This window comes from Delphinapterus leucas, chromosome 13 (assembly GCF_059928025.1).
Source record: "Delphinapterus leucas isolate spDelLeu-1000000601 "Yukka" chromosome 13, BTC_Dleu_Yukka2, whole genome shotgun sequence".
Classification (NCBI taxonomy): domain Eukaryota; kingdom Metazoa; phylum Chordata; class Mammalia; order Artiodactyla; family Monodontidae; genus Delphinapterus; species Delphinapterus leucas.
This window is the reverse complement of record NC_143141.1, coordinates 487,385-556,692: the sequence shown is the minus strand read 5'-3', so window position 1 is coordinate 556,692 and position 69,308 is coordinate 487,385.

The following is a 69,308-nucleotide window of genomic DNA, read 5'->3' as shown; positions in this document are numbered from 1 at the left end:
TAGGGTACAGGTAAGGGTACGAGAAAGGTTTCGGGTGAGCGTACGTGTTAGGGTACGGGTTCGGGTTAGCGTACGGTTTAGGATTAGGGGACGGGTGAGGATAAGGCTTCGGGTAAGGGTTAGGGTTAGGGTTAGGGTTAGGGTTAGGGGACGGGGACGGGGACGGTTTAGGGTACAGGTTAGGGTACGACAACGGTTTAGGGTGAGCGTACGTGTTAGGGTACGGGTTAGTGTTAGCGTACGGGTTAGGATTAGGGGACGGGTGAGGGTAAGGCTTCGGGTAAGGGTTAGGGTTAGGGTTAGGGTTAGGGGACGTGGACGGGGACGGGGACAGTTTAGGGTACAGGTTAGTGTACGACAATGGTTTAGGGTGAGCGTACGTGTTAGCGTATGGGTTAGTGTCAGCGTACGGGTTAGGATTAGGGGACGGGTGAGGGTAAGGCTTCGGGTAAGGGTTAGGGTTAGGGTTAGGGTTACGGTTAGGTTTAGGGGACGGGGAAGGTTTAGGGTATAGGTTAGGGTACGACAACTGTTTAGGTTGAGCGTACGTGTTATGGTACGGGTTAGTGTTAGCGTACGGGTTAGGATTAGGGGACGGGTGAGGGTAAGGCTTCGGGTAAGGGTTAGGGTTAGGGTTAGGGTTAGGGTTAGGGATGGGGACGGTTTAGGGTACAGTTTAGGGTACGACAACGGTTTAGTGTGAGCGTACGTTTTAGGGTACGGGTTAGTGTTAGCGTACGGGTTAGGATTAGGGGACGGGTGAGGGTAAGGCTTCGGGTAAGGGTTAGGGTTAAGGTTAGGGTTAGGGTTAGGGTTAGGGGACGGGGACGGTTTAGGGTACAGGTTAGGGTACGACAACGGTTTAGGGTTAGCGTACGTGTTAGGGTACGGGTTAGTGTTAGCGTACGGGTTAGGATTAGGGGACGGGTGAGGGTAAGGCTTCGGGTAAGGGTTACGGTTAGGGATAGGGTTAGGGTTAGGTTTAGGGGACGGGGACGGTTTAGGGTACCGGTTAGGGTACGACAACGGTTTAGGGTGAGCGTACGTGTTAGGGTACGGGTTAGTGTTAGCCTACGGTTAGGATTAGGGGACGGGTGAGGGTAAGGCTTCGGGTTAGGGTTAGGGTTAGGGTTAGGATTAGGGTTAGGGGACGGGGACGGGGACCGTTTAGGGTACAGGTTAGGGTACGACAACGGTTTAGGGTGAGCGTACGTGTTAGGGTACGGGTTAGTGTTAGCGTACGGGTTAGGTTTAGGGGACGGGTGAGTGTAAGGCTTCGGGTAAGGGTTAAGTTTAGGGTTAGGGTTAGGGGACGGGGACGGTTTAGTGTACAGGTTAGGGTACGACAACGGTTTAGGTTGAGTGTACGTGTTAGGGTACGGGTTAGTGTTAGCGTACGGGTTAGGATTAGGGGACGGGTGAGGGTAAGGCTTCGGGTAAGGGTTAGGGTTAGGGTTAGGGTTAGGGTTAGGGGACGGGGATGGTTTAGGGTACAGGTTAGGGTGCGAAAACGGTTTAGGGTGAGCGTACGTGTTAGGGTACAGGTTAGTGTTAGCGTACGGGTTATTATTAGGGGACGGGTGAGGGTAAGGTTTCGGGTAAGGGTTAGGTTTAGGGTTATGGTTAGGGTTAGGGTTAGGGGACGGGGACGGTTTAGGGTACAGGTTAGGGTACGACAACGGTTTAGGGTGAGCGTACGTGTTAGGGTACGGGTTAGTGTTAGCGTACGGGTTAGGAGTAGGGGACGGGAGAGGGTAAGGCTTCGGGTAAGGGTTAGGGTTAGGGTTAGGGTTAGGGTTAGGTTTAGGGGACGGGGACGGTTTAGGGTACAGGTTAGGGTACGACAACGCTTTAGGGTGAGCGTACGTGTTAGGGTACGGGTTAGTGTTAGCGTACGGGTTAGGATTAGGGGATGGGTGAGTGTAAGGCTTCGGGTAAGGGTTAGGGTTAGGATTAGGGTTAGGGTTAGGGGACGGGGACGGTTTAGGGTATAGGTTAGGGTACGACAACGGTTTAGGGTGAGCGTACGTGTTAGGGTACGGGTTAGTGTTAGCGTACGGTTTAGGATTAGGGGACGGGTGAGTGTAAGGCTTCGGGTACGGGTTAGGTTTAGGGTTAGGGTTAGGGTTAGGCTTAGGGGACGGGGACGGTTTAGGGTATAGGTTAGGGTACGACAACGGTTTAGGGTGAGCGTACGTGTTAGGGTACGGGTTAGTGTTAGCGTACGGGTTAGGATTAGGGGACGGGTGAGGGTAAGGCTTCGGGTACGGGTTAGGTTTAGGGTTAGGGTTAGGGTTAGGGTTAGGGGATGGGGACGGTTTAGGGTACAGGTTAGGGTACGACAACGGTTTAGTGTGAGCGTACGTGTTAGGGTACGGGTTAGTGTTAGCGTACGGTTTAGGATTAGGGGACGTGTGAGGGTAAGGCTTCGGGTAAGGGTTAGGGTTAGGGTTAGGGTTAGGGTTAGGGTTAGGGGACAGGGACGGTTTAGGGTACAGGTTGGTGTACGACAATGATTCAGGGTGAGCGTACGGGTTAGGGTACGGGTTAGTGTTAGCGTACGGTTTAGGATTAGGGGACGGGTGAGGGTAAGGTTTCGGGTAAGGGTTAGGTTTAGGGTTAGGGTTAGGGTTAGGGTTAGGGAACGGGGACGGTTTAGTGTACAGGTTAGTGTACGACAACGGTTTAGGGTGAGCGTACGTGTTAGGGTACGGGTTAGTGTTAGCGTACGGGGTAGGAGTAGGGGACGGGAGAGGGTAAGGCTTCGGGTCAGGGTTAGGGTTAGGGTTAGGGTTAGGGTTAGGTTTAGGGGAAGGGGACGATTTAGGGTAGAGGTTAGTGTACGACAACGGTTTAGGGTGAGCGTACGTGTTAGGGTACGGGTTAGTGTTAGCGTACGGGTTAGGATTAGGGGACGGGTGAGGGTAAGGCTTCGGGTAAGGGTTAGGGTTAGGGTTAGGGTTAGGGGACGGGGACGGTTTAGAGTACAGGTTAGGGTACGACAACTGTTTAGGGTGAGCGTACGTGTTAGGGTATGAGTTAGTGTCAGCGTACGGGTTAGGATTAGGGGACGGGTGAGGGTAAGGCTTCGGGTAAGTGTTAGGGTTAGGGTTAGGGTTAGGGTTAGGGTCAGGGGACGGGGAAGGTTTAGGGTACAGGTTAGGGTACGACAATGGATTAGGGTGAGCGTACGTGTTAGGGTATGGGTTAGTGTTAGCGTACGGGTTAGGATTAGGGGACGGGTGAGGGTAAGGCTTCGGGTAAGAGTTAGGGTTAAGGTTAGGGTTAGGGTTAGGGTTAGGGGACGGGGACGGTTTAGGGTACAGGTTAGGGTATGACAACGGTTTAGGGTGAGCGTACGTGTTAGGGTATGGGTTAGTGTTAGCGTACGGGTTAGGATTAGGGGACGTGTGAGGGTAAGGCTTCGGGTAAGGGTTAGGGTTAGGGTTACGGTTAGGGTTAGGGTTAGCGGACGGGGACGGTTTAGGGTACCGGTTATGGTACGACAACGGTTTAGGGTGAGTGTACGTGTTAGGGTACGGGTTAGTGTTAGCCTACGGTTTAGGATTAGGGGACGGGTGAGGGTAAGGCTTCGGGTAAGGGTTAGGGTTAGGGTTAGGTTAGGGTTAGGGTTAAGGGACGGGGACGGTTTAGGGTAAAGGTTAGGGTACGACAACGGTTTAGGGTGAGCGTACGTGTTAGGGTACAGGTTAGGGTTAGCGTACGGTTTAGGATTAGGGGACGGGTGAGGATAAGGCTTCGGGTAAGGGTTAGGGTTAGGGTTAGGGTTAGGGTTAGGGGACGGGTCGGGGACGGTTTAGGGTACAGGTTAGGGTACGACAACGGTTTAGGGTGAGCGTACGTGTTAGGGTACGGGTTAGTGTTAGCGTACGGGTTAGGATTAGGGGACGGGTGAGGGTAAGGCTTCGGGTAAGGGTTAGGTTTAGGGTTAGGGTTAGGGGACGGGGACGGTTTAGGGTACAGGTTAGGGTACGACAACAGTTTACGGTGAGCGTACGTGTTAGCGTACGGGTTAGTGTTAGCGTACGGGTTAGGATTAGGGGACGGGTTAGGGTAAGGCTTCGGGTAAGGGTTAGGGTTAGGGTTAGGGTTAGGGGACGGGGACGGGGACGGTTTAGGGTACAGGTTAGGGTACGACAACGGTTTAGGGTGAGCGTACGTGTTCGGGTACGGGTTAGTGTTAGCCTACGGGTTAGGATTAGGGGACGGGTGAGGGTAAGGCTTCGGGTAAGGTTTAGGGTTAGGGTTAGGGTTAGGGTTACGGGACGGGGACGGTTTAGGGTACAGGTTAGGGTACGACAACGGTTTAAGGTGAGCGTACGTGTTAGGGTACGGGTTAGTGTTAGCGTACGGGTTAGGATTAGGGGACGGGTGAGAGTAAGGCTTCGGGTAAGGGTTAGGGTTAGTGTTAGGGTTAGGGGACGGGTACGGATTAGGGTGCAGGTTAGGGTACGAGAACGGTTTAGGGTGAGCATACGTGTTAGGGTACAGGTTAGTTTTAGCATACGGGTTAGGATTAGGGGACGGGTGAGGGTAAGGCTTCGGGTAAGGGTTAGGGTTAGGGTTAGGGTTAGGGTTAGGGGACGGGGACGGGGACGGTTTAGGGTACAGGTTAGGGTACAACTATGGTTTAGGGTGAGCGTACTTGTTAGGGTACGGGTTATTGTTAGCGTACGGGTTAGGATTAGGGGACGGTTGAGGGTAAGGCTTCGGGTAAGGGTTAGGGTTAGGGTTAGGGTTAGGGTTAGGGAACGGGGACGGTTTAGTGTACAGGTTAGGGTACGACAACGGTTTAGGGTGAGCGTACGTGTTAGGGTACGGTTTAGTGTTAGCGTACGGGTTAGGATTAGGGGACGGGTGAGGGCAAGGCTTCGGGTAAGGGTTAGGGTTAGGGTTAGGGTTAGGGTTAGGGGACGGGGACGGTTTAGCGTACAGGTTAGGGTACGACTATGGTTTAGGTTGAGCGTACATGTTAGGGTACGGGTTATTGTTAGCGTACGGGTTAGGATTAGGGGACGGGTGAGGGTAAGGCTTCGGGTTAGGGTTAGGGTTAGGGTTAGGGTTAGGGTTAGGGTTAGGGAAGGGGGACGGTTTAGTGTACAGGTTAGGGTACGACAACGGTTTAGGGTGAGCGTACGTGTTAGGGTACGGGTTAGTGTTAGCGTACGGGTTAGGATTAGGGGACGGGTGAGGGTAAGGCTTCGGGTAAGGGTTAGGGTTAGGTTTAGGGTTAGGGTTAGGGTTAGGGTACGGGGACGGTTTAGGGTACAAGTTAGGGTTCAACAACGGATTAGGGTGAGCGTACGTGTTAGGGTACGGGTTAGTGTTAGCGTACGGGTTAGGATTAGGGGACGGGTGAGGGCAAGGCTTCGGGTAAGGGTTAGGGTTAGGGTTAGGGTTAGGGTTAGGGGACGGGGACGGTTTAGGGTACAGGTTAGGGTACGACTATGGTTTAGGTTGAGCGTACATGTTAGGGTACGGGTTATTGTTAGCGTACGGGTTAGGATTAGGGGACGGGTGAGGGTAAGGCTTCGGGTTAGGGTTAGGGTTAGGGTTAGGGTTAGGGTTAGGGTTAGGGAAGGGGGACGGTTTAGTGTACAGGTTAGGGTATGACAACGGTTTAGGGTTAGCGTACGTGTTAGGGTACGGGTTAGTGTTAGCATACGGGTTAGGATTAGGCTACGGGTGAGGGTAAAGCTTCGGGTAAGGGTTAGGGTTAGGGTTAGGGTTAGGGTTAGGGTTAGGGAACGGGGACGGTTTAGGGTGCAGGTTAAGGTACGAGAACGGTTTAGGGTGAGCGTACGTGTTAGGGTACAGGTTAGTGTTAGCGTACGGGTTAGGATTAGGGGACGGGTGAGGGTAAGGCTTCGGGTAAAGGTTAGGGTTAGGGTTAGGTTTAGGGTTAGGGTTAGGGGACGGGGACGGTTTAGGGTACAGGTTAGGGTACGACTATGGTTTATCGTGAGCGTACATGTTAGGTTATGGGTTATTGTTAGCGTACGGGTTAGGATTAGGGGACGGGTGAGTGTAAGGCTTCGGGTAAGGGTTAGGGTTAGGGTTAGGGTTAGGGTTAGGTTTAGGGAACGGGGACGGTTTAGTGTACAGGTTAGGGTAGGACAACGGTTTAGGGTGAGCGTACGTGTTAGGGTACGGTTTAGTGTTAGCGTACGGGTTAGGATTAGGGGACGGGTGAGGGTAAGGCTTCGGGTAAGGGTTAGGGTTAGGGTTAGGGTTAGGGTTAGGGTTAGGGAACCGGGACGGTTTAGTGTACAAGTTAGGGTACGACAACGGTTTAGGGTGAGCGTACGTGTTAGGGTACGGGTTAGTGTTAGCGTACGGGTTAGGAGTAGGGGACGGGAGAGGGTAAGGCTTCGGGTAAGGGTTAGGGTTAGGGTTAGGGTTAGGGTTATGTTTAGGGGACGGGGACGGTTTAGGGTACAGGTTAGGGTACGACAACGCTTTAGGGTGAGCGTACGTGTTAGGGTACGGGTTAGTGTTAGCGTACGGGTTAGGATTAGGGGATGGGTGAGTGTAAGGCTTCGGTTAAGGGTTAGGGTTAGGGTTAGGGTTAGGGTTAGGGGACGGGGACGGTTTAGGGTATAGGTTAGGGTACGACAACGGTTTAGGGTGAGCGTACGTGTTAGGGTACGGGTTAGTGTTAGCGTACGGGTTAGGATTAGGGGACGGGTGAGGGTAAGGCTTCGGGTACGGGTTAGGTTTAGGGTTAGGGTTAGGGTTAGGGTTAGGGGACGGGGACGGTTTAGGGTATAGGTTAGGGTACGCCAACGGTTTAGGGTGAGCGTACGTGTTAGGGTACGGGTTAGTGTTAGCGTACGGGTTAGGATTAGGGGACGGGTGAGGGTAAGGCTTCGGGTACGGGTTAGGTTTAGGGTTAGGGTTAGGGTTAGGGTTAGGGGATGGGGACGGTTTAGGGTACAGGTTAGGGTACGACAACGGTTTAGGGTGAGCGTACGTGTTAGGGTACGGGTTAGTGTTAGCGTACGGGTTAGGATTAGGGGACGTGTGAGGGTAAGGCTTCGGGTAAGGGTTAGGGTTAGGGTTAGGGTTAGGGTTAGGGTTAGGGGACAGGGACGGTTTAGGGTACAGGTTAGGGTACGACAATGATTTAGGGTGAGCGTACGGGTTAGGGTACGGGTTAGTGTTAGCGTACGGTTTAGGATTAGGGGACGGGTGAGGGTAAGGTTTCGGGTAAGGGTTAGGGTTAGGGTTAGGGTTAGGGTTAGGGTTAGGGAACGGGGACGGTTTAGTGTGCAGGTTAGGGTACGAAAACGGTTTAGGGTGAGCGTACGTGTTAGGGTACGGGTTAGTGTTAGCGTACGGGGTAGGAGTAGGGGACGGGAGAGGGTAAGGCTTCGGGTCAGGGTTAGGGTTAGGGTTAGGGTTAGGGTTAGGTTTAGGGGACAGGGACGATTTAGGGTAGAGGTTAGGGTACGACAACGGTTTAGTGTGAGCGTACGTGTTAGGGTACGGGTTAGTGTTAGCGTACGGGTTAGGATTAGGGGACGGGTGAGGGTAAGGCTTCGGGTAAGGGTTAGGGTTAGGGTTAGGGTTAGGGGACGGGGACGGTTTAGAGTACAGGTTAGGGTACGACAACGGTTTAGGGTGAGCGTACGTGTTAGGGTATGGGTTAGTGTCAGCGTACGGGTTAGGATTAGGGGACGGGTGAGGGTAAGGCTTCGGGTAAGGGTTAGGGTTAGGGTTAGGGTTAGGGTTAGGGTCAGGGGACGGGGAAAGTTTAGGGTACAGGTTAGGGTACGACAACGGATTAGGGTGAGCGTACGTGTTAGGGTATGGGTTAGTGTTAGTGTACGGGTTAGGATTAGGGGACGGGTGAGGGTAAGGCTTCGGGTAAGAGTTAGGGTTAAGGTTAGGGTTAGGGTTAGGGTTAGGGGACGGGGACGGTTTAGGGTACAGGTTAGGGTATGACAACGGTTTAGGGTGAGCGTACGTGTTAGGGTATGGGTTAGTGTTAGCGTACGGGTTAGGATTAGGGGACGGGTGAGGGTAAGGCTTCGGGTAAGGGTTAGGGTTAGGGTTAGGGTTAGGGTTAGGGTTAGCGGACGGGGACGGTTTAGGGTACCGGTTATGGTACGACAACGGTTTAGGGTGAGCGTACGTGTTAGGGTACGGGTTAGTGTTAGCCTACGGTTTAGGATTAGGGGACGGGTGAGGGTAAGGCTTCGGGTAAGGGTTAGGGTTAGGGTTAGGGTTAGGGTTAGGGTTAGGGGACAGGGACGGTTTAGGGTACAGGTTAAGGTACGACAACGGTTTAGGGTGAGCGTACGGGTTAGGGTACGGGTTAGTGTTAGCGTACGGGTTAGGATTAGGGGACGGGTGAGGGTAAGGCTTCGGGTAAGTGTTAGGGTTAGGGTTAGGGTTAGGGTTAGGGTTAGAGAACGGGGACGGTTTAGTGTACAGGTTAGGGTACGACAACGGTTTAGGGTGAGCGTACGTGTTAGGGTACGGGTTAGTGTTAGCGTACGGGGTAGGAGTAGGGGACGGGAGAGGGTAAGGCTTCGGGTCAGGGTTAGGGTTAGGTTTAGGGTTAGGGTTAGGTTTAGGGCACGGGGACGGTTTAGGGTAGAGGTTAGGGTACGACAACGGTTTAGGGTGAGCGTACGTGTTAGGGTACGGGTTAGTGTTAGCGTACGGGTTAGGATTAGGGGACAGGTGAGGGTAAGGCTTCGGGTAAGGGTTAGGGTTAGGATTAGGGTTAGGGTTAGGGTTAGGGGACGGGGAGGTTTTAGGGTATATGTTAGGGTACGACAACGGTTTAGGGTGAGCGTACGTGTTAGGGTATGGGTTAGTGTTAACGTACGGGTTAGGATTAGGGTACGGGTGAGGGTAAGGCTTCGGGTAAAGGTTAGGGTTAGGGTTAGGGTTAGGGGAAGGGGACGGGGACGGGGAAGGTTTAGGGTACAAGTTAGGGTACGACAACGGTTTAGGGTGAGCGTATGTTTTAGGGTACGGGTTAGTGTTAGCGTACGGGTTAGGATTAGGGGACGGGTGAGGGTAAGGCTTCGGTAAGGGTTAGGTTTAGGGTTAGGGTTAGGGTTAGGGGATGGGGACGGGGACGGTTTAGGGTACAGGTTAGGGTACGACAACGGTTTAGGGTGAGCGTACGTGTTAGGTTACGGGTTAGTGTTAGCGTACGGGTTAGGATTAGGTGACGGGTGAGGTTAAGGCTTCGGGTAAGGGTTACGGTTAGGGTTAGGGTTAGGGTTAGGGGACGGGGACGGTTTAGGGTACAGGTTAGGGTAAGGCAACGGTTTAGGGTGAGCGTACGTGTTAGGGTACGGGTTAGTGTTAGCGTACGGGTTAGGATTAGAGGACGGGTGAGGGTAAGGCTTCGGGTAAGGGTTAGGGTTAGGGTTAGGGTTAGGGGTCGGGGACGGTTTAGGGTACAGGTTAGGGTACGACAAGGGTTTAGGGTGAGCATACGTGTTAGGGTACGGGGTAGTGTTAGCGTACGGGTCAGGATTAGGGGACGGGTGAGTGTCAGGCTTCGGGTAAGGGTTAGGGTTAGGGTTAGGGTTAGGGGAAGGGGACGGTTTAGAGTACAGGTTAGGGTACGACAACGGTTTAGGGTGAGCGTACGTGTTAGGGTATGGGTTAGTGTCAGCGTACGGGTTAGGATTAGGGGACGGGTGAGTGTAAGGCTTCGGGTAAGGGTTAGGGTTAGGGTTAGGGTTAGGGTTAGGGTCAGGGGACGGGGAAGGTTTAGGGTACAGGTTAGGGTACGACAACGGATTAGGGTGAGCGTACGTGTTAGGGTATGGGTTAGTGTTAGCGTACGGGTTAGGATTAGGGGACGGGTGAGGGTAAGGCTTCGGGTAAGAGTTAGGGTTAAGGTTAGGGTTAGGGTTAGGGTTAGGGGACGGGGACGGTTTAGGGTACAGGTTAGGGTATGACAACGGTTTAGGGTGAGCGTACGTGTTAGGGTACAGGTTAGTGTTAGCGTACGGGTTAGGATTAGGGGACGGGTGAGGGTAAGGCTTCGGGTAAGGGTTAGGGTTAGGGTTAGGGTTAGGGTTAGGGTTAGCGGACGGGGACGGTTTAGGGTACCGGTTATGGTACGACAACGGTTTAGGGTGAGCGTACGTGTTAGGGTACGGGTTAGTGTTAGCCTACGGTTTAGGATTAGGGGACGGGTGAGGGTAAGGCTTCGGGTAAGGGTTAGGGTTAGGGTTAGGGTTAGGGTTAGGGTTAGGGGACGGGGACGGTTTAGGGTACAGGTTAGGGTACGACCACGGTTTAGGGGGAGCGTACGTGTTAGGGTACGGGTTAGTGTTAGCGTACAGGTTAGGATTAAGGGACGGGTACGGGTAAGGCTTCGGGTAAGGGTTAGGGTTAGGGTTAGGGTTAGGGTTAGGGTTAGGGGACGGGGACGGTTTAGGGTACAGGTTACGGTACGACAACGGTTTAGGGTGAGCGTACGTGTTAGGGTACGGGTTAGTGTTAGCGTACGGGTTAGGATTAGGGGACGTGTCAGGGTAAGGCTTCGGGTAAGGGTTAGGGTTAGGGTTACGGTTAGGAGACGGGGACGGGGACGGTTTAGGGTACAGGTTAGGGTACGACAACGGTTTTGGGTGAGCGCACGTGTTAGGGTACGGGTTAGTGTTAGCGTACGGGTTAGGATTAGTGGACGGGTGAGTGTAAGTTTTCGGGTAAGGGTTAGGGTTCGGATTAGGGTTAGGGGACGGGGACGGGGACGGTTTAGGGTACAGGTTAGGGTACGACAACGGTTTAGGGTGAGCGTACGTGTTAGGGTACAGGTTAGGGTTAGCGTACGGTTTAGGATTAGGGGACGGTGAGGATAAGGCTTCGGGTAAGGTTTAGGGTTAGGGTTAGGGTTAGGGTTAAGGGACGGGGCGGGGACGGTTTAGGGTACAGGTTAGGGTATGACAACGGTTTAGGGTGAGCGTACGTGTTATGGTACGGGTTAGTGTTAGCGTACGGGTTAGGATTAGGGGAAGGGTGAGGGTAAGGCTTCGGGTAAGGGTTAGGTTTAGGCTTAGGGTTAGGGTTAGGGGACGGGGACGGGGACGGTTTAGGGTACAGGTTAGTGTACGACAACGGTTTAGGGTGAGCGTACGTGTTAGGGTACGGGTTAGTATTAGCGTACGGGTTAGGATTAGGTGACGGGTGAGGGTAAGGCTACGGGTAAGGGTTACGGTTAGTGTTAGGGTTAGGGTTAGGGGACAGGGACGGTTTAGGGTACAGGTTAGGGTACGACAACGGTTTAGGGTGGGCGTACGTGTTAGGGTACGGTTTAGTGTTAGCGTACGGGTTAGGATTAGAGGACGGGTGAGTGTAAGGCTTCGGGTAAGGTTTAGGGATAGGGTTAGGGTTAGGGTTAGGGTTAGGGGACGGGGACGGTTTAGGGTACAGGTTAGGGTACGACAACGGTTTAGGGTGAGCGTACGTGTTAGGTTACGGGTTAGTGTCAGCGTACGGGTTAGGATTAGGGGACGGGTGAGGGTAAGGCTTCGGGTAAGGGTTAGGGATAGGGTTAGGGTTAGGGGACGGGGACGGTTTAGGGTACAGGTTAGGGTACGACAACGGTTTAGGGTGAGCGTACGTGTTAGGGTACGGTTTAGTGTTAGCGTATGGTTTAGGATTAGGGGACGGGTGAGGGTAAGGCTTCGGGTAAGGGTTAGGGTTAGGGTTAGGGTTAGGGTTAGATTTAGGGGACGGGGACGGTTTAGGGTACAGGTTAGGGTACGACAAAGATTTAGGGTGAGCGTACGTGTTAGGGTACGGGTTAGTGTTAGCGTACAGTTTACGATTAGGCGACGGGTGAGTGTAAGGCTTCGGGTAAGGGTTAGGATTAAGGTTAAGGTTAGGGGACGGGGACGGGGACTGTTTAGGGTACAGGTAAGGGTACGAGAAAGGTTTCGGGTGAGCGTACGTGTTAGGGTACGGGTTCGGGTTAGCGTACGGTTTAGGATTAGGGGACGGGTGAGGGTAAGGCTTCGGGTAAGGGTTAGGGTTAGGGTTAGGGTTAGGGTTAGGTTTAGGGGACGGGGAAGGTTTAGGGTATAGGTTAGGGTACGACAACTGTTTAGGTTGAGCGTACGTGTTAGGGTACGGGTTAGTGTTAGCGTACGGGTTAGGATTAGGGGACGGGTGAGGGTAAGGCTTCGGGTAAGGGTTAGGGTTAGGGTTAGGGTTAGGGTTAGGGATGGGGACGGTTTAGGGTACAGGTTAGGGTACGACAACGGTTTAGTGTGAGCGTACGTTTTAGGGTACGGGTTAGTGTTAGCGTACGGGTTAGGATTAGGGGACGGGTGAGGGTAAGGCTTCGGGTAAGGGTTAGGGTTAAGTTTAGGGTTAGGGTTAGGGTTAGGGGACGGGGACGGTTTAGGGTACAGGTTAGGGTACGACAACGGTTTAGGGTTAGCGTACGTTTTAGGGTACGGGTTAGTGTTAGCGTACGGGTTAGGATTAGGGGACGGGTGAGGGTAAGGCTTCGGGTAAGGGTTAGGGTTAGGGTTAGGGTTAGGGTTAGGTTTAGGGGATGGGGACGGTTTAGGGTACCGGTTAGGGTACGACAACGGTTTAGGGTGAGCGTACGTGTTAGGGTACGGGTTAGTGTTAGCCTACGGTTAGGATTAGGGGACGGGTGAGGGTAAGGCTTCGGGTTAGGGTTAGGGTTAGGGTTAGGATTAGGGTTAGGGGACGGGGACGGGGACCGTTTAGGGTACAGGTTAGGGTACGACAACGGTTTAGGGTGAGCGTACGTGTTAGGGTACGGGTTAGTGTTAGCGTACGGGTTAGGTTTAGGGGACGGGTGAGTGTAAGGCTTCGGGTAAGGGTTAGGTTTAGGGTTAGGGTTAGGGGACGGGGACGGTTTAGTGTACAGGTTAGGGTACGACAACGGTTTAGGTTGAGTGTACGTGTTAGGGTACGGGTTAGTGTTAGCGTACGGGTTAGGATTAGGGGACGGGTGAGGGTAAGGCTTCGGGTAAGGGTTAGGGTTAGGGTTAGGGTTAGGGTTAGGGGACGGGGATGGTTTAGGGTACAGGTTAGGGTACGAAAACGGTTTAGGGTGAGCGTACGTGTTAGGGTACGGGTTAGTGTTAGCGTACGGGTTATTATTAGGGGACGGGTGAGGGTAAGGTTTCGGGTAAGGGTTAGGTTTAGGGTTAGGGTTAGGGTTAGGGTTAGGGGACGGGGACGGTTTAGGGTACAGGTTAGGGTACGACAACGGCTTAGGGTGAGCGTACGTGTTAGGGTATGGGTTAGTGTTAGCGTACGGGTTAGGATTAGGGGACGGGTGAGGTTAAGGCTTCGGGTAAGGGTTAGGGTTAGGGTTAGGGTTACGGTTAGGGGCCGGGGACGGTTTAGGGTACAGGTTAGGGTACGACAACGGTTTAGGGTGAGCGTACGTGTTAGGGTACGGGTTAGTGTTAGCGTACGGTTTAGGATTAAGGGACAAGTGAGGGTAAGGCTTCAGGTAAGTGTTAGGGTTAGGGTTAGGGTTAGGGTTAGGGTTAGGGGACGGGAACGGTTTAGGGTACAGGTTAGGGTACGACAACGGTTTAGGGTGAGCGTACGTGTTAGGGTACGGGTTAGTTTTAGCGTACGGGTTAGGATTACGGGACGGGTGAGGGTAAGGCTTCGGGTAATGGTTAGGGTTAGGGTTAGGGTTAGGGTTGGGGACGGGGACGGGCACGGTTTAGGGTACAGGGTAGGGTACGACAACGGTTTAAGGTGAGCGTACGTGTTAGGGTACGGGTTAGTGTTAGCGTACGGGTTAGGACTAGGGGACGGGTGAGGGTAAGGCTTCGGGTAAGTGTTAGTGTTAGGGTTAGGGTTAGGGTTAGGGGACGGGGACGGGGACGGTTTAGGGTACAGGTTAGGGTACGAAAACGTTTTAGGGTGAGCGTACGTGTTAGGGTACGGGTTAGTATTAGCGTACGGGTTAGGATTAGGGGACGGGTGAGGGTAAGGCTTCGGGTAGTTTTAGGGTTAGGGTTAGGGTTAGGGTTAGGGTTAGGGGACGGGGACGGTTTAGGGTACAGGTTAGTGTACGACAACGATTTAGGGTGAGCGTACGTGTTAGGGTACGGGTTAATGTTAGCGTACGGGTTAGGATTAGGTGGCGGGTGAGGGTAAGTCTTCAGGTAAGGGTTAGGGTTCGGGTTAGGGTTAGTGTTAGGGGACGGGGACGGTTTAGGGTACAGGTTAGGGTACGACAATGGTTTAGAGTGAGCGTACGTGTAAGGGTACGGGTTATTGTTAGCGTACGGGTTAGGATTAGGGGACGTGTGAGGGTAAGGCTTCGGGTAAGGGTTAGGGTTCGGGTTAGTGTTAGGGTTAGGGTTAGGGGATGGGGACGGTTTAGGGTACAGGTTAGGGTACAACAACGGTTTAGGGTGAGCGTACGTGTTAGGGTACGGGTTAGTGTTAGCGTACGGTTAGGATTAGGGGACGGGTGAGGGTAAGGCTTCGGGTAAGGGTTAGGGTTAGGGTTAGGGTTAGGGTTAGGGGACGGGCAATGTTTATGGTACAAGTTAGTGTACGACAACGGTTTAGGGTGAGCGTACATGTTAGGGTATGGGTTAGTGTTAGCGTATGGGTTAGGATTAGGGGACGGGTGAGGGTAAGGCTTCGGGTAAGGGTTAGGGTTAGGGTTAGGGTTAGGGTTAGGGGACGGGGACGGTTTAGGGTACAGGTTAGGGTACGACAACGGTTTAGGGTGAGCGTACGTGTTAGGGTACGGGTTAGTGTTAGCGTACGGGTTAGGATTAGTGGACGGGTGAGGGTAAGGCTTCGGGTAAGGGTTAGGGTTAGGGTTAGGGTTAGGGTTAGGGGACGGGGACGGTTTAGGGTACAGGTTAGGGTACGACAACGGTTTAGGGTGAGCGTAAGTGTTAGGGTATGGGTTAGTGTTAGCGTACGGGTTAGGAATAGGGGACGGGTGAGGGTAAGACTTCGGGTAAAGGTTAGGGTTAGGGTTAGGGTTAGGGTTAGGGTTAGGGGACGGGGACGGTTTAGCATACAGGTTAGGGTACGACAACGGTTTAGGGTGAGCGTACGTGTTAGGGTACGGGTTAGTGTCAGCGTATGGGTTAGGATTAGGGGAAGGGTGAGAGTAAGGCTTCGGGTAAGGGTTAGGGTTAGGGTTAGGGTTAGGGTTAGGGTTAGGGGACGGGGACGGTTTAGGGTACAGGTTAGGCTACGACAACGGTTTAGGGTGAGCGTACGTGTTAGGGTACGGTTTAGTGTTAGCGTACGGGTTAGGATTAGGGGACGGGTGAGGGTAAGGCTTCGGGTAAGGGTTAGGGTTAGTGTTAGGGTTAGGGTTAGGGGATGGGGACGGTTTAGGGTACAGGTTAGGGTACGACAACGGTTTAGGGTGAGCGTACGTGTTAGGGTACGGGTTAGTGTTAGCGTACGGGTTAGGATTAGGGGACGGGTGAGGGTAAGGTTTCGGGTAAGGGTTAGGGTTAGGGTTAGGGTTAGGGTTAGGGTTAGGGGACGGGGACGGTTTAGGGTACAGGTTAGGGTACGACAACTGTTTAGGGTGAGCGTACGTGTTAGGGTACGGGTTAGTGTTAGCGTACGGGTTAGGATTAGGGGACGGGTGAGGGTAAGGCTTCGGGTAAGGGTTAGGGTTAGGGTTAGGGGATGGGGACGGGGACGGGGACGGTTTAGGGTACAGGTTAGGGTACGACCACTGTTTAGGGTGAGCGTACGTGTTAGGGTACGGGTTAGTGTTAGCGTACGGGTTAGGATTAGGGGACGGGTGAGGGTAAGGCTTCGGGTAAGGTTAGGGTTAGGGTTAGGGTTAGGTTTAGGGGACGAGGACGGTTTAGGGTAGAGGTTAGGGTACGACAACGGTTTAGGGTGAGCGTACGTGTTAGGGTACGGGTTAGTGTTAGCGTACGGCTTAGTATTAGGGGACGGGTGAGGGTAAGGCTTCGGGTAAGGGTTAGGGTTAGGGTTAGGTTTAGGTTTAGGGTTAGGGTACGGGGACGGTTTAGGGTACAGGTTAGGGTACAACAACGGTGTAGGGTGAGCGTACGTGTTAGGGTACGGGTTAGTGTTAGCGTACGGGTTAGGATTAGGGGACGGTTGAGGGTAAGGCCTCGGGTAAGGGTAAGGGTTAGGGTTAGGGTTAGGGGACGGGGACGGGGACGGTTTAGGGTACAGGTTAGGGTACAACAACGGTTTAGGGTGAGCGTACGTGTTAGGGTACGAGTTATTGTTAGCGTACGGGTTAGGATTAGGGGACGGGTGAGGGTAAGGCTTCGGGTAAGGGTTAGGGTTAGGGTTAGGTTTAGGGTTAGGGTTAGGGGACGGGGACGGTTTAGGGTACAGGTTAGTGTACGACAAATGTTTAGGGTGAGCGTACGTGTTAGGGTACGGGTTAGTGTTAGCGTACGGGTTAGGATTAGGGGACGGTAGAGGGTAAGGCTTCGGGTAAGGGTTAGGGTTAGGGTTAGGGTTAGGGTTAGGAGACGCCGACGGTTTACGGCACAGGTTAGGGTACGACAACGGTTTAGGGTGAGCGTACGTGTTAGGGTACGGGTTAGTGTTAGCGTACGGGTTAGGATTAGGGGACAGGTGAGGGTAAGGCTTCGGGTAAGGGTTAGGGTTAGGGTTAGGGTTAGGGGACGGGGACGGAGACGGGGACGGTTTAGGGTATAGGTTAGTGTACGACAACGGTTTAGGGTGAGCGTACGTGTTAGGGTATGGTTTAGTGTTAGCGTACGGGTTAGGATTAGGGGACGGGTGAGGGTAAGGCTTCGGGTAAGGGTTAGGGTTAGGGTTAGGGTTAGGGGACGGGGACGGTTTAGGGTACAGGTTAGGGTACGACAACGGTTTAGGGTGAGCGTACGTGTTAGGGTACGGTTTAGTGTTAGCGTACGCGTTAGGATTAGGGGACGGGTGAGGGTAAGGCTTCGGGTAAGGTTTAGGGTTAGGGTTAGGGTTAGGGTTAGGGGACGGGAATTGTTTAGGGTACACGTTAGGGTACGAGAACGGTTTAGGGTGAGCATACGTGTTAGGGTACGGGTTAGTGTTAGCGTACGGGTTAGGATTAGGGGACGGGTGAGGGAAGGCTTCGGGTAAGGGTTAGGGTTAGGGTTAGGGTTAGGGTTAGGGGACGGGGACGGGGACGGGGACGATTTAGGGTACAGGTTAGGGTACAACAACGGTTTAGGGTGAGCGTATGTTTTAGGGTACGGGTTAGTGTTAGCGTACAGGTTAGGATTAGGGGACGAGTGAGGGTAAGGCTTCGGGTAAGGGTTAGGGTTAGGGTTAGGGTTAGGGTTAGGGGACGGGGACGGGGACGGTTTAGGGTACAGGTTAGGGTACGACAACGGTTTAGGGTGAGCGTACGTGTTAGGGTACGGGTTAGTGTTAGCCTACGGGTTAGGATTAGGGGACGGGTGAGGGTAAGGCTTCGGGTAAGGGTTAGGGTTAGGGTTAGGGTTAGGGTTAGGGTTAGGGGACGGGGACGGTTTAGGGTACAGGTTAGGGTACGACAATGGTTTAGGGTGATCGTACGTGTTAGGGTACGGGTTAGTGTTAGCATACGGGTTAGGATTAGGGGACGGGTGAGGGTAAGGCTTCGGGTAAGGGTTAGGGTGAGGGTTAGGGTTAGGGGACGTGGACGGGGACGGGGACGGTTTAGGGTACAGGTTAGTGTACGACAACGGTTTAGGGTGAGCGTACGTGTTAGGGTACGGGTTAGTGTTAGCGTACGGGTTAGGATTAGGGGACGGGTGAGGGTAAGGCTTCGGGTAAGGGTTAGGGTTAGGGTTAGGGTTAGGGTTAGGGGACGGGGACGGTTTAGGGTACAGGTTAGTGTACTACAACGGTTTAGGTTGAGCGTACGTGTTAGGGTATGGGTTAGTTTTCGCGTAAGGGTTAGGATTAGGGGACGGGTGAGGGTAAGGCTTCGGGTAAGGGTTAGGGTTAGGGTTAGGGTTAGGGTTAGGGGACGGGGACGGGGACGGTTTAGGGTACAGGTTAGGGTACAACAACGGTATAGGGTGAGCGTACGTGTTAGGGTACGGGTTAGTGTTAGCGTACGGGTTAGGATTAGGGGACGGGTGAGGGTAAGGCTTCGGGTAAGGGTTAGGGTTAGGGTTAGGTTTAGGTGACGGGGACGGTTTAGGGTACAGGTTAGGGTACGACAACAGTTTACGGTGAGTGTACGTGTTAGGGTACAGGTTAGTGTTAGCGTACGGGTTAGGATTAGGGGACGGGTGAGGGTAAGGCTTCGGTTAAGGGTTAGGGTTAGGGTTAGGGTTAGGGTTAGGGGACGGGGACGGTTTAGGGTACAGGTTAGGGTACGACAACGGTTTAGGGTGAGCGTACGTGTTATGGTACGGGTTAGTGTTAGCGTACGGGTTAGGATTAGGGGACGGGTGAGGGTAAGGCTTCGGGTAAGGTTTAGGGTTAGGGTTAGGGTTAGGTTTAGGGTTAGGGTTAGGGGACGGGGACGGTTTAGGGTACAGGTTAGGGTACGACAACGGTTAAGGGTGAGCGTACGTGTTAGGGTATGGGTTAGTGTTAGCCTGCGGGTTAGGATTAGGGGACAGGTGAGGGTAAGGCTTCGGGTAAGGGTTAGGGTTAGGGTTAGGGTTAGGGTTAGCTTTAGGGGACGGGGACGGTTTAGGGTACAGTTTGGGGTACGACAACGGTTTAGGGTGAGCGTACGTGTTAGGGTACGGGTTAGTGTTAGCGTACGGGTTAGGATTAGGGGACGGGTGAGGGTAAGGCTTCGGGTAAGGGTTAGGGTTAGGGTTAGGGTTAGGGGACGGGGACGGGGACGGCGACGGTTTAGGGTACAGGTTAGGGTACGACAACGGTTTAGGGTGAGCGTACGTGTTAGGGTACTGGTTAGTGTTAGCGTATGGGTTAGGATTAGGGGACGGGTGAGGGTAAGTCTTCGGGTAAGGGTTAGGGTTAGGGTTAGGGTTAGGGGACGGGGATGGGGACGGGGACGGTTTAGGGTACAGGTTAGGGCACGACAACGGTTTAGAGTGAGCGTACGTGTTAGGGTACGGGTTAGTGTTAGCGTACGGGTTAGGATTAGGAGACGGGTGAGGGTAAGCCTTTGGGTAAGGGTTAGGGTTAGGGTTAGGGTTAGGGTTAGGGTTAGGGTTAGGGGATGGGGACGGTTTAGGGTACAGGTTAGGGTACGACAACGGTTTAGGGTGAGCGTACGTGTTAGGGTACGGGTTAGTGTTAGGCTACGGGTTAGGATTAGGGGATGGGTGTGGGTAAGGCTTCGGGTAAGTGTTAGGGTTAGGTTTAGGGTTAGGGTTAGGTTTAGGGGACGGGGACGGTTTAGGGTACAGGTTAGGGCACGACAACGGTTTAGAGTGAGCGTACGTGTTAGGGTACGGGTTAGTGTTAGCGTACGGGTTAGGATTAGGGGACGGGTGAGGGTAAGGCTTCGGGTAAGGGTTAGGGTTAGGGTTAGGGTTAGGGTTAGGGTTAGGGGACGGGGACGGTTTAGGGTACAGGTTAGGATACGACAACGGTTTAGGGTGAGCGTACGTGTTAGGGTACGGGTTAGTGTTAGCCTACGGGTTAGGATTAGGGGATGGGTGAGGGTAAGGCTTCGGGTAAGGGTTAGGGTTAGGGTTAGGGTTAGGGTTAGGGTTAGGGGACGGGGACGGTTTAGGGTACAGTTTAGGGTACAACAACGGTTTAGGGTGAGCGTACGTGTTAGGGTACGGGTTAGTGTTAGCGTACGGGTTAGGATTAGGGGACGGGTGAGGGTAAGGCTTCGGGTAAGGGTTAGGGTTAGGGTTAGGGTTAGGGTTAGGGGACGGGGACGGTTTAGGGTACAGGTTAGGGTACGACAACGGTTTCGGGTGAGCGTACGTGTTAGGGTACGGGTTAGTGTTAGCGTACGGTTTAGGATTAGGGGACGGGTGAGGGTAAGGCTTCGGGTAAGGGTTAGGGTTAGGGTTAGGTTTAGGGTTAGGGTTAGGGTTAGGGGACGGGGACGGTTTAGGGTACAGGTTAGGGTACGACAACGGATTAGGGTGAGCGTACGTGTTAGGGTACGGGTTAGTGTTAGCGTACGGGTTAGGATTAGGGGACGGGTGAGTGTAAGGCTTCGGATAAGGGTTAGGGTTAGGGTTAGGGTTAGAGGACGGGGACGGGGACGGGGACGGTTTAGGGTACAGGTTAGTGTACGACAACGGTTTAGGGTGAGCGTACGTGTTAGGGTACGGGTTAGTGTTAGCGTACGGGTTAGGATTAGGGGACGGGTGAGTGTAAGGCTTCGGGTATGGGTTAGGGTTAGGGTTACGGTTAGGGTTAGGGTTAGGGGACGGGGACGGTTTAGGGTACAGGTTAGGGTACGACAATGGTTTAGGGTGAGCGTACGTGTTAGGGTACGGGTTAGTGTTAGTGTACGGGTTAGGATTAGGGGATGGGTGAGGGTAAGGCTTCGGGTAAGGGTTAGGGTTAGGGTTAGGGTTAGGGTTAGGGGCCGGGGACGGTTTAGGGTACAGGTTAGGGTACGACAACGGTTTAGGGTGAGCGTACGTGTTAGGGTACGGGTTAGTGTTAGCGTACGGGTTAGGATTAGGGGACGGTTGAGGGTAAGGCTTCGGGTAAGTGTTAGGGTTAGCGTTAGGGTTAGGGTTAGGGTTAGGGGACGGGGAAGGTTTAGGGTACAGGTTAGGGTACAACAACGGTTTAGGGTGAGCGTACGTGTTAGGGTATGGGTTAGTGTTAGCGTATGGGTTAGGATTAGGGGACGTGTGAGGGTAAGGCTTCGGGTAAGGGTTAGGGTTCGGGTTAGTGTTAGGGTTAGGGTTAGGGGATGGGGACGGTTTAGGGTACAGGTTAGGGTACAACAACGGTTTAGGGTGAGCGTACGTGTTAGGGTACTGTTTAGTGTTAGCGTACGGTTAGGATTAGGGGACGGGTGAGGGTAAGGCTTCGGGTAAGGGTTAGGGTTAGGGTTAGGGTTAGGGTTAGGGTTAGGGGACGGGCAATGTTTATGGTACAAGTTAGGGTACGACAACGGTTTAGGGTGAGCGTACGTGTTAGGGTACGGGTTAGTGTTAGCGTATGGGTTAGGATTAGGTGACGGGTGAGGGTAAGGCTTCGGGTAAGGGTTAGGGTTAGGGTTAGGGTTAGGGTTAGGGGACGGGGACGGTTTAGGGTACAGGTTAGGGTACGACAACGGTTTAGGGTGAGCGTACGTGTTAGGGTACGGGTTAGTGTTAGCGTACGGGTTAGGATTAGGGGACGGGTGAGGGTAAGGCTTCGGGTAAGGGTTAGGGTTAGGGTTAGGGGATGGGTACGGGGACGGGGACGGTTTAGGGTACAGGTTAGGGTACGACCACTGTTTAGGGTGAGCGTACGTGTTAGGGTACGGGTTAGTGTTAGCGTACGGGTTAGGATTAGGGGACGGGTGAGGGTAAGGCTTCGGGTAAGGTTAGGGTTAGGGTTAGGGTTAGGTTTAGGGGACGAGGACGGTTTAGGGTAGAGGTTAGGGTACGACAACCGTTTAGGGTGAGCGTACGTGTTAGGGTACGGGTTAGTGTTAGCGTACTGGTTAGTATTAGGGGACGGGTGAGGGTAAGGCTTCGGGTAAGGGTTAGGGTTAGGGTTAGGTTTAGGTTTAGGGTTAGGGGACGGGGACGGTTTAGGGTACAGGTTAGGGTACAACAACGGTGTAGGGTGAGCGTACGTGTTAGGGTACGGGTTAGTGTTAGCGTACGGGTTAGGATTAGGGGACGGTTGAGGGTAAGGCCTCGGGTAAGGGTAAGAGTTAGGGTTAGGGTTAGGGGACGGGGAAGGGGACGGTTTAGGGTACAGGTTAGGGTACGACAACGGTTTAGGGTGAGCGTACGTGTTAGGGTACGAGTTATTGTTAGCGTACGGGTTAGGATTAGGGGACGGGTGAGGGTAAGGCTTCGGGTAAGGGTTAGGGTTAGGGTTAGGTTTAGGGTTAGGGTTAGGGGACGGGGACGGTTTAGGGTACAGGTTAGTGTACGACATAGGTTTAGGGTGAGCGTACGTGTTAGGGTACGGGTTAGTGTTAGCGTACGGGTTAGGATTAGGGGACGGTAGAGGGTAAGGCTTCGGGTAAGGGTTAGGGTTAGGGTTAGGGTTAGGGTTAGGGGACGGCGACGGTTTAGGGCACAGGTTAGGGTACGACAACGGTTTAGGGTGAGCGTACGTGTTAGGGTACGGGTTAGTGTTAGCGTACGGGTTAGGATTAGGGGACAGGTGAGGGTAAGGCTTCGGGTAAGGGTTAGGGTTAGGGTTAGGGTTAGGGGACGGGGACGGAGACGGGGACGGTTTAGGGTATAGGTTAGTGTACGACAACGGTTTAGGGTGAGCGTAGGTGTTAGGGTATGGGTTAGTGTTAGCGTACGGGTTAGGATTAGGGGACGGGTGAGGGTAAGGCTTCGGGTAAGGGTTAGGGTTAGGGTTAGGGTTAGGGGACGGGGACGGTTTAGGGTACAGGTTAGGGTACGACAACGGTTTAGGGTGAGCGTACGTGTTAGGGTAAGGTTTAGTGTTAGCGTACGCGTTAGGATTAGGGGACGGGTGAGGGTAAGGCTTCGGGTAAGGTTTAGGGTTAGGGTTAGGGTTAGGGTTAGGGGACGGGAATTGTTTAGGGTACACGTTAGGGTACGAGAACGGTTTAGGGTGATCGTACGTGTTAGGGTACGGGTTAGTGTTAGCATACGGGTTAGGATTAGGGGACGGGTGAGGGTAAGGCTTCGGGTAAGGGTTAGGGTGAGGGTTAGGGTTAGGGGACGTGGACGGGGACGGGGACGGTTTAGGGTACAGGTTAGTGTACGACAACGGTTTAGGGTGAGCGTACGTGTTAGGGTACGGGTTAGTGTTAGCGTACGGGTTAGGATTAGGGGACGGGTGAGGGTAAGGCTTCGGGTAAGGGTTAGGGTTAGGGTTAGGGTTAGGGTTAGGGGACGGGGACGGTTTAGGGTATAGGTTAGGGTACTACAACGGTTTAGGTTGAGCGTACGTGTTAGGGTATGGGTTAGTGTTCGCGTACGGGTTAGGATTAGGGGACGGTGAGGGTAATGCTTAGGGGAAGGGTTAGGGTTAGGGTTAGGGTTAGGGTTAGGGTTAGGGGACGGGGACGGTTTAGGGTACAGGTTAGGGTACAACAACGGTATAGGGTGAGCGTACGTGTTAGGGTACGGGTTAGTGTTAGCGTACGGGTTAGGATTAGGGGACGGGTGAGGGTAAGGCTTCGGGTAAGGGTTAGGGTTAGGGTTAGGGGTAGGGGACGGGGACGGTTTAGGGTACAGGTTAGGGTACGACAACAGTTTACGGTGAGTGTACGTGTTAGGGTACGGGTTAGTGTTAGCGTACGGGTTAGGTTTAGGGGACTGGTGAGGGTAAGGCTTCGGGTAAGGTTTAGGGTTAGGGTTAGGGTTAGGGGACGGGGACGGGGACGGGGACGGTTTAGGGTACAGGTTAGGGTACGACAACGGTTTAGGGTGGGCGTACGTGTTAGGGTACGGTTTAGTGTTAGCGTACGGGTTAGGATTAGAGGACGGGTGAGTGTAAGGCTTCGGGTAAGGTTTAGGGATTGGGTTAGGGTTAGGGTTAGGGTTAGGGGATGGGGACGGTTTAGGGTACAGGTTAGGGTACGACAACGGTTTAGGGTGAGCGTACGTGTTAGGTTACGGGTTAGTGTCAGCGTACGGGTTAGGATTAGGGGACGGGTGAGGGTAAGGCTTCGGGTAAGGGTTAGGGATAGGGTTAGGGTTAGGGGACGGGGACGGTTTAGGGTACAGGTTAGGGTACGACAACGGTTTAGGGTGAGCGTACGTGTTAGGGTACGGTTTAGTGTTAGCGTATGGTTTAGGATTAGGGGACGGGTGAGGGTAAGGCTTCGGGTAAGGGTTAGGGTTAGGGTTAGGGTTAGGGTTAGATTTAGGGGACGGGGACGGTTTAGGGTACAGGTTAGGGTACGACAAAGATTTAGGGTGAGCGTACGTGTTAGGGTACGGGTTAGTGTTAGCGTACAGTTTAGGATTAGGCGACGGGTGAGTGTAAGGCTTCGGGTAAGGGTTAGGATTAAGGTTAAGGTTAGGGGACGGGGACGGGGACTGTTTAGGGTACAGGTAAGGGTACGAGAAAGGTTTCGGGTGAGCGTACGTGTTAGGGTACGGGTTCGGGTTAGCGTACGGTTTAGGATTAGGGGACGGGTGAGGATAAGGCTTCGGGTAAGGGTTAGGGTTAGGGTTAGGTATAGGGTTAGGGGACGGGGACGGGGACGGTTTAGGGTACAGGTTAGGGTACGACAACGGTTTAGGGTGAGCGTACGTGTTAGGGTACGGGTTAGTGTTAGCGTACGGGTTAGGATTAGGGGACGGGTGAGGGTAAGGCTTCGGGTAAGGGTTAGGGTTAGGGTTAGGGTTAGGGGACGTGGACGGGGACGGGGACGGTTTAGGGTACAGGTGAGTGTACGACAATGGTTTAGGGTGAGCGTACGTGTTAGCGTACGGGTTAGTGTCAGCGTACGGGTTAGGATTAGGGGACGGGTGAGGGTAAGGCTTCGGGTAAGGGTTAGGGTTAGGGTTAGGGTTAGGGTTAGGTTTAGGGGACGGGGAAGGTTTAGGGTATAGGTTAGGGTACGACAACTGTTTAGGTTGAGCGTACGTGTTAGGGTACGGGTTAGTGTTAGCGTACGGGTTAGGATTAGGGGACGGGTGAGGGTAAGGCTTCGGGTAAGGGTTAGGGTTAGGGTTAGGGTTAGGGTTAGGGATGGGGACGGTTTAGGGTACAGGTTAGGGTACGACAACGGTTTAATGTGAGCGTACGTTTTAGGGTACGGGTTAGTGTTAGCGTACGGGTTAGGATTAGGGGACGGGTGAGGGTAAGGCTTCGGGTAAGGGTTAGGGTTAAGTTTAGGGTTAGGGTTAGGGTTAGGGGACGGGGACGGTTTAGGGTACAGGTTAGGGTACGACAACGGTTTAGGGTTAGCGTACGTGTTAGGGTACGGGTTAGTGTTAGCGTACGGGTTAGGATTAGGGGACGGGTGAGGGTAAGGCTTCGGGTAAGGGTTAGGGTTAGGGTTAGGGTTAGGGTTAGGTTTAGGGGACGGGGACGGTTTAGGGTACCGGTTAGGGTACGACAACGGTTTAGGGTGAGCGTACGTGTTAGGGTACGGGTTAGTGTTAGCCTACGGTTAGATTTAGGGGACGGGTGAGGGTAAGGCTTCGGGTTAGGGTTAGGGTTAGGGTTAGGATTAGGGTTAGGGGACGGGGACGGGGACCGTTTAGGGTACAGGTTAGGGTACGACAACGGTTTAGGGTGAGCGTACGTGTTAGGGTACGGGTTAGTGTTAGCGTACGGTTTAGGATTAAGGGACAAGTGAGGGTAAGGCTTCGGGTAAGGGTTAGGGTTAGGGTTAGGGTTAGGGTTAGGGTTAGGGGACGGGAACGGTTTAGGGTACAGGTTAGGGTACGACAACGGTTTAGGGTGAGCGTACGTGTTAGGGTACGGGTTAGTTTTAGCGTACGGGTTAGGATTACGGGACGGGTGAGGGTAAGGCTTCGGGTAATGGTTAGGGTTAGGGTTAGGGTTAGGGTTGGGGACGGGGACGGGCACGGTTTAGGGTACAGGGTAGGGTACGACAACGGTTTAAGGTGAGCGTACGTGTTAGGGTACGGGTTAGTGTTAGCGTACGGGTTAGGACTAGGGGACGGGTGAGGGCAAGGCTTCGGGTAAGTGTTAGTGTTAGGGTTAGGGTTAGGGTTAGGGGACGGGGACGGGGACGGTTTAGGGTACAGGTTAGGGTACGAAAACGTTTTAGGGTGAGCGTACGTGTTAGGGTACGGGTTAGTATTAGCGTACGGGTTAGGATTAGGGGACGGGTGAGGGTAAGGCTTCGGGTAAGGTTTAGGGTTAGGGTTAGGGTTAGGGTTAGGGTTAGGGGACGGGGACGGTTTAGGGTACAGGTTAGTGTACGACAACGATTTAGGGTGAGCGTACGTGTTAGGGTACGGGTTAATGTTAGCGTACGGGTTAGGATTAGGTGGCGGGTGAGGGTAAGTCTTCAGGTAAGGGTTAGGGTTCGGGTTAGGGTTAGTGTTAGGGGACGGGGACGGTTTAGGGTACAGGTTAGGGTACGACAATGGTTTAGAGTGAGCGTACGTGTAAGGGTACGGGTTAGTGTTAGCGTACGGGTTAGGATTAGGGGACGTGTGAGGGTAAGGCTTCGGGTAAGGGTTAGGGTTCGGGTTAGTGTTAGGGTTAGGGTTAGGGGATGGGGACGGTTTAGGGTACAGGTTAGGGTACAACAACGGTTTAGGGTGAGCGTACGTGTTAGGGTACGGGTTAGTGTTAGCGTACGGTTAGGATTAGGGGACGGGTGAGGGTAAGGCTTCGGGTAAGGGTTAGGGTTAGGGTTAGGGTTAGGGTTAGGGGACGGGCAATGTTTATGGTACAAGTTAGTGTACGACAACGGTTTAGGGTGAGCGTACATGTTAGGGTATGGGTTAGTGTTAGCGTATGGGTTAGGATTAGGGGACGGGTGAGGGTAAGGCTTCGGGTAAGGGTTAGGGTTAGGGTTAGGGTTAGGGTTAGGGGACGGGGACGGTTTAGGGTACAGGTTAGGGTACGACAACGGTTTAGGGTGAGCGTACGTGTTAGGGTACGGGTTAGTGTTAGCGTACGGGTTAGGATTAGGGGACGGGTGAGGGTAAGGCTTCGGGTAAGGGTTAGGGTTAGGGTTAGGGTTAGGGTTAGGGGACGGGGACGGTTTAGGGTACAGGTTAGGGTACGACAACGGTTTAGGGTGAGCGTAAGTGTTAGGGTATGGGTTAGTGTTAGCGTACAGGTTAGGAATAGGGGACGGGTGAGGGTAAGGCTTCGGGTAAAGGTTAGGGTTAGGGTTAGGGTTAGGGTTAGGGTTAGGGGACGGGGACGGTTTAGCATACAGGTTAGGGTACGACAACGGTTTAGGGTGAGCGTACGTGTTAGGGTACGGGTTAGTGTCAGCGTATGGGTTAGGATTAGGGGAAGGGTGAGAGTAAGGCTTCGGGTAAGGGTTAGGGTTAGGGTTAGGGTTAGGGTTAGGGTTAGGGGACGGGGACGGTTTAGGGTACAGGTTAGGCTACGACAACGGTTTAGGGTGAGCGTACGTGTTAGGGTACGGTTTAGTGTTAGCGTACGGGTTAGGATTAGGGGACGGGTGAGGGTAAGGCTTCGGGTAAGGGTTAGGGTTAGTGTTAGGGTTAGGGTTAGGGGATGGGGACGGTTTAGGGTACAGGTTAGGGTACGACAACGGTTTAGGGTGAGCGTACGTGTTAGGGTACGGGTTAGTGTTAGCGTACGGGTTAGGATTAGGGGACGGGTGAGGGTAAGGTTTCGGGTAAGGGTTAGGGTTAGGGTTAGGGTTAGGGTTAGGGTTAGGGGACGGGGACGGTTTAGGGTACAGGTTAGGGTACGACAACTGTTTAGGGTGAGCGTACGTGTTAGGGTACGGGTTAGTGTTAGCGTACGGGTTAGGATTAGGGGACGGGTGAGGGTAAGGCTTCGGGTAAGGGTTAGGGTTAGGGTTAGGGGATGGGGACGGGGACGGGGACGGTTTAGGGTACAGGTTAGGGTACGACCACTGTTTAGGGTGAGCGTACGTGTTAGGGTACGGGTTAGTGTTAGCGTACGGGTTAGGATTAGGGGACGGGTGAGGGTAAGGCTTCGGGTAAGGTTAGGGTTAGGGTTAGGGTTAGGTTTAGGGGACGAGGACGGTTTAGGGTAGAGGTTAGGGTACGACAACGGTTTAGGGTGAGCGTACGTGTTAGGGTACGGGTTAGTGTTAGCGTACGGCTTAGTATTAGGGGACGGGTGAGGGTAAGGCTTCGGGTAAGGGTTAGGGTTAGGGTTAGGTTTAGGTTTAGGGTTAGGGTACGGGGACGGTTTAGGGTACAGGTTAGGGTACAACAACGGTGTAGGGTGAGCGTACGTGTTAGGGTACGGGTTAGTGTTAGCGTACGGGTTAGGATTAGGGGACGGTTGAGGGTAAGGCCTCGGGTAAGGGTAAGGGTTAGGGTTAGGGTTAGGGGACGGGGACGGGGACGGTTTAGGGTACAGGTTAGGGTACGACAACGGTTTAGGGTGAGCGTACGTGTTAGGGTACGAGTTATTGTTAGCGTACGGGTTAGGATTAGGGGACGGGTGAGGGTAAGGCTTCGGGTAAGGGTTAGGGTTAGGGTTAGGTTTAGGGTTAGGGTTAGGGGACGGGGACGGTTTAGGGTACAGGTTAGTGTACGACAAATGTTTAGGGTGAGCGTACGTGTTAGGGTACGGGTTAGTGTTAGCGTACGGGTTAGGATTAGGGGACGGTAGAGGGTAAGGCTTCGGGTAAGGGTTAGGGTTAGGGTTAGGGTTAGGGTTAGGAGACGCCGACGGTTTAGGGCACAGGTTAGGGTACGACAACGGTTTAGGGTGAGCGTACGTGTTAGGGTACGGGTTAGTGTTAGCGTACGGGTTAGGATTAGGGGACAGGTGAGGGTAAGGCTTCGGGTAAGGGTTAGGGTTAGGGTTAGGGTTAGGGGACGGGGACGGAGACGGGGACGGTTTAGGGTATAGGTTAGTGTACGACAACGGTTTAGGGTGAGCGTACGTGTTAGGGTATGGTTTAGTGTTAGCGTACGGGTTAGGATTAGGGGACGGGTGAGGGTAAGGCTTCGGGTAAGGGTTAGGGTTAGGGTTAGGGTTAGGGGACGGGGACGGTTTAGGGTACAGGTTAGGGTACGACAACGGTTTAGGGTGAGCGTACGTGTTAGGGTACGGTTTAGTGTTAGCGTACGCGTTAGGATTAGGGGACGGGTGAGGGTAAGGCTTCGGGTAAGGTTTAGGGTTAGGGTTAGGGTTAGGGTTAGGGGACGGGAATTGTTTAGGGTACACGTTAGGGTACGAGAACGGTTTAGGGTGAGCATACGTGTTAGGGTACGTGTTAGTGTTAGCGTACGGGTTAGGATTAGGGGACGGGTGAGGGAAGGCTTCGGGTAAGGGTTAGGGTTAGGGTTAGGGTTAGGGGACGGGGACGGGGACGGGGACGATTTAGGGTACAGGTTAGGGTACAACAACGGTTTAGGGTGAGCGTATGTTTTAGGGTACGGGTTAGTGTTAGCGTACGGGTTAGGATTAGGGGACGAGTGAGGGTAAGGCTTCGGGTAAGGGTTAGGGTTAGGGTTAGGGTTAGGGTTAGGGGACGGGGACGGGGACGGTTTAGGGTACAGGTTAGGGTACGACAACGGTATAGGGTGAGCGTACGTGTTAGGGTACGGGTTAGTGTTAGCCTACGGGTTAGGATTAGGGGACGGGTGAGGGTAAGGCTTCGGGTAAGGGTTAGGGTTAGGGTTAGGGTTAGGGTTAGGGTTAGGGGACGGGGACGGTTTAGGGTACAGGTTAGGGTACGACAATGGTTTAGGGTGATCGTACGTGTTAGGGTACGGGTTAGTGTTAGCATACGGGTTAGGATTAGGGGACGGGTGAGGGTAAGGCTTCGGGTAAGCGTTAGGGTGAGGGTTAGGGTTAGGGGACGTGGACGGGGACGGGGACGGTTTAGGGTACAGGTTAGTGTACGACAACGGTTTAGGGTGAGCGTACGTGTTAGGGTACGGGTTAGTGTTAGCGTACGGGTTAGGATTAGGGGACGGGTGAGGGTAAGGCTTCGGGTAAGGGTTAGGGTTAGGGTTAGGGTTAGGGTTAGGGGACGGGGACGGTTTAGGGTACAGGTTAGTGTACTACAACGGTTTAGGTTGAGCGTACGTGTTAGGGTATGGGTTAGTTTTCGCGTAAGGGTTAGGATTAGGGGACGGGTGAGGGTAAGGCTTCGGGTAAGGGTTAGGGTTAGGGTTAGGGTTAGGGTTAGGGTTAGGGGACGGGGACGGTTTAGGGTACAGGTTAGGGTACAACAACGTTATAGGGTGAGCGTACGTGTTAGGGTACGGTTTAGTGTTAGCGTACGGGTTAGGATTAGGGGACGGGTGAGGGTAAGGCTTCGGGTAAGGGTTAGGGTTAGGGTTAGGTTTAGGGGACGGGGACGGTTTAGGGTACAGGTTAGGGTACGACAACAGTTTACGGTGAGTGTACGTGTTAGGGTACGGGTTAGTGTTAGCGTACGGGTTAGGATTAGGGGACGGGTGAGGGTAAGGCTTCGGTTAAGGGTTAGGGTTAGGGTTAGGGTTAGGGTTAGGGGACGGGGACGGTTTAGGGTACAGGTTAGGGTACGACAACGGTTTAGGGTGAGCGTACGTGTTAGGGTACGGGTTAGTGTTAGCGTACGAGTTAGGATTAGGGGACGGGTGAGGGTAAGGTTTCGGGTAAGGGTTAGGGTTAGGGTTAGGGTTAGGGTTAGGGGACGGGGACGGGGACGGTTTAGGGTACAGTTTAGGGTACGACAACGGTTTAGAGTGAGCGGACGTGTTAGGGTACGGGTTAGTGTTAGCGTACGGGTTAGGATTAGGCGGCGGGTGAGGGTAAGGCTTCGGGTAAGGGTTAGGGTTAGGGTTAGGGTTAGGGTTAGGGGACGGGGACGGTTTAGGGTACAGGTTAGGGTACGACAACGGTTTAGGATGAGCGTACGTGTTAGGGTACGCGTTAGTGTTAGCGTACGGGTTAGGATTAGTGGACGGGTGAGGGTAAGGCTTCGGGTAAGTGTTAGGGTTAGGGTTAGGGTTAGGGTTAGGGGACGGGGACGGTTTAGGGTACAGGTTAGGGTACGACAACGGTTTAGGGTGAGCGTACGTGTTATGGTACGGGTTAGTGTTAGCGTACGGGTTAGGATTAGGGGACGGGTGAGGGTAAGGCTTCGGGTAAGGTTTAGGGTTAGGGTTAGGGTTAGGTTTAGGGTTAGGGTTAGGGGACGGGGACGGTTTAGGGTACAGGTTAGGGTACGACAACGGTTAAGGGTGAGCGTACGTGTTAGGGTATGGGTTAGTGTTAGCCTGCGGGTTAGGATTAGGGGACAGGTGAGGGTAAGGCTTCGGGTAAGGGTTAGGGTTAGGGTTAGGGTTAGGGTTAGCTTTAGGGGACGGGGACGGTTTAGGGTACAGTTTGGGGTACGACAACGGTTTAGGGTGAGCGTACGTGTTAGGGTACGGGTTAGTGTTAGCGTACGGGTTAGGATTAGGGGACGGGTGAGGGTAAGGCTTCGGGTAAGGGTTAGGGTTAGGGTTAGGGTTAGGGGACGGGGACGGGGACGGCGACGGTTTAGGGTACAGGTTAGGGTACGACAACGGTTTAGGGTGAGCGTACGTGTTAGGGTACTGGTTAGTGTTAGCGTATGGGTTAGGATTAGGGGACGGGTGAGGGTAAGTCTTCGGGTAAGGGTTAGGGTTAGGGTTAGGGTTAGGGGACGGGGATGGGGACGGGGACGGTTTAGGGTACAGGTTAGGGCACGACAACGGTTTAGAGTGAGCGTACGTGTTAGGGTACGGGTTAGTGTTAGCGTACGGGTTAGGATTAGGAGACGGGTGAGGGTAAGCCTTTGGGTAAGGGTTAGGGTTAGGGTTAGGGTTAGGGTTAGGGTTAGGGTTAGGGGATGGGGACGGTTTAGGGTACAGGTTATTGTACGACAACGGTTTAGGGTGAGCGTACGTGTTAGGGTACGGGTTAGTGTTAGGCTACGGGTTAGGATTAGGGGATGGGTGAGGGTAAGGCTTCGGGTAAGTGTTAGGGTTAGGGTTAGGGTTAGGGTTAGGTTTAGGGGACGGGGACGGTTTAGGGTACAGGTTAGGGCACGACAACGGTTTAGAGTGAGCGTACGTGTTAGGGTACGGGTTAGTGTTAGCGTACGGGTTAGGATTAGGGGACGGGTGAGGGTAAGGCTTCGGGTAAGGGTTAGGGTTAGGGTTAGGGTTAGGGTTAGGGTTAGGGGACGGGGACGGTTTAGGGTACAGGTTAGGATACGACAACGGTTTAGGGTGAGCGTACGTGTTAGGGTACGGGTTAGTGTTAGCCTACGGGTTAGGATTAGGGGATGGGTGAGGGTAAGGCTTCGGGTAAGGGTTAGGGTTAGGGTTAGGGTTAGGGTTAGGGTTAGGGGACGGGGACGGTTTAGGGTACAGTTTAGGGTACAACAACGGTTTAGGGTGAGCGTACGTGTTAGGGTACGGGTTAGTGTTAGCGTACGGGTTAGGATTAGGGGACGGGTGAGGGTTAGGCTTCGGGTAAGGGTTAGGGTTAGGGTTAGGGTTAGGGTTAGGGGACGGGGACGGTTTAGGGTACAGGTTAGGGTACGACAACGGTTTCGGGTGAGCGTACGTGTTAGGGTACGGGTTAGTGTTAGCGTACGGTTTTGGATTAGGGGACGGGTGAGGGTAAGGCTTCGGGTAAGGGTTAGGGTTAGGGTTAGGGTTAGGGTTAGGGTTAGGGTTAGGGGACGGGGACGGTTTAGGGTACAGGTTAGGGTACGACAACGGATTAGGGTGAGCGTACGTGTTAGGGTACGGGTTAGTGTTAGCGTACGGGTTAGGATTAGGGGACGGGTGAGTGTAAGGCTTCGGATAAGGGTTAGGGTTAGGGTTTGGGTTAGAGGACGGGGACGGGGACGGGGACGGTTTAGGGTACAGGTTAGTGTACGACAATGGTTTAGGGTGAGCGTACGTGTTAGGGTACGGGTTAGTGTTAGCGTACGGGTTAGGATTAGGGGACGGGTGAGTGTAAGGCTTCGGGTATGGGTTAGGGTTAGGGTTACGGTTAGGGTTAGGGTTAGGGGACGGGGACGGTTTAGGGTACAGGTTAGGGTACGACAATGGTTTAGGGTGAGCGTACGTGTTAGGGTACGGGTTAGTGTTAGTGTACGGGTTAGGATTAGGGGATGGGTGAGGGTAAGGCTTCGGGTAAGGGTTAGGGTTAGGGTTAGGGTTAGGGTTAGGGGCCGGGGACGGTTTAGGGTACAGGTTAGGGTACGACAACGGTTTAGGGTGAGCGTACGTGTTAGGGTACGGGTTAGTGTTAGCGTACGGGTTAGGATTAGGGGACGGTTGAGGGTAAGGTTTGGGTAAGTGTTAGGGTTAGCGTTAGGGTTAGGGTTAGGGTTAGGGGACGGGGAAGGTTTAGGGTACAGGTTAGGGTACAACAACGGTTTAGGGTGAGCGTACGTGTTAGGGTATGGGTTAGTGTTAGCGTATGGGTTAGGATTAGGGGACGTGTGAGGGTAAGGCTTCGGGTAATGGTTAGGGTTCGGGTTAGTGTTAGGGTTAGGGTTAGGGGATGGGGACGGTTTAGGGTACAGGTTAGGGTACAACAACGGTTTAGGGTGAGCGTACGTGTTAGGGTACTGTTTAGTGTTAGCGTACGGTTAGGATTAGGGGACGGGTGAGGGTAAGGCTTCGGGTAAGGGTTAGGGTTAGGGTTAGGGTTAGGGTTAGGGTTAGGGGACGGGCAATGTTTATGGTACAAGTTAGGGTACGACAACGGTTTAGGGTGAGCGTACGTGTTAGGGTACGGGTTAGTGTTAGCGTATGGGTTAGGATTAGGTGACGGGTGAGGGTAAGGCTTCGGGTAAGGGTTAGGGTTAGGGTTAGGGTTAGGGTTAGGGGACGGGGACGGTTTAGGGTACAGGTTAGGGTACGACAACGGTTTAGGGTGAGCGTACGTGTTAGGGTACGGGTTAGTGTTAGCGTACGGGTTAGGATTAGGGGACGGGTGAGGGTAAGGCTTCGGGTAAGGGTTAGGGTTAGGGTTAGGGGATGGGTACGGGGACGGGGACGGTTTAGGGTACAGGTTAGGGTACGACCACTGTTTAGGGTGAGCGTACGTGTTAGGGTACGGGTTAGTGTTAGCGTACGGGTTAGGATTAGGGGACGGGTGAGGGTAAGGCTTCGGGTAAGGTTAGGGTTAGGGTTAGGGTTAGGTTTAGGGGACGAGGACGGTTTAGGGTAGAGGTTAGGGTACGACAACCGTTTAGGGTGAGCGTACGTGTTAGGGTACGGGTTAGTGTTAGCGTACTGGTTAGTATTAGGGGACGGGTGAGGGTAAGGCTTCGGGTAAGGGTTAGGGTTAGGGTTAGGTTTAGGTTTAGGGTTAGGGGACGGGGACGGTTTAGGGTACAGGTTAGGGTACAACAACGGTGTAGGGTGAGCGTACGTGTTAGGGTACGGGTTAGTGTTAGCGTACGGGTTAGGATTAGGGGACGGTTGAGGGTAAGGCCTCGGGTAAGGGTAAGAGTTAGGGTTAGGGTTAGGGGACGGGGAAGGGGACGGTTTAGGGTACAGGTTAGGGTACGACAACGGTTTAGGGTGAGCGTACGTGTTAGGGTACGAGTTATTGTTAGCGTACGGGTTAGGATTAGGGGACGGGTGAGGGTAAGGCTTCGGGTAAGGGTTAGGGTTAGGGTTAGGTTTAGGGTTAGGGTTAGGGGACGGGGACGGTTTAGGGTACAGGTTAGTGTACGACATAGGTTTAGGGTGAGCGTACGAGTTAGGGTACGGGTTAGTGTTAGCGTACGGGTTAGGATTAGGGGACGGTAGAGGGTAAGGCTTCGGGTAAGGGTTAGGGTTAGGGTTAAGGTTAGGGTTAGGGGACGGCGACGGTTTAGGGCACAGGTTAGGGTACGACAACGGTTTAGGGTGAGCGTACGTGTTAGGGTACGGGTTAGTGTTAGCGTACGGGTTAGGATTAGGGGACAGGTGAGGGTAAGGCTTCGGGTAAGGGTTAGGGTTAGGGTTAGGGTTAGGGGACGGGGACGGAGACGGGGACGGTTTAGGGTATAGGTTAGTGTACGACAACGGTTTAGGGTGAGCGTACGTGTTAGGGTATGGGTTAGTGTTAGCGTACGGGTTAGGATTAGGGGACGGGTGAGGGTAAGGCTTCGGGTAAGGGTTAGGGTTAGGGTTAGGGTTAGGGGACGGGGACGGTTTAGGGTACAGGTTAGGGTACGACAACGGTTTAGGATGAGCGTACGTGTTAGGGTAAGGTTTAGTGTTAGCGTACGCGTTAGGATTAGGGGACGGGTGAGGGTAAGGCTTCGGGTAAGGTTTAGGGTTAGGGTTAGGGTTAGGGTTAGGGGACGGGAATTGTTTAGGGTACACGTTAGGGTACGAGAACGGTTTAGGGTGATCGTACGTGTTAGGGTACGGGTTAGTGTTAGCATACGGGTTAGGATTAGGGGACGGGTGAGGGTAAGGCTTCGGGTAAGGGTTAGGGTGAGGGTTAGGGTTAGGGGACGTGGACGGGGACGGGGACGGTTTAGGGTACAGGTTAGTGTACGACAACGGTTTAGGGTGAGCGTACGTGTTAGGGTACGGGTTAGTGTTAGCGTACGGGTTAGGATTAGGGGACGGGTGAGGGTAAGGCTTCGGGTAAGGGTTAGGGTTAGGGTTAGGGTTAGGGTTAGGGTTAGGGGACGGGGACGGTTTAGGGTATAGGTTAGGGTACTACAACGGTTTAGGTTGAGCGTACGTGTTAGGGTATGGGTTAGTGTTCGCGTACGGGTTAGGATTAGGGGACGGTGAGGGTAAGGCTTCGGGTAAGGGTTAGGGTTAGGGTTAGGGTTAGGGTTAGGGTTAGGGGACGGGGACGGTTTAGGGTACAGGTTAGGGTACAACAACGGTATAGGGTGAGCGTACGTGTTAGGGTACGGGTTAGTGTTAGCGTACGGGTTAGGATTAGGGGACGGGTGAGGGTAAGGCTTCGGGTAAGGGTTAGGGTTAGGGTTAGGGGTAGGGGACGGGGACGGTTTAGGGTACAGGTTAGGGTACGACAACAGTTTACGGTGAGTGTACGTGTTAGGGTACGGGTTAGTGTTAGCGTACGGGTTAGGTTTAGGGGACGGGTGAGGGTAAGGCTTCGGGTAAGGGTTAGGGTTAGGGTTAGGGTTAGGGGACGGGGACGGGGACGGGGACGGTTTAGGGTACAGGTTAGGGTACGACAACGGTTTAGGGTGAGCGTACGTGTTAGGGTACGGGTTAGTTTTAGCGTAAGGTTTAGGATTAGGGGACGGGTGAGGGTAAGGCTTCGGGTACGGGTAGGTTTAGGGTTAGGGTTAGGTTTAGGGTGAGGGGATGTGGACGGTTTAGGGTAAAGGTTAGGGTACGACAACGGTTTAGGGTGAGCGAACGTGTTACGGTACGGGTTAGTGTTAGCGTACGGGTTAGGATTAGGGGACGTGTGAGGGTAAGGCTTCGGGTAAGGGTTAGGGTTAGGGTTAATGTTAGGGTTAGGGTTAGGGGACAGGGACGGTTTAGGGTACAGGTTAGGGTACGACAACGGTTTAGGGTGAGCGTACGTGTTAGGGTACGGGTTAGTGTTAGCGTACGGGTTAGGATTAGGGGACGGGTGAGGGTAAGGCTTCGGGTAAGGGTTAGGGTTCGGGTTAGGGTTAGGTTTAGGGTTAGGGGACGGGGAGGGTTTAGGGTACAGGTTAGGGTACGACAACGGCTTAGGGTGAGCGTACGTGTTAGGGTACGGGTTAGTGTTAGCGTATAGGTTAGGATTAGGGGACGGGTGAGGGTAAGGCTTCGGGTAAGGGTTAGGGTTAGGGTTAGGGTTAGGGGACGGGGACGGGAACGGGGACGGTTTAGGGTACAGGTTAGGGTACGACAACGGTTTAGGGTGAGCGTACGTGTTATGGTACGGGTTAGTGTTAGCGTACGGGTTAGGATTAGGGGACGGGTGAGGGTAAGGCTTCGGGTAAGGTTTAGGGTTACGGTTAGGGTTAGGTTTAGGGTTAGGGTTAGGGGACGGGGACGGTTTAGGGTACAGGTTAGGGTACGACAACGGTTAAGGGTGAGCGTACGTGTTAGGGTATGGGTTAGTGTTAGCCTGCGGGTTAGGATTAGGGGACGGGTGAGGGTAAGGCTTCGGGTAAGGGTTAGGGTTAGGGTTAGGGTTAGGGTTAGCTTTAGGGGACGGGGACGGTTTAGGGTACAGTTTGGGGTAAGACAACGGTTTAGGGTGAGCGTACGTGTTAGGGTACGGGTTAGTGTTAGCGTACGGGTTAGGATTAGGGGACGGGTGAGGGTAAGGCTTCGGGTAAGGGTTAGGGTTAGGGTTAGGGGACGGGGACGTGGACGGCGACGGTTTAGGGTACAGGTTAGGGTACGACAACGGTTTAGGGTGAGCGTACGTGTTAGGGTACTGGTTAGTGTTAGCGTATGGGTTAGGATTAGGGGACGGGTTAGGGTAAGTCTTCGGGTAAGGGTTAGGGTTAGGGTTAGGGTTAGGGGACGGGGATGGGGACGGGGACTGTTTAGGGTACAGGTTAGGGCACGACAACGGTTTAGAGTGAGCGTACGTGTTAGGGTACGGGTTAGTGTTAGCGTACGGGTTAGGATTAGGGGACGGGTGAGGGTAAGCCTTCGGGTAAGGGTTAGGGTTAGGGTTAGGGTTAGGGTTAGGGTTAGGGTTAGGGTTAGGGGATGGGGACGGTTTAGGGTACAGGTTAGGGTACGACAACGGTTTAGGGTGAGCGTACGTGTTAGGGTACGGGTTAGTGTTAGGCTACGGGTTAGGATTAGGGGATGGGTGAGGGTAAGGCTTCCGGTAAGTGTTAGTGTTAGGGTTAGGGTTAGGGTTAGGTTTAGGGGACGGGGACGGTTTAGGGTACAGGTTAGGGCACGACAACGGTTTAGAGTGAGCGTACGTGTTAGGGTACGGGTTAGTGTTAGCGTACGGGTTAGGATTAGGGGACGGGTGAGGGTAAGGCTTCGGGTAAGTGTTAGGGTTAGGGTTAGGGTTAGGGTTAGGGTTAGGGGACGGGGACGGTTTAGGGTACAGGTTAGGGTACGACAACGGTTTAGGGTGAGCGTACGTGTTAGGGTACGGGTTAGTGTTAGCCTACGGGTTAGGTTTAGGGGATGGGTGAGGGTAAGGCTTCGGGTAAGGGTTAGGGTTAGGGTTAGGGTTAGGGTTAAGGTTAGGGGACGGGGACGGTTTAGGGTACAGTTTAGGGTACAACAACGGTTTAGGGTGAGCGTACGTGTTAGGGTACGGGTTAGTGTTAGCGTACGGGTTAGGATTAGGGGACGGATGAGGGTAAGGCTTCGGGTAAGGGTTAGGGTTAGGGTTAGGGTTAGGGTTAGGGGACGGGGACGGTTTAGGGTACAGGTTAGGGTACGACAACGGTTTCGGGTGAGCGTACGTGTTAGGGTACGGGTTAGTGTTAGCGTACGGGTTAGGATTAGGGGACGGGTGAGGGTAAGGCTTCGGGTAAGGGTTAGGGTTAGGGTTAGGGTTAGGGTTAGGGTTAGGGTTAGGGGACGGGGACGGTTTAGGGTACAGGTTAGGGTACGACAACGGATTAGGGTGAGCGTACGTGTTAGGGTACGGGTTAGTGTTAGCGTACGGGTTAGGATTAGGGGACGGGTGAGTGTAAGGCTTCGGATAAGGGTTAGGGTTAGGGTTAGGGTTAGAGGACGGGGACGGGGACGGGGACGGTTTAGGGTACAGGTTAGTGTACGACAACGGTTTAGGGTGAGCGTACGTGTTAGGGTACGGGTTAGTGTTAGCGTACGGGTTAGGATTAGGGGACGGGTGAGTGTAAGGCTTCGGGTATGGGTTAGGGTTAGGGTTACGGTTAGGGTTAGGGTTAGGGGACGGGGACGGTTTAGGGTACAGGTTACGGTACGACAATGGTTTAGGGTGAGCGTACGTGTTAGGGTACGGGTTAGTGTTAGTGTACGGGTTAGGATTAGGGGATGGGTGAGGGTAAGGCTTCGGGTAAGGGTTAGGGTTAGGGTTAGGGTTAGGGTTAGGGGACGGGGACGGTTTAGGGTACAGGTTAGGGTACCACAACAGTTTAGGGTGAGCGTACGTGTTAGGTTACGGGTTAGTGTTAGCGTACGGGTTAGGATTAGGGGACGGTTGAGGGTAAGGCTTCGGGTAAGGGTTAGGGTTAGCGTTAGGGTTAGGGTTAGGGTTAGGGGACGGGGACGGTTTAGGGTACAGGTTAGGGTACAACAACGGTTTAGGGTGAGCGTACGTGTTAGGGTACGGGTTAGTGTTAGCGTACGGGTTAGGATTGGGGACGGGTGAGGGTAAGGCTTCGGGTAAGGGTTAGGGTTAGGGTTAGGGTTAGAGGACGGGGATGGGGACGGGGACGGTTTAGGGTACAGGTTAGGGTACAACAACGGTTTAGGGTGAGCGTACGTGTTAGGGTACGGTTTAGTGTTAGCGTATGGGTTAGGATTAGGGAACGGGTGAGGGTAAGGCTTCGGGTAAGGGTTAGGGTTAGGGTTAGGGTTAGGGTTTCGGGACGGGGACGGTTTAGGGTACAGGTTAGGGTACGACAACGGTTTAGGGTGAGCGTACGTGTTAGGGTACGGGTTAGTGTTAGCGTACGGGTTAGGAATAGGGGACGGGTGAGGGTAAGGCTTCGGGTAAGGGTTAGGGTTAGGGTTAGGGTTAGGGTTAGGGTTAGGGGACGGGGAAGGTTTAGGGTACAGGTTAGGGTACGACAACGGTTTAGGGTGAGCGTACGTGTTAGGGTACGGGTTAGTGTCAGCGTATGGGTTAGGATTAGGGGAAGGGTGAGAGTAAGGCTTCGGGTAAGGGTTAGGGTTAGGGTTAGGGTTAGGGTTAGGGTTAGGGGACGGGGACGGTTTAGGGTACAGGTTAGGGTACGACAACGGTTTAGGGTGAGCGTACGTGTTAGTGTACGGTTTAGTGTTAGCGTACGGGTTAGGATAATGGGACGGGTGAGGGTAAGGCTTCGGGTAAGGGTTAGGGTTAGGGTTAGGGTTAGGGTTAAGGGACGGGGACCGTTTAGGGTACAGGTTAGGGTACGACAACGGTTTAGGGTGAGCGTACGTGTTAGGGTACGGGTTAGTGTTAGCGTACGGGTTAGGATTAGGGGACGGGTGAGGGTAAGGTTTCGGGTAAGGGTTAGGGTTAGGGTTAGGGTTAGGGTTAGCGTTAGGGGACGGGGACGGTTTAGGGTACAGGTTAGGGTACGACAACGGTTTAGGGTGAGCGTACGTGTTAGGGTACGGGTTAGTGTTAGCGTACGGGTTAGGATTAGGGGACGGGTGAGGGTAAGGCTTCGGGTAAGGGTTAGGGTTAGGGTTAGGGTTAGGGGACGGGGACGGGGACGGTTTAGGGTACAGGTTAGGGTACGACAACGGTTTAGGGTGAGCGTACGTGTTAGGGTACGGGTTAGTGTTAGCCTACGGGTTAGGATTAGGGGACGGGTGAGGGTAAGGCTTCGGGTAAGGTTAGGGTTAGGGTTAGTGTTAGGTTTAGGGGACGGGGACGGTTTAGGGTAGAGGTTAGGGTACGACAACCGTTTAGGGTGAGCGTACGTGTTAGGGTACGGGTTAGTGTTAGCGTACGGGTTAGTATTAGGGGACGGGTGAGGGTAAGGCTTCGGGTAAGGGTTAGGGTTAGGGTTAGGTTTAGGTTTAGGGTTAGGGGACGGGGACGGTTTAGGGTACAGGTTAGGGTACAACAACGGTGTAGGGTGAGCGTACGTGTTAGGGTACGGGTTAGTGTTAGCGTACTGGTTAGGATTAGGGGACGGTTGAGGGTAAGGCCTCGGGTAAGGGTAAGGATTAGGGTTAGGGTTAGGGGACGGGGACGGGGACGGTTTAGGGTACAGGTTAGGGTACGACAACGGTTTAGGGTGAGCGTACGTGTTAGGGTACGAGTTATTGTTAGCGTACGGGTTAGGATTAGGGGACGGGTGAGGGTAAGGCTTCGGGTAAGGGTTAGGGTTAGGGTTAGGTTTAGGGTTAGGGTTAGGGTTAGGGGACGGTTTAGGGTACAGGTTAGTGTACGACAACTGTTTAGGGTGAGCGTACATGTTAGGGTACGGGTTAGTGTTAGCGTACGGGTTAGGATTAGAGGACGGTAGAGGGTAAGGCTTCGGGTAAGGGTTAGGGTTAGGGTTAGGGTTAGGGTTAGGGTTAGGGGACGGCGACGGTTTAGGGCACAGGTTAGTGTACGACAACGGTTTAGGGTGAGCGTACGTGTTAGGGTACGGGTTAGTGTTAGCGTACGGGTTAGGATTAGGGGACGGGTGAGGGTAAGGCTTCGGGTAAGGGTTAGGGTTAGGGTTAGGGTTAGGGGACGGGGACGGAGACGGGGACGGTTTAGGGTATTGGTTACTGTACGACAACGGTTTAGGGTGAGCGTACGTGTTAGGGTATGGGTTAGTGTTAGCGTACGGGTTAGGATTAGGGGACGGGTGAGGGTAAGGCTTCGGGTAAGGGTTAGGGTTAGGGTTAGGGTTAGGGTTAGGGTTAGGGGACGGGGACGATTTAGGGTACAGGTTAGGGTACGACAACGGTTTAGGGTGAGCGTATGTGTTAGGGTACGGGTTAGTGTTAGCGTACGGGTTAGGATTAGGGGACGGGTGAGGGTAAGGCTTCGGGTAAGGGTTAGGGTTAGGGTTAGGGTTAGAGTTAGGGGACGGGGACCGGGACGGTTTAGGGTACAGGTTAGGGTACGACAACGGTTTAGGGTGAGCGTACGTGTTAGGGTACGGGTTAGTGTTAGCCTACGGGTTAGGATTAGGGGACGGGTGAGGGTAAGGCTTCGGGTAAGGGTTAGGGTTAGGGTTAGGGTTAGGGTTAGGGGACGGGGACGGTTTAGGGTACAGGTTAGGGTACGACAACGGTTTAGGGTGATCGTACGTGTTAGGGTACGGGTTTGTGTTAGCATACGGGTTAGGATTAGGGGACGGGTGAGGGTAAGGCTTCGGGTAAGGGTTAGGGTTAGGGTTAGGGTTAGGGGACGGGGATGGTTTAGGGTACAGGTTAGGGTACGACAACAGTTTACGGTGAGTGTATGTGTTAGGGTATGGGTTAGTGTTAGCTTACGGGTTAGGATTAGGGGACGGGTGAGGGTAAGGCTTCGGGTAATGGTTAGGGTTAGGGTTAGGGTTAGGGGACGGGGACGGGAACGGGGACGGTTTAGGGTACAGGTTAGGGTACGACAACGGTTTAGGGTGAGCGTACGTGTTAGGGTACGGGTTAGTGTTAGCCTACGGGTTAGGATTAGGGGACGGGTGAGGGTAAGGCTTCGGGTAAGGGTTAGGGTTAGGGTTAGGGTTAGGGTTACGGGACGGGGACTGTTTAGGGTACAGGTTAGGGTACGACAACGGTTTAAGGTGAGCGTACGTGTTAGGGTACGGGTTAGTGTTAGCGTATGGGTTAGGTTTAGGGGACGGGTGCGGGTGAGGCTTCGGGTAAGGGTTAGGGTTAGGGTTAGGGTTAGGGTTAGGGTTAGGGGATGGGGACGGTTTAGGGTACAGGTAAGGGTACAACAACGATTTAGGGTGAGCGTACGTGTTAGGGTATGGGTTAGTGTTAGCGTACGGGTTAGGATTAGGGGACGGATGAGGGTAAGGCTTCGGGTAGGGTTAGGTTTAGGGTTAGGGTTACGGTTAGGGAACGGGGACGGTTTAGGGTACAGGTTAGGGTATGACAACGGTTTAGGGTGAGCGTACGTGTTAGGGTATGGGTTATTGTTAGCGTACAGGTTAGGATTAGGGGACGGGTGAGGGTAAGGCTTCGGGTAAGGGTTAGGGATAGGGTTAGGTTTAGGGTTAGGGTTAGGGGACGGGGACGGTTTAGGGTACAGGTTAGTGTACGACAAAGGTTTAGGGTGAGCGTACGTGTTAGGGTACGGGTTAGTGTTAGCGTACGGGTTAGGATTAGGGGACGGGAGAGAGTAAGGCTTCGGGTAAAGTTTAGGGTTAGGGTTAGGGTTAGGGTTAGGGGATGGGGACGGTTTAGGGTACAGGTTAGGGTACGACAACTGTTTAGGGTGAGCGTACGTGTTAGGGTACGGGTTAGTGTTAGCGTACGGGTTAGGATTTGGAGACAGGTGAGGGTAAGGCTTCGGGTAAGTGTTAGGGTTAGGGTTAGGGTTAGGGTTAGGGTTAGGGGACGGGGACGGTTTAGTGTACAGGTTAGGGTACGACAACGGTTTAGGGTGAGCGTACGTGTTAGGGTACGGGTTAGTGTTAGCGTACGGGTTAGGATTAGGGGACGGGTGAGGGTAAGGCTTCGGGAAAGGGTTAGGGTTAGGGTTAGGGTTAGGGTTAGGTTTAGGGGACGGGGACGGTTTAGGGTACAGATTAGGGTACGACAACGGTTTAGGGTGAGCGTACGTGTTAGGGTACGGGTTAGTGTTAGCGTACGGGTTAGGATTAGGGGACGGGTGAGGGTAAGGCTTCGGGTATGGATTAGCGTTAGGGTTAGTGTTAGGGTTAGGGTTAGGGGACGGGGACGGTTTAGGGTACAGGTTAGGGTACGACAACGGCATAGGGTGAGCGTACGTGTTAGGGTACGGGTTAGTGTTAGCGTACGGGTTAGGATTAGGGGACGGGTGAGGGTAAGGCTTCGGGTAAGTGTTAGGGTTAGGGTTAGGGTTAGGGTTAGGGTTAGGGGACGGGGACGGTTTAGGGTACAGGTTAGTGTACGAGAACGGTTTAGGGTGAGCGTACGTGTTAGGGTATAGGTTAGTGTTAGCGTACGGGTTAGGATTAGGGGACGGGTGAGGGTAAGGCTTCGGGTAAGGGTTAGGGTTAGGGTTAGGGTTAGGGTTAGCGGACGGGGACGGTTTAGGGTACAGGTTAGGGTACAACAACGGTTTAGGGTGAGCATACGTGTTAGGGTACGGTTTAGTGTTAGCGTATGGGTTAGGATGAGGGAACGGTTGAGGGTAAGGCTTTTTGTAAGGGTTAGGGTTAGGGTTAGGGTTAGGGTTAGGGTTAGGGGACGGGGACGGTTTAGGGTACAGGTTAGGGTACGACAACGGTTTAGGATGAGCTTACGTGTTAGGGTATGGGTTAGTGTTAGCGTACGGGTTAGGAGTAGGGGACGGGCGACGGTAAGGCTTCGGGTAAGGGTTAGGGTTAGGGTTAGGGTTAGGGTTAGGGTTAGGGGACGGGGACGGTATAGGGTACAGGTTAGGGTACGACAACGGTTTAGGGTGAGCGTACATGTTAGGGTACGGGTTAGTGTTAGCGTAAGGGTTAGGATTAGGGGACGGGTGAGGGTAAGGCTTCGGGTACGGGTAGGTTTAGGGTTAGGGTTAGGGTTAGTGTTAGGGGATGGGGACGGTTTAGGGTAAAGGTTAGGGTACGACAACGGTTTAGGGTGAGCGTACGTTTTACGGTACGGGTTAGTGTTAGCGTACGGGTTATGATTAGGGGACGTGTGAGGGTAAGGCTTCGGGTAAGGGTTAGGGTTAGGGTTAGGGTTAGGGTTAGGGGACAGGGACGGTTTAGGGTACAGGTTAGGGTACGACAACGGTTTAGGGTGAGCGTACGTGTTAGGGTACGGGTTAGTGTTAGCGTACGGGTTAGGATTAGGGGACGGGTGAGGGTAAGGCTTCGGGTAAGGGTTAGGGTTAGGGTTAGGGTTAGGGGACGGGGACGGGGACGGGGACGGTTGAGGGAACAGGTTAGGGTACGACAACGGATTAGGGTGAGCGTACGTGTTAGGGTACGGGTTAGTGTTAGCGTACTGGTTAGGATTAGGGGACGGGTGAGGGTAAGGCTTCGGGTAAGGATTAGGGTTAGGGTTAGGGTTAGGGTTAGGGTTAGGGGATGGGGACGGTTTAGGGTACAGGTTAGGGTACGACAACGGTTTAGGGTGAGCGTACATGTTAGGGTACGGGTTAGTGTTAGCGTACGGGTTAGGATTAGGGGACGGGTGAGGGTAAGGCTTCGGGTAAGGGTTAGGGTTAGGGTTAGGGTTAGGGTTAGGGGACGGGGACGGTTTAGGGTACAGGTGAGGGTACGACAACGGTTTAGAGTGAGCGTACGTGTTAGGGTACGGGTTAGTGTTAGCGTACGGTTTAGGAATAGGGGACGGGTGAGGGTAAGGCTTCGGGTAAGGTTTAGGGTTATGGTTAGGGTTAGGGTTAGGGGACGGGGACGGTTTAGCGTACAGGTTAGGGTACGACAACGGTTTAGGGTGAGCATACGTGTTAGGGTACGGGTTAGTGTTAGCGTACGGGTTAGGATTAGGGGACGGGTGAGGGTAAGGCTTCGGGTAAGGGTTAGGTTTAGGTTTAGGGTTAGGGTTAGGGTTAGGGGACGGGGAAGGTTTAGGGTACAGGTTAGAGTACGACAACGGTTTAGGGTGAGCGTACGTGTTAGGGTACGGGTTAGTGTCAGCGTATGGGTTAGGATTAGGGGAAGGGTGAGAATAAGGCTTCGGGTAAGGGTTAGGGTTAGGGTTAGGGTTAGGGTTAGGGTTAGGGGACGGGGACGGTTTAGGGTACAGGTTAGGGTACGACAACGGTTTAGGGTGAGCGTACGTGTTAGTGTACGGTTTAGTGTTAGCGTACGGGTTAGGATAAGGGGACGGGTGAGGGTAAGGCTTCGGGTAAGGGTTAGGGTTAGGGTTAGGGTTAGGGTTAGGGGACGGGGACCGTTTAGGGTACAGGTTAGGGTACGACAACGGTTTAGGGTGAGCGTACGTGTTAGGGTACGGGTTAGTGTTAGCGTACGGGTTAGGATTAGGGGACGGGTGAGGGTAAGGTTTCGGGTAAGGGTTAGGGTTAGGGTTAGGGTTAGGGTTAGCGTTAGGGGACGGGGACGGTTTAGGGTACAGGTTAGGGTACGACAACGGTTTAGGGTGAGCGTACGTGTTAGGGTACGGGTTAGTGTTAGCGTACGGGTTAGGATTAGGGGACGGGTGAGGGTAAGGCTTCGGGTAAGGGTTAGGGTTAGGGTTAGGGTTAGGGGACGGGGACGGGGACGGTTTAGGGTACAGGTTAGGGTACGACAACGGTTTAGGGTGAGCGTACGTGTTAGGGTACGGGTTAGTGTTAGCCTACGGGTTAGGATTAGGGGACGGGTGAGGGTAAGGCTTCGGGTAAGGTTAGGGTTAGGGTTAGTGTTAGGTTTAGGGGACGGGGACGGTTTAGGGTAGAGGTTAGGGTACGACAACCGTTTAGGGTGAGCGTACGTGTTAGGGTACGGGTTAGTGTTAGCGTACGGGTTAGTATTAGGGGACGGGTGAGGGTAAGGCTTCGGGTAAGTGTTAGGGTTAGGGTTAGGTTTAGGTTTAGGGTTAGGGGACGGGGACGGTTTAGGGTACAGGTTAGGGTACAACAACGGTGTAGGGTGAGCGTACGTGTTAGGGTACGGGTTAGTGTTAGCGTACTGGTTAGGATTAGGGGACGGTTGAGGGTAAGGCCTCGGGTAAGGGTAAGGATTAGGGTTAGGGTTAGGGGACGGGGACGGGGACGGTTTAGGGTACAGGTTAGGGTACGACAACGGTTTAGGGTGAGCGTACGTGTTAGGGTACGAGTTATTGTTAGCGTACGGGTTAGGATTAGGGGACGGGTGAGGGTAAGGCTTCGTGTAAGGGTTAGGGTTAGGGTTAGGTTTAGGGTTAGGGTTAGGGTTAGGGGACGGTTTAGGGTACAGGTTAGTGTACGACAACTGTTTAGGGTGAGCGTACATGTTAGGGTACGGGTTAGTGTTAGCGTACGGGTTAGGATTAGGGGACGGTAGAGGGTAAGGCTTCGGGTAAGGGTTAGGGTTAGGGTTAGGGTTAGGGTTAGGGTTAGGGGACGGCGACGGTTTAGGGCACAGGTTAGTGTACGACAACGGTTTAGGGTGAGCGTACGTGTTAGGGTACGGGTTAGTGTTAGCGTACGGGTTAGGATTAGGGGACGGGTGAGGGTAAGGCTTCGGGTAAGGGTTAGGGTTAGGGTTAGGGTTAGGGGACGGGGACGGAGACGGGGACGGTTTAGGGTATTGGTTACTGTACGACAACGGTTTAGGGTGAGCGTACGTGTTAGGGTATGGGTTAGTGTTAGCGTACGGGTTAGGATTAGGGGACGGGTGAGGGTAAGGCTTCGGGTAAGGGTTAGGGTTAGGGTTAGGGTTAGAGTTAGGGGACGGGGACAGGGACGGTTTAGGGTACAGGTTAGGGTACGACAACGGTTTAGGGTGAGCGTACGTGTTAGGGTACGGGTTAGTGTTAGCCTACGGGTTAGGATTAGGGGACGGGTGAGGGTAAGGCTTCGGGTAAGGGTTAGGGTTAGGGTTAGGGTTAGGGTTAGGGGACGGGGACGGTTTAGGGTACAGGTTAGGGTACGACAACGGTTTAGGGTGATCGTACGTGTTAGGGTACGGGTTAGTGTTAGCATACGGGTTAGGATTAGGGGACGGGTGAGGGTAAGGCTTCGGGTAAGGGTTAGGGTTAGGGTTAGGGTTAGGGGACGGGGACGGTTTAGGGTACAGGTTAGGGTACGACAACAGTTTACGGTGAGTGTATGTGTTAGGGTATGGGTTAGTGTTAGCTTACGGGTTAGGATTAGGGGACGGGTGAGGGTAAGTCTTCGGGTAAGGGTTAGGGTTAGGGTTAGGGTTAGGGGACGGGGACGGGAACGGGGACGGTTTAGGGTACAGGTTAGGGTACGACAACGGTTTAGGGTGAGCGTACGTGTTAGGGTACGGGTTAGTGTTAGCCTACGGGTTAGGATTAGGGGACGGGTGAGGGTAAGGCTTCGGGTAAGGGTTAGGGTTAGGGTTAGGGTTAGGGTTACGGGACGGGGACTGTTTAGGGTACAGGTTAGGGTACGACAACGGTTTAAGTTGAGCGTACGTGTTAGGGTACGGGTTAGTGTTAGCGTATGGGTTAGGTTTAGGGGACGGGTGCGGGTGAGGCTTCGGGTAAGGGTTAGGGTTAGGGTTAGGGTTAGGGTTAGGGTTAGGGGATGGGGACGGTTTAGGGTACAGGTAAGGGTACAACAACGATTTAGGGTGAGCGTACGTGTTAGGGTATGGGTTAGTGTTAGCGTACGGGTTAGGATTAGGGGACGGATGAGGGTAAGGCTTCGGGTAAGTGTTAGGTTTAGGGTTAGGGTTACGGTTAGGGAACGGGGACGGTTTAGGGTACAGGTTAGGGTATGACAACGGTTTAGGGTGAGCGTACGTGTTAGGGTATGGGTTATTGTTAGCGTACGGGTTAGGATTAGGGGACGGGTGAGGGTAAGGCTTCGGGTAAGGGTTAGGGATAGGGTTAGGTTTAGGGTTAGGGTTAGGGGACGGGGACGGTTTAGGGTACAGGTTAGTGTACGACAAAGGTTTAGGGTGAGCGTACGTGTTAGGGTACGGGTTAGTGTTAGCGTACGGGTTAGGATTAGGGGACGGGAGAGAGTAAGGCTTCGGGTAAAGTTTAGGGTTAGGGTTAGGGTTAGGGTTAGGGGATGGGGACGGTTTAGGGTACAGGTTAGGGTACGACAACTGTTTAGGGTGAGCGTACGTGTTAGGGTACGGGTTAGTGTTAGCGTACGGGTTAGGATTTGGAGACAGGTGAGGGTAAGGCTTCGGGTAAGTGTTAGGGTTAGGGTTAGGGTTAGGGTTAGGGTTAGGGGACGGGGACGGTTTAGTGTACAGGTTAGGGTACGACAACGGTTTAGGGTGAGCGTACGTGTTAGGGTACGGGTTAGTGTTAGCGTACGGGTTAGGATTAGGGGACGGGTGAGGGTAAGGCTTCGGGAAAGGGTTAGGGTTAGGGTTAGGGTTAGGGTTAGGTTTAGGGGACGGGGACGGTTTAGGGTACAGATTAGGGTACGACAACGGTTTAGGGTGAGCGTACGTGTTAGGGTACGGGTTAGTGTTAGCGTACGGGTTAGGATTAGGGGACGGGTGAGGGTAAGGCTTCGGGTATGGATTAGCGTTAGGGTTAGGGTTAGGGTTAGGGTTAGGGGACGGAGACGGTTTAGGGTACAGGTTAGGGTACGACAACGGCATAGGGTGAGCGTACGTGTTAGGGTACGGGTTAGTGTTAGCGTACGGGTTAGGATTAGGGGACGGGTGAGGGTAAGGCTTCGGGTAAGTGTTAGGGTTAGGGTTAGGGTTAGGGTTAGGGTTAGGGGACGGGGACGGTTTAGGGTACAGGTTAGTGTACGAGAACGGTTTAGGGTGAGCGTACGTGTTAGGGTATAGGTTAGTGTTAGCGTACGGGTTTGGATTAGGGGACGGGTGAGGGTAAGGCTTCGGGTAAGGGTTAGGGTTAGGGTTAGGGTTAGGGTTAGCGGACGGGGACGGTTTAGGGTACAGGTTAGGGTACAACAACGGTTTAGGGTGAGCGTACGTGTTAGGGTACGGTTTAGTGTTAGCGTATGGGTTAGGATGAGGGAACGGTTGAGGGTAAGGCTTTTTGTAAGGGTTAGGGTTAGGGTTAGGGTTAGGGTTAGGGTTAGGGGACGGGGACGGTTTAGGGTACAGGTTAGGGTACGACAACGGTTTAGGATGAGCTTACGTGTTAGGGTATGGGTTAGTGTTAGCGTACGGGTTAAGAGTAGGGGACGGGCGAGGGTAAGGCTTCGGGTAAGGGTTAGGGTTAGGGTTAGGGTTAGGGTTAGGGGACGGGGACGGTATAGGGTACAGGTTAGGGTACGACAACGGTTTAGGGTGAGCGTACGTGTTAGGGTACGGGTTAGTGTTAGCGTAAGGGTTAGGATTAGGGGACAGGTGAGGGTAAGGCTTCGGGTACGGGTAGGTTTAGGGTTAGGGTTAGGGTTAGTGTTAGGGGATGGGGACGGTTTAGGGTAAAGGTTAGGGTACGACAACGGTTTAGGGTGAGCGTACGTTTTACGGTACGGGTTAGTGTTAGCGTACGGGTTAGGATTAGGGGACGTGTGAGGGTAAGGCTTCGGGTAAGGGTTAGGGTTAGGGTTAGGGTTAGGGTTAGGGGACAGGGACGGTTTAGGGTACAGGTTAGGGTACGACAACGGTTTAGGGTGAGCGTACGTGTTAGGGTACGGGTTAGTGTTAGCGTACGGGTTAGGATTAGGGGACGGGTGAGGGTAAGGCTTCGGGTAAGGGTTAGGGTTAGGGTTAGGGTTAGGGGACGGGGACGGGGACGGGGACGGTTGAGGGAACAGGTTAGGGTACGACAACGGATTAGGGTGAGCGTACGTGTTAGGGTACGGGTTAGTGTTAGCGTACTGGTTAGGATTAGGGGACGGGTGAGGGTAAGGCTTCGGGTAAGGGTTAGGGTTAGGGTTAGGGTTAGGGTTAGGGTTAGGGGATGGGGACGGTTTAGGGTACAGGTTAGGGTACGACAACGGTTTAGGGTGAGCGTACGTGTTAGGGTACGGGTTAGTGTTAGCGTACGGGTTAGGATTAGGGGACGGGTGAGGGTAAGGCTTCGGGTAAGGGTTAGGGTTAGGGTTAGGGTTAGGGTTAGGGGACGGGGACGGTTTAGGGTACAGGTGAGGGTACGACAACGGTTTAGAGTGAGCGTACGTGTTAGGGTACGGGTTAGTGTTAGCGTACGGTTTAGGAATAGGGGACGGGTGAGGGTAAGGCTTCGGGTAAGGTTTAGGGTTAGGGTTAGGGTTAGGGTTAGGGGACGGGGACGGTTTAGCGTACAGGTTAGGGTACGACAACGGTTTAGGGTGAGCATACGTGTTAGGGTACGGGTTAGTGTTAGCGTACGGGTTAGGATTAGTGGACGGGTGAGGGTAAGGCTTCGGGTAAGGGTTAGGTTTAGGTTTAGGGTTAGGGTTACGGTTAGGGGACGGGGAAGGTTTAGGGTACAGGTTAGAGTACGACAACGGTTTAGGGTGAGTGTAAGTGTTAGGGTACGGGTTAGTGTTAGCGTACGGGTTAGGATTAGGGGATGGGTGAGGGTAAGGCTTCGGGTAAGGGTTAGGGTTAGGGTTAGGGTTAGGGGACGGGGACGGTTTAGGGTACAGGTTAGGGTACGACAACGGTTTAGTGTGAGCGTACGTGTTAAGGTACGGGTTAGTGTTAGCGTACGGGTTAGGATTAGGGGACGGGTGAGGGTAAGGCTTCGGGTAAGGGTTAGGGTTAGGGTTAGGGTTAGGGTTAGGGTTAGGGGACGGGGACGGTGTATGGTACAGGTTAGGGTACGACAAAGGTTTAGGGTGAGCGTACGTGTTAGGGTACGGGTTAATGTTAGCGTACGGGTTAGGATTAGGGGACGGGTGAGGGTAAGGCTTCGGGTAAGGGTTAGGGTTAGGGTTAGGGTTAGGGTTAGCGTTAGGGGACGGGGACGGTTTAGGGTACAGGTTAGGGTACGACAACGGTTTAGGGTGAGCGTACGTGTTAGGGTACGGGTTAGTGTTAGCGTACGGGTTAGGATTAGGGGACGGGTGAGGGTAAGGCTTCGGGTAAGGGTTAGGGTTAGGGTTAGGGTTAGGGAAAGGGTTAGGGAACGGGGACGTTTTAGGGTACAGTTTAGTGTATGAAAACGGTTTAGGGTGAGCGTACGTGTTAGGGTACGGGTTAGTGTTAGCGTACGGGTTAGGATTAGGGGACGGGTGAGGGTAAGGCTTCGGGTAAGGGTTAGGGTTAGGGTTAGGGTTAGGGTTAGGGTTAGGGGATGGGGATGGTTTAGGGTACAGGTTAGGGTACGACAACTGTTTAGGGTGAGCGTACGTGTTAGGGTACGGGTTAGTGTTAGCCTAGGGGTTAGGATTAGGGGATGGGTGAGGGTAAGGCTTCGGGTAAGGGTAAGGGTTACGGTTAGGGTTAGGGTTAGGGGAACGGGGACGGTTTAGGGTACAGGTTAGGGTACGACAACGGTTTAGGGTGAGCGTACGTGTTAGGGTACGGGTTAGTGTTAGCGTACGGGTTAGGATTAGGGGACAGGTGAGGGTAAGGCTTCGGGTAAGGGTTAGGGTTAGGGTTAGTGTTAGGGGACGGGGACGGGGACGGGGACCGTTTAGGGTACAGGTTAGTGTACGACAACGGTTTAGGGTGAGCGTACGTGTTAGGTTATGGGTTAGTGTTAGCGTACAGGTTAGGATTAGGGGACGGGTGAGGGTAAGGCTTCGGGTAAGGGTTAGGGTTAGGGTTAGGGTTAGGGTTAGGGTTAGGGGATGGGGACGGTTTAGGGTACAGGTTAGGGTACGACAACGGTTTAGGGTGAGCGTACGTGTTAGGGTACGGGTTAGTGTTAGCGTACGGGTTAGGATTAGGGGACGGGTGAGGGTAAGGCTTCGGGTAAGGGTTAGGGTTAGGGTTAGGGTTAGGGTTAGGTTTAGGGGACGGGGACGGTTTTGGGTACAGGTTAGTGTACGACAACGGTTTAGGGTGAGCGTACGTGTTAGGTTATGGTTTAGTGTTAGCGCACAGGTTAGGATTAGGGGACGGGTGAGGGTAAGGCTTCGGGTAAGGGTTAGGGTTAGGGTTAGGGTTAGGGTTAGGGTTAGGGGACGGGGACTGTTTAGGGTACAGGTTAGGGTACGACAACGGTTTAGGGTGAGCGTACGTGTTAGGGTACGGGTTAGTGTTAGCGTACGGGTAAGGATCAGGGGACAGGTGAGGGTAAGGCTTCGGGTAAGGGTTAGGGTTAGGGTTAGGGTTAGGGTTAGGGTTAGGGGACGGGGACGGTTTAGGATACAGGTTAGGGTACGACAACGGTTTAGGATGAGCGTACGTGTTAGTGTATGGGTTAGTGTTAGCGTACGGGTTAGGAGTAGGGGACGGGAGACGGTAAGGCTTCGGGTAAGGGTTAGGGTTAGGGTTAGGGTTAGGGTTAGGGTTAGGGGACGGGGACGGTTTAGGGTACAGGTTAGGGTAAGACAACGGTTTAGGGTGAGCGTACGTGTTAGGGTACGGGTTAGTGTTAGCGTACTGGTTAGGATTAGGGGACGGGTGTGGGTAAGGCTTCGGGTAAGGTTTAGGGTTAGGTTTAGGGTTAGGGTTAGGGTTAGGGGACGGGGACGGTTTAGGGTACAGGTTAGGGTACGACAACGGTTTAGGGTGATTGTACGTGTTAGGGTACGGGTTAGTGTTAGCGTACGGGTTAGGATTAGGGGACGGGTGAGGGTAAGGCTTCGGGTAAGGGTTAGGGTTAGGGTTAGGGTTAGGGGACGGGGACGGGGACGGTTTAGGGTACAGGTTAGGGTACGACAACGGTTTCGGGTGAGCGTACGTGTTAGGGTACGGGTTAGTGTTAGCGTACTGGTTAGGATTAGGGGACGGGTGAGGGTAAGGCTTCGGGTAAGGTTTAGGGTTAGGGTTAGGGTTAGGGTTAGGGGACGGGGACGGTTTAGGGTACAGATTAGGGTACGACAACTGTTTAGGGTGAGCGTACGTGTTAGGGTACGGGTTAGTGTTAGCATACGAGTTAGGATTAGGGGACGGGTGAGGGTAAGGCTTCGGGTAAGGGTTAGGGTTAGGGTTAGGGTTAGGGTTAGGGTTAGGGGACGGGGACGGTTTAGGGTACAGTTTAGGGTACGACAACGGTTTAGGGTGAGTGTACGTGTTAGGGTACGGGTTAGTGTTAGCGTACGGGTTAGGATTAGGGGGCGGGTGAGTGTAAGGCTTCGGGTAAGGGTTAGGGTTAGGGTTAGGGTTAGGGTTAGGGGACGGGGACTGTTTAGGGTACAGGTTAGTGTACGACAACGGTTTAGGGTGAGCGTACGTGTTAGGGTACGGGTTAGTGTTAGCGTACGGGTTAGGATTAGGGGACGGGTGAGGGTAAGGCTTCGGGTAAGGTTTAGGGTTAGGGTTAGGGTTAGGGTTAGGGGACGGGGACGGTTTAGGGTACAGGTTAGGGTACGACAACGGTTTAGGGTGAGCGTACGTGTTAGGGTACGGGTTAGTGTTAGCGTACGGGTTAGGAATAGGGGACGGGTGAGGGTAAGGCTTCGGGTAAGGGTTAGGGTTAGGGTTAGGGTTAGGGTTAGGGTTAGGGGACGGGGAAGGTTTAGGGTACAGGTTAGGGTACGACAACGGTTTAGGGTGAGCGTACGTGTTAGGGTACGGGTTAGTGTCAGCGTATGGGTTAGGATTAGGGGAAGGGTGAGAGTAAGGCTTCGGGTAAGGGTTAGGGTTAGGGTTAGGGTTAGGGTTAGGGTTAGGGGACGGGGACGGTTTAGGGTACAGGTTAGGGTACGACAACGGTTTAGGGTGAGCGTACGTGTTAGTGTACGGTTTAGTGTTAGCGTACGGGTTAGGATAATGGGACGGGTGAGGGTAAGGCTTCGGGTAAGGGTTAGGGTTAGGGTTAGGGTTAGGGTTAGGGGACGGGGACCGTTTAGGGTACAGGTTAGGGTACGACAACGGTTTAGGGTGAGCGTACGTGTTAGGGTACGGGTTAGTGTTAGCGTACGGGTTAGGATTAGGGGACGGGTGAGGGTAAGGTTTCGGGTAAGGGTTAGGGTTAGGGTTAGGGTTAGGGTTAGCGTTAGGGGACGGGGACGGTTTAGGGTACAGGTTAGGGTACGACAACGGTTTAGGGTGAGCGTACGTGTTAGGGTACGGGTTAGTGTTAGCGTACGGGTTAGGATTAGGGGACGGGTGAGGGTAAGGCTTCGGGTAAGGGTTAGGGTTAGGGTTAGGGTTAGGGGACGGGGACGGGGACGGTTTAGGGTACAGGTTAGGGTACGACAACGGTTTAGGGTGAGCGTACGTGTTAGGGTACGGGTTAGTGTTAGCCTACGGGTTAGGATTAGGGGACGGGTGAGGGTAAGGCTTCGGGTAAGGTTAGGGTTAGGGTTAGTGTTAGGTTTAGGGGACGGGGACGGTTTAGGGTAGAGGTTAGGGTACGACAACCGTTTAGGGTGAGCGTACGTGTTAGGGTACGGGTTAGTGTTAGCGTACGGGTTAGTATTAGGGGACGGGTGAGGGTAAGGCTTCGGGTAAGGGTTAGGGTTAGGGTTAGGTTTAGGTTTAGGGTTAGGGGACGGGGACGGTTTAGGGTACAGGTTAGGGTACAACAACGGTGTAGGGTGAGCGTACGTGTTAGGGTACGGGTTAGTGTTAGCGTACTGGTTAGGATTAGGGGACGGTTGAGGGTAAGGCCTCGGGTAAGGGTAAGGATTAGGGTTAGGGTTAGGGGACGGGGACGGGGACGGTTTAGGGTACAGGTTAGGGTACGACAACGGTTTAGGGTGAGCGTACGTGTTAGGGTACGAGTTATTGTTAGCGTACGGGTTAGGATTAGGGGACGGGTGAGGGTAAGGCTTCGGGTAAGGGTTAGGGTTAGGGTTAGGTTTAGGGTTAGGGTTAGGGTTAGGGGACGGTTTAGGGTACAGGTTAGTGTACGACAACTGTTTAGGGTGAGCGTACATGTTAGGGTACGGGTTAGTGTTAGCGTACGGGTTAGGATTAGAGGACGGTAGAGGGTAAGGCTTCGGGTAAGGGTTAGGGTTAGGGTTAGGGTTAGGGTTAGGGTTAGGGGACGGCGACGGTTTAGGGCACAGGTTAGTGTACGACAACGGTTTAGGGTGAGCGTACGTGTTAGGGTACGGGTTAGTGTTAGCGTACGGGTTAGGATTAGGGGACGGGTGAGGGTAAGGCTTCGGGTAAGGGTTAGGGTTAGGGTTAGGGTTAGGGGACGGGGACGGAGACGGGGACGGTTTAGGGTATTGGTTACTGTACGACAACGGTTTAGGGTGAGCGTACGTGTTAGGGTATGGGTTAGTGTTAGCGTACGGGTTAGGATTAGGGGACGGGTGAGGGTAAGGCTTCGGGTAAGGGTTAGGGTTAGGGTTAGGGTTAGGGTTAGGGTTAGGGGACGGGGACGATTTAGGGTACAGGTTAGGGTACGACAACGGTTTAGGGTGAGCGTATGTGTTAGGGTACGGGTTAGTGTTAGCGTACGGGTTAGGATTAGGGGACGGGTGAGGGTAAGGCTTCGGGTAAGGGTTAGGGTTAGGGTTAGGGTTAGAGTTAGGGGACGGGGACCGGGACGGTTTAGGGTACAGGTTAGGGTACGACAACGGTTTAGGGTGAGCGTACGTGTTAGGGTACGGGTTAGTGTTAGCCTACGGGTTAGGATTAGGGGACGGGTGAGGGTAAGGCTTCGGGTAAGGGTTAGGGTTAGGGTTAGGGTTAGGGTTAGGGGACGGGGACGGTTTAGGGTACAGGTTAGGGTACGACAACGGTTTAGGGTGATCGTACGTGTTAGGGTACGGGTTTGTGTTAGCATACGGGTTAGGATTAGGGGACGGGTGAGGGTAAGGCTTCGGGTAAGGGTTAGGGTTAGGGTTAGGGTTAGGGGACGGGGATGGTTTAGGGTACAGGTTAGGGTACGACAACAGTTTACGGTGAGTGTATGTGTTAGGGTATGGGTTAGTGTTAGCTTACGGGTTAGGATTAGGGGACGGGTGAGGGTAAGGCTTCGGGTAATGGTTAGGGTTAGGGTTAGGGTTAGGGGACGGGGACGGGAACGGGGACGGTTTAGGGTACAGGTTAGGGTACGACAACGGTTTAGGGTGAGCGTACGTGTTAGGGTACGGGTTAGTGTTAGCCTACGGGTTAGGATTAGGGGACGGGTGAGGGTAAGGCTTCGGGTAAGGGTTAGGGTTAGGGTTAGGGTTAGGGTTACGGGACGGGGACTGTTTAGGGTACAGGTTAGGGTACGACAACGGTTTAAGGTGAGCGTACGTGTTAGGGTACGGGTTAGTGTTAGCGTATGGGTTAGGTTTAGGGGACGGGTGCGGGTGAGGCTTCGGGTAAGGGTTAGGGTTAGGGTTAGGGTTAGGGTTAGGGTTAGGGGATGGGGACGGTTTAGGGTACAGGTAAGGGTACAACAACGATTTAGGGTGAGCGTACGTGTTAGGGTATGGGTTAGTGTTAGCGTACGGGTTAGGATTAGGGGACGGATGAGGGTAAGGCTTCGGGTAGGGTTAGGTTTAGGGTTAGGGTTACGGTTAGGGAACGGGGACGGTTTAGGGTACAGGTTAGGGTATGACAACGGTTTAGGGTGAGCGTACGTGTTAGGGTATGGGTTATTGTTAGCGTACAGGTTAGGATTAGGGGACGGGTGAGGGTAAGGCTTCGGGTAAGGGTTAGGGATAGGGTTAGGTTTAGGGTTAGGGTTAGGGGACGGGGACGGTTTAGGGTACAGGTTAGTGTACGACAAAGGTTTAGGGTGAGCGTACGTGTTAGGGTACGGGTTAGTGTTAGCGTACGGGTTAGGATTAGGGGACGGGAGAGAGTAAGGCTTCGGGTAAAGTTTAGGGTTAGGGTTAGGGTTAGGGTTAGGGGATGGGGACGGTTTAGGGTACAGGTTAGGGTACGACAACTGTTTAGGGTGAGCGTACGTGTTAGGGTACGGGTTAGTGTTAGCGTACGGGTTAGGATTTGGAGACAGGTGAGGGTAAGGCTTCGGGTAAGTGTTAGGGTTAGGGTTAGGGTTAGGGTTAGGGTTAGGGGACGGGGACGGTTTAGTGTACAGGTTAGGGTACGACAACGGTTTAGGGTGAGCGTACGTGTTAGGGTACGGGTTAGTGTTAGCGTACGGGTTAGGATTAGGGGACGGGTGAGGGTAAGGCTTCGGGAAAGGGTTAGGGTTAGGGTTAGGGTTAGGTTTAGGTTTAGGGGACGGGGACGGTTTAGGGTACAGATTAGGGTACGACAACGGTTTAGGGTGAGCGTACGTGTTAGGGTACGGGTTAGTGTTAGCGTACGGGTTAGGATTAGGGGACGGGTGAGGGTAAGGCTTCGGGTATGGATTAGCGTTAGGGTTAGTGTTAGGGTTAGGGTTAGGGGACGGGGACGGTTTAGGGTACAGGTTAGGGTACGACAACGGCATAGGGTGAGCGTACGTGTTAGGGTACGGGTTAGTGTTAGCGTACGGGTTAGGATTAGGGGACGGGTGAGGGTAAGGCTTCGGGTAAGTGTTAGGGTTAGGGTTAGGGTTAGGGTTAGGGTTAGGGGACGGGGACGGTTTAGGGTACAGGTTAGTGTACGAGAACGGTTTAGGGTGAGCGTACGTGTTAGGGTATAGGTTAGTGTTAGCGTACGGGTTAGGATTAGGGGACGGGTGAGGGTAAGGCTTCGGGTAAGGGTTAGGGTTAGGGTTAGGGTTAGGGTTAGCGGACGGGGACGGTTTAGGGTACAGGTTAGGGTACAACAACGGTTTAGGGTGAGCATACGTGTTAGGGTACGGTTTAGTGTTAGCGTATGGGTTAGGATGAGGGAACGGTTGAGGGTAAGGCTTTTTGTAAGGGTTAGGGTTAGGGTTAGGGTTAGGGTTAGGGTTAGGGGACGGGGACGGTTTAGGGTACAGGTTAGGGTACGACAACGGTTTAGGATGAGCTTACGTGTTAGGGTATGGGTTAGTGTTAGCGTACGGGTTAGGAGTAGGGGACGGGCGACGGTAAGGCTTCGGGTAAGGGTTAGGGTTAGGGTTAGGGTTAGGGTTAGGGTTAGGGGACGGGGACGGTATAGGGTACAGGTTAGGGTACGACAACGGTTTAGGGTGAGCGTACGTGTTAGGGTACGGGTTAGTGTTAGCGTAAGGGTTAGGATTAGGGGACGGGTGAGGGTAAGGCTTCGGGTACGGGTAGGTTTAGGGTTAGGGTTAGGGTTAGTGTTAGGGGATGGGGACGGTTTAGGGTAAAGGTTAGGGTACGACAACGGTTTAGGGTGAGCGTACGTTTTACGGTACGGGTTAGTGTTAGCGTACGGGTTATGATTAGGGGACGTGTGAGGGTAAGGCTTCGGGTAAGGGTTAGGGTTAGGGTTAGGGTTAGGGTTAGGGGACAGGGACGGTTTAGGGTACAGGTTAGGGTACGACAACGGTTTAGGGTGAGCGTACGTGTTAGGGTACGGGTTAGTGTTAGCGTACGGGTTAGGATTAGGGGACGGGTGAGGGTAAGGCTTCGGGTAAGGGTTAGGGTTAGGGTTAGGGTTAGGGGACGGGGACGGGGACGGGGACGGTTGAGGGAACAGGTTAGGGTACGACAACGGATTAGGGTGAGCGTACGTGTTAGGGTACGGGTTAGTGTTAGCGTACTGGTTAGGATTAGGGGACGGGTGAGGGTAAGGCTTCGGGTAAGGATTAGGGTTAGGGTTAGGGTTAGGGTTAGGGTTAGGGGATGGGGACGGTTTAGGGTACAGGTTAGGGTACGACAACGGTTTAGGGTGAGCGTACATGTTAGGGTACGGGTTAGTGTTAGCGTACGGGTTAGGATTAGGGGACGGGTGAGGGTAAGGCTTCGGGTAAGGGTTAGGGTTAGGGTTAGGGTTAGGGTTAGGGGACGGGGACGGTTTAGGGTACAGGTGAGGGTACGACAACGGTTTAGAGTGAGCGTACGTGTTAGGGTACGGGTTAGTGTTAGCGTACGGTTTAGGAATAGGGGACGGGTGAGGGTAAGGCTTCGGGTAAGGTTTAGGGTTATGGTTAGGGTTAGGGTTAGGGGACGGGGACGGTTTAGCGTACAGGTTAGGGTACGACAACGGTTTAGGGTGAGCATACGTGTTAGGGTACGGGTTAGTGTTAGCGTACGGGTTAGGATTAGGGGACGGGTGAGGGTAAGGCTTCGGGTAAGGGTTAGGTTTAGGTTTAGGGTTAGGGTTAGGGTTAGGGGACGGGGAAGGTTTAGGGTACAGGTTAGAGTACGACAACGGTTTAGGGTGAGCGTACGTGTTAGGGTACGGGTTAGTGTCAGCGTATGGGTTAGGATTAGGGGAAGGGTGAGAATAAGGCTTCGGGTAAGGGTTAGGGTTAGGGTTAGGGTTAGGGTTAGGGTTAGGGGACGGGGACGGTTTAGGGTACAGGTTAGGGTACGACAACGGTTTAGGGTGAGCGTACGTGTTAGTGTACGGTTTAGTGTTAGCGTACGGGTTAGGATAAGGGGACGGGTGAGGGTAAGGCTTCGGGTAAGGGTTAGGGTTAGGGTTAGGGTTAGGGTTAGGGGACGGGGACCGTTTAGGGTACAGGTTAGGGTACGACAACGGTTTAGGGTGAGCGTACGTGTTAGGGTACGGGTTAGTGTTAGCGTACGGGTTAGGATTAGGGGACGGGTGAGGGTAAGGTTTCGGGTAAGGGTTAGGGTTAGGGTTAGGGTTAGGGTTAGCGTTAGGGGACGGGGACGGTTTAGGGTACAGGTTAGGGTACGACAACGGTTTAGGGTGAGCGTACGTGTTAGGGTACGGGTTAGTGTTAGCGTACGGGTTAGGATTAGGGGACGGGTGAGGGTAAGGCTTCGGGTAAGGGTTAGGGTTAGGGTTAGGGTTAGGGGACGGGGACGGGGACGGTTTAGGGTACAGGTTAGGGTACGACAACGGTTTAGGGTGAGCGTACGTGTTAGGGTACGGGTTAGTGTTAGCCTACGGGTTAGGATTAGGGGACGGGTGAGGGTAAGGCTTCGGGTAAGGTTAGGGTTAGGGTTAGTGTTAGGTTTAGGGGACGGGGACGGTTTAGGGTAGAGGTTAGGGTACGACAACCGTTTAGGGTGAGCGTACGTGTTAGGGTACGGGTTAGTGTTAGCGTACGGGTTAGTATTAGGGGACGGGTGAGGGTAAGGCTTCGGGTAAGGGTTAGGGTTAGGGTTAGGTTTAGGTTTAGGGTTAGGGGACGGGGACGGTTTAGGGTACAGGTTAGGGTACAACAACGGTGTAGGGTGAGCGTACGTGTTAGGGTACGGGTTAGTGTTAGCGTACTGGTTAGGATTAGGGGACGGTTGAGGGTAAGGCCTCGGGTAAGGGTAAGGATTAGGGTTAGGGTTAGGGGACGGGGACGGGGACGGTTTAGGGTACAGGTTAGGGTACGACAACGGTTTAGGGTGAGCGTACGTGTTAGGGTACGAGTTATTGTTAGCGTACGGGTTAGGATTAGGGGACGGGTGAGGGTAAGGCTTCGTGTAAGGGTTAGGGTTAGGGTTAGGTTTAGGGTTAGGGTTAGGGTTAGGGGACGGTTTAGGGTACAGGTTAGTGTACGACAACTGTTTAGGGTGAGCGTACATGTTAGGGTACGGGTTAGTGTTAGCGTACGGGTTAGGATTAGGGGACGGTAGAGGGTAAGGCTTCGGGTAAGGGTTAGGGTTAGGGTTAGGGTTAGGGTTAGGGTTAGGGGACGGCGACGGTTTAGGGCACAGGTTAGTGTACGACAACGGTTTAGGGTGAGCGTACGTGTTAGGGTACGGGTTAGTGTTAGCGTACGGGTTAGGATTAGGGGACGGGTGAGGGTAAGGCTTCGGGTAAGGGTTAGGGTTAGGGTTAGGGTTAGGGGACGGGGACGGAGACGGGGACGGTTTAGGGTATTGGTTACTGTATGACAACGGTTTAGGGTGAGCGTACGTGTTAGGGTATGGGTTAGTGTTAGCGTACGGGTTAGGATTAGGGGACGGGTGAGGGTAAGGCTTCGGGTAAGGGTTAGGGTTAGGGTTAGGGTTAGAGTTAGGGGACGGGGACCGGGACGGTTTAGGGTACAGGTTAGGGTACGACAACGGTTTAGGGTGAGCGTACGTGTTAGGGTACGGGTTAGTGTTAGCCTACGGGTTAGGATTAGGGGACGGGTGAGGGTAAGGCTTCGGGTAAGGGTTAGGGTTAGGGTTAGGGTTAGGGTTAGGGGACGGGGACGGTTTAGGGTACAGGTTAGGGTACGACAACGGTTTAGGGTGATCGTACGTGTTAGGGTACGGGTTAGTGTTAGCATACGGGTTAGGATTAGGGGACGGGTGAGGGTAAGGCTTCGGGTAAGGGTTAGGGTTAGGGTTAGGGTTAGGGGACGGGGACGGTTTAGGGTACAGGTTAGGGTACGACAACAGTTTACGGTGAGTGTATGTGTTAGGGTATGGGTTAGTGTTAGCTTACGGGTTAGGATTAGGGGACGGGTGAGGGTAAGTCTTCGGGTAAGGGTTAGGGTTAGGGTTAGGGTTAGGGGACGGGGACGGGAACGGGGACGGTTTAGGGTACAGGTTAGGGTACGACAACGGTTTAGGGTGAGCGTACGTGTTAGGGTACGGGTTAGTGTTAGCCTACGGGTTAGGATTAGGGGACGGGTGAGGGTAAGGCTTCGGGTAAGGGTTAGGGTTAGGGTTAGGGTTAGGGTTACGGGACGGGGACTGTTTAGGGTACAGGTTAGGGTACGACAACGGTTTAAGTTGAGCGTACGTGTTAGGGTACGGGTTAGTGTTAGCGTATGGGTTAGGTTTAGGGGACGGGTGCGGGTGAGGCTTCGGGTAAGGGTTAGGGTTAGGGTTAGGTTTAGGGTTAGGGTTAGGGGATGGGGACGGTTTAGGGTACAGGTAAGGGTACAACAACGATTTAGGGTGAGCGTACGTGTTAGGGTATGGGTTAGTGTTAGCGTACGGGTTAGGATTAGGGGACGGATGAGGGTAAGGCTTCGGGTAAGTGTTAGGTTTAGGGTTAGGGTTACGGTTAGGGAACGGGGACGGTTTAGGGTACAGGTTAGGGTATGACAACGGTTTAGGGTGAGCGTACGTGTTAGGGTATGGGTTATTGTTAGCGTACGGGTTAGGATTAGGGGACGGGTGAGGGTAAGGCTTCGGGTAAGGGTTAGGGATAGGGTTAGGTTTAGGGTTAGGGTTAGGGGACGGGGACGGTTTAGGGTACAGGTTAGTGTACGACAAAGGTTTAGGGTGAGCGTACGTGTTAGGGTACGGGTTAGTGTTAGCGTACGGGTTAGGATTAGGGGACGGGAGAGAGTAAGGCTTCGGGTAAAGTTTAGGGTTAGGGTTAGGGTTAGGGTTAGGGGATGGGGACGGTTTAGGGTACAGGTTAGGGTACGACAACTGTTTAGGGTGAGCGTACGTGTTAGGGTACGGGTTAGTGTTAGCGTACGGGTTAGGATTTGGAGACAGGTGAGGGTAAGGCTTCGGGTAAGTGTTAGGGTTAGGGTTAGGGTTAGGGTTAGGGTTAGGGGACGGGGACGGTTTAGTGTACAGGTTAGGGTACGACAACGGTTTAGGGTGAGCGTACGTGTTAGGGTACGGGTTAGTGTTAGCGTACGGGTTAGGATTAGGGGACGGGTGAGGGTAAGGCTTCGGGAAAGGGTTAGGGTTAGGGTTAGGGTTAGGGTTAGGTTTAGGGGACGGGGACGGTTTAGGGTACAGATTAGGGTACGACAACGGTTTAGGGTGAGCGTACGTGTTAGGGTACGGGTTAGTGTTAGCGTACGGGTTAGGATTAGGGGACGGGTGAGGGTAAGGCTTCGGGTATGGATTAGCGTTAGGGTTAGGGTTAGGGTTAGGGTTAGGGGACGGAGACGGTTTAGGGTACAGGTTAGGGTACGACAACGGCATAGGGTGAGCGTACGTGTTAGGGTACGGGTTAGTGTTAGCGTACGGGTTAGGATTAGGGGACGGGTGAGGGTAAGGCTTCGGGTAAGTGTTAGGGTTAGGGTTAGGGTTAGGGTTAGGGTTAGGGGACGGGGACGGTTTAGGGTACAGGTTAGTGTACGAGAACGGTTTAGGGTGAGCGTACGTGTTAGGGTATAGGTTAGTGTTAGCGTACGGGTTTGGATTAGGGGACGGGTGAGGGTAAGGCTTCGGGTAAGGGTTAGGGTTAGGGTTAGGGTTAGGGTTAGCGGACGGGGACGGTTTAGGGTACAGGTTAGGGTACAACAACGGTTTAGGGTGAGCGTACGTGTTAGGGTACGGTTTAGTGTTAGCGTATGGGTTAGGATGAGGGAACGGTTGAGGGTAAGGCTTTTTGTAAGGGTTAGGGTTAGGGTTAGGGTTAGGGTTAGGGTTAGGGGACGGGGACGGTTTAGGGTACAGGTTAGGGTACGACAACGGTTTAGGATGAGCTTACGTGTTAGGGTATGGGTTAGTGTTAGCGTACGGGTTAGGAGTAGGGGACGGGCGAGGGTAAGGCTTCGGGTAAGGGTTAGGGTTAGGGTTAGGGTTAGGGTTAGGGGACGGGGACGGTATAGGGTACAGGTTAGGGTACGACAACGGTTTAGGGTGAGCGTACGTGTTAGGGTACGGGTTAGTGTTAGCGTAAGGGTTAGGATTAGGGGATAGGTGAGGGTAAGGCTTCGGGTACGGGTAGGTTTAGGGTTAGGGTTAGGGTTAGTGTTAGGGGATGGGGACGGTTTAGGGTAAAGGTTAGGGTACGACAACGGTTTAGGGTGAGCGTACGTTTTACGGTACGGGTTAGTGTTAGCGTACGGGTTAGGATTAGGGGACGTGTGAGGGTAAGGCTTCGGGTAAGGGTTAGGGTTAGGGTTAGGGTTAGGGTTAGGGGACAGGGACGGTTTAGGGTACAGGTTAGGGTACGACAACGGTTTAGGGTGAGCGTACGTGTTAGGGTACGGGTTAGTGTTAGCGTACGGGTTAGGATTAGGGGACGGGTGAGGGTAAGGCTTCGGGTAAGGGTTAGGGTTAGGGTTAGGGTTAGGGGACGGGGACGGGGACGGGGACGGTTGAGGGAACAGGTTAGGGTACGACAACGGATTAGGGTGAGCGTACGTGTTAGGGTACGGGTTAGTGTTAGCGTACTGGTTAGGATTAGGGGACGGGTGAGGGTAAGGCTTCGGGTAAGGGTTAGGGTTAGGGTTAGGGTTAGGGTTAGGGTTAGGGGATGGGGACGGTTTAGGGTACAGGTTAGGGTACGACAACGGTTTAGGGTGAGCGTACGTGTTAGGGTACGGGTTAGTGTTAGCGTACGGGTTAGGATTAGGGGACGGGTGAGGGTAAGGCTTCGGGTAAGGGTTAGGGTTAGGGTTAGGGTTAGGGTTAGGGGACGGGGACGGTTTAGGGTACAGGTGAGGGTACGACAACGGTTTAGAGTGAGCGTACGTGTTAGGGTACGGGTTAGTGTTAGCGTACGGTTTAGGAATAGGGGACGGGTGAGGGTAAGGCTTCGGGTAAGGTTTAGGGTTAGGGTTAGGGTTAGGGTTAGGGGACGGGGACGGTTTAGCGTACAGGTTAGGGTACGACAACGGTTTAGGGTGAGCATACGTGTTAGGGTACGGGTTAGTGTTAGCGTACGTGTTAGGATTAGGGGACGGGTGAGGGTAAGGCTTCGGGTAAGGGTTAGGTTTAGGTTTAGGGTTAGGGTTACGGTTAGGGGACGGGGAAGGTTTAGGGTACAGGTTAGAGTACGACAACGGTTTAGGGTGAGTGTAAGTGTTAGGGTACGGGTTAGTGTTAGCGTACGGGTTAGGATTAGGGGATGGGTGAGGGTAAGGCTTCGGGTAAGGGTTAGGGTTAGGGTTAGGGTTAGGGGACGGGGACGGTTTAGGGTACAGGTTAGGGTACGACAACGGTTTAGTGTGAGCGTACGTGTTAAGGTACGGGTTAGTGTTAGCGTACGGGTTAGGATTAGGGGACGGGTGAGGGTAAGGCTTCGGGTAAGGGTTAGGGTTAGGGTTAGGGTTAGGGTTAGGGTTAGGGGACGGGGACGGTGTATGGTACAGGTTAGGGTACGACAAAGGTTTAGGGTGAGCGTACGTGTTAGGGTACGGGTTAATGTTAGCGTACGGGTTAGGATTAGGGGACGGGTGAGGGTAAGGCTTCGGGTAAGGGTTAGGGTTAGGGTTAGGGTTAGGGTTAGCGTTAGGGGACGGGGACGGTTTAGGGTACAGGTTAGGGTACGACAACGGTTTAGGGTGAGCGTACGTGTTAGGGTACGGGTTAGTGTTAGCGTACGGGTTAGGATTAGGGGACGGGTTTTGGTAAGGCTTCGGGTAAGGGTTAGGGTTAGGGTTAGGGTTAGGGAAAGGGTTAGGGAACGGGGACGTTTTAGGGTACAGTTTAGTGTATGAAAACGGTTTAGGGTGAGCGTACGTGTTAGGGTACGGGTTAGTGTTAGCGTACGGGTTAGGATTAGGGGACGGGTGAGGGTAAGGCTTCGGGTAAGGGTTAGGGTTAGGGTTAGGGTTAGGGTTAGGGTTAGGGGATGGGGATGGTTTAGGGTACAGGTTAGGGTACGACAACTGTTTAGGGTGAGCGTACGTGTTAGGGTACGGGTTAGTGTTAGCCTAGGGGTTAGGATTAGGGGATGGGTGAGGGTAAGGCTTCGGGTAAGGGTAAGGGTTACGGTTAGGGTTAGGGTTAGGGGAACGGGGACGGTTTAGGGTACAGGTTAGGGTACGACAACGGTTTAGGGTGAGCGTACGTGTTAGGGTACGGGTTAGTGTTAGCGTACGGGTTAGGATTAGGGGACAGGTGAGGGTAAGGCTTCGGGTAAGGGTTAGGGTTAGGGTTAGTGTTAGGGGACGGGGACGGGGACGGGGACCGTTTAGGGTACAGGTTAGTGTACGACAACGGTTTAGGGTGAGCGTACGTGTTAGGTTATGGGTTAGTGTTAGCGTACAGGTTAGGATTAGGGGACGGGTGAGGGTAAGGCTTCGGGTAAGGGTTAGGGTTACGGTTAGGGTTAGGGTTAGGGTTAGGGGATGGGGACGGTTTAGGGTACAGGTTAGGGTACGACAACGGTTTAGGGTGAGCGTACGTGTTAGGGTACGGGTTAGTGTTAGCGTACGGGTTAGGATTAGGGGACGGGTGAGGGTAAGGCTTCGGGTAAGGGTTAGGGTTAGGGTTAGGGTTAGGGTTAGGTTTAGGGGACGGGGACGGTTTTGGGTACAGGTTAGTGTACGACAACGGTTTAGGGTGAGCGTACGTGTTAGGTTATGGTTTAGTGTTAGCGCACAGGTTAGGATTAGGGGACGGGTGAGGGTAAGGCTTCGGGTAAGGGTTAGGGTTAGGGTTAGGGTTAGGGTTAGGGTTAGGGGACGGGGACTGTTTAGGGTACAGGTTAGGGTACGACAACGGTTTAGGGTGAGCGTACGTGTTAGGGTACGGGTTAGTGTTAGCGTACGGGTAAGGATCAGGGGACAGGTGAGGGTAAGGCTTCGGGTAAGGGTTAGGGTTAGGGTTAGGGTTAGGGTTAGGGTTAGGGGACGGGGACGGTTTAGGATACAGGTTAGGTTACGACAACGGTTTAGGGTGAGCGTACGTGTTAGGGTAGGGGTTAGTGTTAGCGTACGGGTTAGGATTACGGGACGGGTGAGGGTAAGGCTTCGGGTAAGGTTTAGGGTTAGGGTTAGGGTTAGGTTTAGGGTTAGGGTTAGGGGACGGGGAGGGTTTAGGGTACAGGTTAGGGTACGACAACGGTTTAGGGTGAGCGTACGTGTTAGGGTACGGGTTAGTGTTAGCCTACGGGTTAGGATTAGGGGACGGGTGAGGGTAAGGCTTCGGGTAAGGGTTAGGGTTAGGGTTAGAGTTAATTTTAGGGGACGGGGACGGTTTAGGGTACAGGTTAGGGCACGACAACGGTTTAGAGTGAGCGTACGTGTTAGGGTACGGGTTAGTGTTAGCGTACGGGTTAGGATTAGGGGACGGGTGAGGGTAAGACTTCGGGTAAGGGTTAGGGTTAGGGTTAGGGTTAGGGTTAGGGTTAGGGTTAGGGGACGGGGACGGATTAGGGTACATGTTAGTGTACGACAACGGTTTAGGGTGAGCGTACGTGTTAGGGTACGGGTTAGTGTTAGCCTACGGGTTAGGATTAGGGGATGGGTGAGGGTAAGGCTTCGGGTAAGGGTTAGGGTTACGGTTAGGGTTAGGGTTAGGGGACGGGGACGGTTTAGGGTACAGGTTAGGGTACAACAACGGTTTAGGGTGAGTGTACGTGTTAGGGTACGGGTTAGTGTTAGCGTACGGGTTAGGATTAGGGGACGGGTGAGGGTAAGGCTTCGGGTAAGGGTTAGGGTTACTGTTAGGGTTAGGGTTAGGGGACGGGGACGGGGACGGTTTAGGGTACAGGTTAGGGTACGACAACGGTTTAGGGTGAGCGTACGTGTTAGGGTACGGGTTAGTGTTAGCGTTCGGGTTAGGATTAGGGGACGGGTGAGTGTAAGGCTTCGGGTAAGGGTTAGGGTTAGGATTAGGGTTAGGGTTAGGGTTAGGGGACGGGGACGGTTTAGGGTACAGGTTAGGGTACGACAACGGATTAGGGTGAGCGTACGTGTTAGGATACGGGTTAGTGTTAGCGTACGGGTTAGGATTAGGGGACGGTTGAGCGTAAGGCTTCGGTTAAGGGTTAGGGTTAGGTTTAGGGTTAGGGTTAGGGTTAGGTTTAGGGGACGGGGACGGTTTAGGGTACAGGTTAGGGTACGACAACGGTTTAGGGTGAGCGTACGTGTTAGGGTACGGGTTAGTGTTAGCGTACGGGTTAGGATTAGGGGACGGGTGAGGGTAAGGCTTCGGGTAAGGGTTAGGGTTAGGGTTAGGGTTAGGGTTAGGGGACGGGGACGGGGACGGTTTAGGGTACAGGATAGGGTACGACAACGGTTTAGGGTGAGTGTACGTGTTAGGGTACGGGTTAGTGTTAGCGTACGGGTTAGGATTAGGGAGCGGGTGAGGGTAAGGCTTCGGGTAAGGGTTAGGGTTAGGGTTAGGGTTAGGGTTAGGGTTAGGGGACGGGGACGGTTTAGGGTACAGGTTAGGGTACGACAACGGTTTAGGGTGAGTGTACGTGTTAGGGTACGGGTTAGTGTTAGCGTACGGGTTAGGATTAGGTGACGGGTGAGGGTAAGGCTTCGGGGAAGGGTTAGGGTTAGGGTTAGGGTCAGAGGACGGGGACGGGGACGGGGACGGTTTAGGGTACAGGTTAGTGTACGACAACGGTTTAGGGTGAGCGTACGTGTTAGGGTACGGGTTAGTGTTAGCGTACGGGTTAGGATTAGGGGACGGGTGAGGGTAAGGCTTCGGGTAAGGGTTAGGGTTAGGGTTAGGGTTAGGGTTAGGGGACGGGGACGTTTTAGGGTACATGTTAGGGTACGACAACGGTTTAGGGTGAGCATACGTGTTAGGGTACGCGTTAGTGTTAGCGTACGGGTTAGGATTAGGGGACGGGTGAGGGTAAGGCTTCGGGTAAGGGTTAGGGTTAGGGTTAGGGTTAGGGTTAGGGTTAGGGGACGGGGACGGTTTAGGGTACAGGTTAGGGTACGACAACGGTTTAGGGTGAGCGTACTTGTTAGGGTATGGGTTAGTGTTAGCGTACGGGTTAGGATTAGGGGACGGTTGAGGGTAAGGCTTCGGGTAAGGGTTAGGGTTAGGTTTAGGGTTAGGGTTAGGGGACGGGGACGGTTTAGGGTACAGGTTAGGTTACGACAACGGTTTAGGGTGAGCGTACGTGTTAGGGTATGGGTTAGTGTTAGCGTACGGGTAAGGATTAGGGGACTGGTGAGGGTAAGTCTTCGGGTAAGGGTTAGGTTTAGGGTTAGGGGACGGGGACGGGGACGGGGACGGGGACGGTTAAGGGTACAGTTTAGGGTACGACAACGGTTTAGGGTGAGCGTACGTGTTAGGGTACGGGTTAGTGTTAGCCTACGGGTTAGGATTAGGGGACGGGTGAGGGTAAGGCTTCGGGTAAGGGTTAGGGTTAGGGTTAGGGTTAGGGTTAGGTTAGGGGACGGGGACGGTTTAGGGTACAGGTTAGGGCACGACAACGGTTTAGAGTGAGCGTACGTGTTAGGGTACGGGTTAGTGTTAGCGTACGGGTTAGGATTAGGGGACGGGTGAGGGTAAGGCTTCGGGTAAGGGTTAGGGTTAGGGTTAGGGTTAGGGTTAGGGTTAGGGGACGGGGACGGGGACGGTTTAGGGTACAGGTTAGGGTACGACAACGGTTTTGGGTGAGCGTACGTGTTAGGGTACGGGTTAGTGTTAGCGTACGG